The sequence below is a fragment of the Rhinolophus hipposideros genome (genome assembly GCF_964194185.1).
Source record: "Rhinolophus hipposideros genome assembly, chromosome: 22".
NCBI lineage: Eukaryota > Metazoa > Chordata > Mammalia > Chiroptera > Rhinolophidae > Rhinolophus > Rhinolophus hipposideros.
The window spans coordinates 44,088,965-44,149,912 of record NC_138068.1 but is presented as its reverse complement, the minus strand read 5'-3'; the positions used below and the strand labels follow the sequence as shown (position 1 = coordinate 44,149,912).

The 60,948-nt window shown below is 43.3% G+C and overlaps 1 protein-coding gene and 1 pseudogene across 2 annotated transcripts; one reads left to right on the top strand and one right to left on the bottom strand.

Annotated features, from left to right (window-relative positions):
* Window positions 1–22,537: 22,537 nt before the first annotated feature.
* On the bottom strand, window positions 22,538–27,580 carry LOC308490995 (putative cystatin-15; the record flags this gene model as incomplete). Its single annotated transcript, XM_081033787.1, has 3 exons — window positions 27,359–27,580; window positions 25,274–25,384; window positions 22,538–22,618 (listed from the first exon to the last, which is right to left on the bottom strand). Exons 1-3 carry the CDS (start codon window positions 27,551–27,553, stop codon window positions 22,538–22,540), a joined length of 387 nt encoding a protein of 128 aa, XP_080889913.1. The 5' UTR covers window positions 27,554–27,580.
* A 2,017-nt stretch (window positions 27,581–29,597) lies between these two features.
* LOC308490994 (UPF0711 protein C18orf21 homolog) lies at window positions 29,598–31,348 on the top strand (annotated as a pseudogene). Its single transcript has 2 exons — window positions 29,598–29,651; window positions 30,742–31,348. The product of its transcript is annotated as a UPF0711 protein C18orf21 homolog (transcript).
* Window positions 31,349–60,948: the final 29,600 nt, after the last annotated feature.

The following is a 60,948-nucleotide window of genomic DNA, read 5'->3' as shown; positions in this document are numbered from 1 at the left end:
TGTGACAACACTTTCTTAGCACAGGGAACTCTTTCTAGCTGGGGAGATCCCTCTCAGTTCTGAGCAGTATGGAGCTAAACAGTTGGGGATGGGACGATGTGAGGGAAATGAAATGGTCTTCCTTCCCTTTTGTGTGGTTACTCTGTTTGTCTTTTTTTGTTCTGATGTGCTGCTGAAGTTTCTTAAGTGGACTCCAAGTTTCCCAGAACTTTTTTTGTTATGGATAGTTCTCCTACTGTTGATCTTTTTGGAAGGATGATTGTCAGGATCTCCGGTGCTGACATCTTAGAGATATCAATCTGTAATTTTTTTCTTGAAAGCCAGACATGATGTACCAGGTAAAATGAACTGTGGTAAATAGACCTTTAGTGACATGGTGGTGAGGTGTGGAGGAGGGCAAGCATTTTATGGTCCTGTGCTTAGTTCTCAATCTTTTACTGAGTCTGTGCCTCGGGACTGTGAATTTCACAAGTGTTTCTGTTTTGTGCACCACCACCACCCCTTAGGTAGGATAGGATGGCTAGAGGCAGAGTTGGTTATTTCCCTTTCCCAAGTCTATTAGGCTCTAATTATACCCCAGCAGGTTAGGCTCTGATCAACTGGTTTCCCCTGAGTGCAGTCCAAGAAACTTTTGTTCTTTGGGCAAGAGCATTGCAGTCTGTTTTGTTCCTGGCCTACTTTGAAGTTGCAACAATCAAACTCTGTGGAATAAAAGTGATTTTAGAATTAAGTTTTTTCAACTTTTTAGTGGGACAAGGTCTACACTGAGCAAATGGGAGAAGACAGCAGAGACAAAGACTCAGATCTTGCCACTTCTACCATCTGTCCACAAGGCTGCTGCCCTCGCCTGACTCCACCAGTGACACACAAATGTAAGTGTCTTAAGAGATCTGTGGTGGTTGCACAGCAGCCTAAGTATTTGTCCCCTCCTGTTTTTCCTGAAGAAAGGAAGGATTGTGGAACTGTGCCTTTTTGGGATTAGAGTTTTATGACTCGTGTCTCTCCATTTGGTCTCCAGAAAGAAGGGTTTGCAGTCAAAGACGAGTAAGATTCCTACAGAATCTTAAGGAAGGAACAACTCAAGCCAAATGGGACCCCACTGAGACCCCTGATGAGCTGCTGTAAAATAAATGGAAAGGAGCCTTTTCTCCCTTCCCCCTTGCTTGAGAAAAGCAGCTGCTGACTCTTGCTGCTCCCCTCACCTAATTGTGAGAGAGGTCTATTAGAGTGATAAGATCTCGCCTTAATGCTCAGCTCATGGAATGGCTCATCACGAGAGACTTTCTCCTCTCCGGGAGGTACATACCACACCTTAGATATCATGGGACTATATGCTTCGGTTGCTGTGGGATCTACAATTGGGCTCAAAAAGTATTTTTTAAATTTTGCGAGAGTTTCACAGGCCATGCCTAAAATCATGTGATTCCTTTGTTGTAATCAGTAAATACCCCAGTTGACCCTATTCAGTGCTCCAGTCTCTTGAGGCTGCGAGTCTCTTGGTCCTCTGTGATTTAACTGTACTTGAGTCTCTGTCTCTTTATTGTAGTTTAACCCTCACCACCTTTCTCATCTTCCCACAACTTGTGTTGTACAGGTCGCAACAAGAGATCCACAGCTGAGAAAGGGAACAGTCACCCTGCTCCCACATGGAATGCATTGAAACTGATCAGCACTTTCATCCCTATCCCCTCCCCTTTGCCATCAATCCCCTCTGAGGTAGGCAGGCATGTTGTTCTCCCAAGTTGAAGGTGAGCTGACCATGGGCTGAGTTACATGGTGAAGGCCTTAAAACTAGAAAATGGCAGAGTTGGGACAAGGACTCTTGTCTTCTGAGTTGGCCTGTGGCTGTATCTCTGCCCTTGCAGGTGTTAGCAGCCCAAGGTTCAGACATTCTTGCGACTGCACACGAAAACATGCAATGAAAAAATAATAATGAACACCGCTCAGGAAGACACTGGCCGATGCTGACTGGAACACAGCTGTGAGACACTGACATAAGGTTATGTCACCTTCCCGAGCTGTTTATATGGTGCTGCCAATGTAAGTGCACCTTGGCAAGTTCACAAACTTAATTGTCAGGCCTCATAAGCGTATTAGGTCCAAGTAATGTAAAAATCTGTTTCAGATCAAAACCCTCATCCCATCTTTAGGAGAGGATCTTGAGAGGGGGAAAGAAAAATCAGAGAGAGCTGATGGGGGAAGACTAGAGACAGCAGGGGAAAGCAAGGGTTTGGCAAGGTGAATGCCACTTGTCCCCTGCCACTGCAAGTGGTGTGGTGTCCCCAAGTATGAAACATCAGTTGGTTAAATCAGAGAAACCAGAAACAAAAGGAATGGCTTTTGAGTTTCATGACCTCATCTGTCTGGAGCAGAAATACTGAAATTCCTACCACCCACCAGGCCCTATAGGAGAAAACCTGGCTTATGCACATTTGATATACAGTTGGCCTCCTGAATTGTACTCACCACCACATTTAAAGAGACACATCTGTTTTCTAAAAATTTTAATTGTGGAAAATACATATAAAATTTACTATCCTAAGCATTTTTAAGTGTACAGTTCAGTAGTGTTAGTATATTTACAATGTTGTACAACTAATCTCCAGAACTTTTTCATCTTACAAAACTAAAACTATCTATTCATTAAGTAATTCTCCATTTGACACACCTCCTTTTCATGAATATTCAAGAGAATTTTATCTCCTTCTATCATGCCTTTTCCACATTTCCCCCTTCACACACATACACCTGCACACATGTGCACACACACATACACATATGTACCCACAGATACTTGTGAAGAATGCAACTTTCTTTTAAGGCTTTATTGCCCTCACTTCTCTCTGTGTGATCATTGCTGACATTTTCATAAGAAGAAACATAAATTTCCCAATTCACAGACACCACACTGGGGAGAACTGCTGCTTCTGCCAGGGGTTCTCCAAACCCAGGTGACCTGTTCACTAAGGACCCTTAGGGAAGAAGGAGCCCCAGACCAAAGGAGTGTTCCATTAGGAACCTACTGAGTTAGCACCCACTGGATCAGACTTCTCTAAGGGGTTGTTACCCAACCACAAAGTGATTCCTCATCAGACTTGCAGTGAGTAAATAAATCAGACCTCATTCCATCCTTTGTACTCAGTGACAAACATTCTTGATAATAGGCCACCAGGCTGGACAGAGGTAAGGGGCACCCTAGAGGCCAGGAAGGAGGAATTAGACATGCCTGTCTTTCATCACCACCTAATATAAAAGTAGAAAACAAAACAGCAAGCAGAGAGGCATGCAGGAGGAAAGCATTTGGTAACAGCTCTTTTCACAGAGAAAGGCAGAGAAAGTGGGTGTGTGCTCCAGAACCCCCTATGTGTCCACACACTGTTTCTTCATCACAGTGAAACCACCATTCCAGGGGAGAGCTCCAATCAAAAAGCTGCATGTTACTTTCTGAAAAAGATCACCACAACAATGAAAATCAGTAATGTGCCAAAAGAAAAGTAATTGTCCTGTTGCTAGGTGTCAGCTTAAGAATATGCTAGAAATGTCATCATCCATCAAGAAATGCTCCCAGGAATCTGCTAGCTGGATGCCACACATCTTTACATTGATCAGCAACTGCTGATGACCCTGGAGGAGTCTCTGTTCCCATACCAACCATGGACTTACAGCGAATCATAGTCAGATATAATCTTCACTTTATTTTTAATTCTCTTTAATATTTTCTACAATGTAAATAAAGCAATGCTATGTCAAATGTAAACTAATTATGTTATAATGAAATAATGTCTTTTGTGCTAATAACAAATAAGTCAGGATGTCAGCAATTTAGAGGGTTCTAGGGCCTAACATATCTTTTATTTCAAAAAGCCCCTTTTCCATTTTAAAATACCATTGAAATAACAAAAATGAAATATTCAATGTGTGTGTGATAGATGCATGAATGGTGGCTGGATAAATTAATGGGTAGAGGGGTGAACAGGTGAATGGATGAATAAATGGGTCAAGGGATGCATGAATGGGTGGAGATGGATAGATAGATACAGGTAGGTAGGTGATGGTGATGATGATGATAGATGATGATGATAGATAGATAGATAGATAGATAGATAGATAGATAGATAGATAGACAGATAATAGACAGATGGAAGCCCTGAATAAACAGCAAAGGGCATTTTAAATAATTGACTGGAAACATGGAGGTATTTCCAGGAGTATGAGGCAAATGGAATCAGAGAGAAGGAAATTAGTCACATGCAAAGGAGGACTATGGAGGCCTCCTTCCCCCATAAACCCACACACACACACACAAAAAACCCCAACACATTAATATGGCTCTACAGGCAAATTACATCAAATTTTGGGAAACAAAAGCTACTTTAGTTTTTAACCTGATCCAGAACACGGAAAAAGATAAAAAAGCCTCATTCTTATTATACCAGACAAAAAAAATCTTGAAAACAAACAAGTTACAACCCAAACTGCTGGTTCCAAGAACTGCAGCAGCAGTATCATCTGGAACTTGTTAAGAATGTCATTAAGACATGCTCACTGTTTAAATGTTTGTCCTAGTAAATAGAACAAATATCCTTTAAAAAAATACTAGCAAATAAAGGCAGTTGCATATTAAACAATTACTGCTAGCTGGAGGCCTTCCTACAGTGCTTCTCAGACTTTCTCAGTGATATGAATTATGTGGGGTGTATGTACCTGGAAATTCTGATTCAGTAGGTTTAGGATGTGGCCATAGAACGTGTGTGTGTGTGTGTGTGTGTGTGTGTGTGTGTGTGTGTTTGGCACATGCTCAACGATTCTTAAGATTAGGGAAGTTTGAGAGTACTTAATATATATAAATGCAAAATTCATAAATAAAGAAGTGGCATATTGAATCCCACTGCATTCTAACAGATACAATCCATCACAACCTGGGGCCAACAGAACAACTGCTACAAAGAACTGTAGCAAGAAGGAGGGGACCTTCTGCCATCAACGTTATGGTTGTGACTGGAATACGACACCAACATTCACAAGCTCATCTGTGGAAGGGCCTTCAAGAAGCGAACCTACCAGGCACTCAGAGACAGCCAAAAATTTGCCATGAAAGAGATGGGAATGCCAGATGTGCCCGTCAACCAACACCAGGCTCAGCAAAACTGTCGGTGTCAAAGGAATACGGAAAGTTGCATGCCGTTATCTATGTGCAGTTGTTCCCGAAAATGTAATGAAGATAAAGATTCACCAAACAAGCTTATACATTGGTTACCTATGTACCAGTCACCACTTTCAAAATCTGCAGTCAGTCAATGTGGATGAGAACTAACAATCAAACACAGTTATAAAACCACAAGACCAAAGACACAAGTGCTCCAGATTCCAGACATTTAAGAAGAACTCAATACCAGGGAATCTGTTATTTTAGTTTATTACACTAATGGGTCAAAGAAGAAAAATTATTCAATATACTTGGTAGATGCTGAAAGAATAATTAATAGAAGAAAATATTCTTAATTAAAAAATAACTTTATACGGAGGGAATCGAAGAAAATTCAGAAATCAGCACTTGGTGTAATATTTGACAATAGGATATAAATACCCAAAACATTCCCACTAAAATGGGAATAAGAATAACTGCTCAGCATTATTACTCTTCAGTGTTGTTCCAAAGACTTGGAGAGAAAGAAACAAAGCTTTTAGTATTAATAAATGTGTGCTTAAAAACATGTATCTTAAAACTATGATGGTCCATGGAATCCATAGAGAAGTGAGCTCCTTGAGGGCAATTCTCCTTAATTCTCTTTAATATTTTCTACAAACAGGTAAAAAGCAGCAATCTTCCTATAACCCCAATAAGCCCAGTATAAAATATAAATTTAAACCAATCATACTTTTACTAACAGTAAAACATAAACAAAACTAACATAAAAATTCAGATGGCATTAAGACATGCTCACTGTTTAAATGTTTGTCCTGATAGGTATCTACTAATAACTGGAAGTGGTTGGACTTATTCAGTTCAAGCACATGGAGGCAGTTTCAGTCAGAGATGATGAGAGTCTTGGGCACATGATGAGAGAAAGCGCACTTTGTTAATAGGCCCTTGCAATTTCTTATGCCATGGCTACATACAGCAGTGATTCTCACAGTATGGTCCCAAACCTAGAAGAAACCGCATCACCTGGGAACTTGTTAAGAATGCAAATTCCCACCCCAGACCAATGACTGAGAAAATATGCAGTTGGGATGCAGCCATCTGGGTTTATCAAGGGCTCCAGGTGATTCTGATGCCCACTCATGTGAAGAAAAATTGGTATAAAAAAAGGGACAAAGACACACCTCTTAGGCAAGCATGCAGAAAGCTTGTGGGCTTCACTAATCTTAGACTAAGGACTTGGATGAATCCAGGGTTCTCCCTACCTATGAAATAAAAAATAAAAATTTTGAGGCTTAAGGCCAAAGACCCTTGGGCCAAGCCCACCCTTTGGCGGAAGTCTTTGGACCTTCATGGAAACCATGGCTGAGCTTGGCAAGAATCAATTGCAAGTCTGGGATGAGGACACTGTCTGACCTAATCACTGTTAATTTCCAGCACTAATAGCATCTGGTGCAGAGTAAACTTTAATGAGTATATGAATGAATGAACAGGTTTCTTTTTGTGTTTTCACAAGGATGAGCACCCGTGGGGTCAGCAACACCTGAATTGTTCATCCATGTCCAAGAGAACAGACTTTCAGTAAATACGTGTTGGCAAGTTCTCCTGCTCCAAGAGGATGAAGACCTTGATGAAGTAAATATGTGTTGGCAAGTTCTCCTGCTCCAAGAGGATGAAGAGTTGATGAAGACCTTGCAGTAAGAGTGAACTTGACAGCATCCTGTCCCTAAGATGATGGGTGAGGACTCAAAGGGCACCGTATTCTGCTGCCCTACATGATCTGCTTTCAAAGTCCCAGGGTTGACCCCTTCTAGGGCTAACTATTGAGAGCGATCCAGACCTCAAAGAGATCCAGACCTCAAAGAGGTCTCAAAGAGAGAGTCTGGGTACCCCAAGTTCTTCTGTCCGGGGTTCAGAGCAGCCAAGACCATCACAGTTAGTTTGTTACTTACTTTTTCTAGTTTGGAGTTTTCCTGAATGACACAGCTTTCATTACTGTTTGAAACCTTTCTGCAATTGCTGCGGGCAATTTCAACGCCAATAAAGTATTCCAAACGGTCTGTGATCTGTCAATTAACAATTGTGCAATTTTATTCAAAAAGCTTTTTTTTTGTTCTACTTTTTACAAGTTTTAGCAAACATTAGAAAGAAAAATTGCTCTCACTCTCATCCTGTCTCCTATCTTCTATACAGTTTCCCTCCTATGATGCCCGTAGCCTGGATTCCTTTGCATACTAATGTCAGTCGCAACTCTGACAACTCCTGGAACCTGGAGCTGGATACTCAGGGAAAAGGCTCATTTCTAGTGTGGGGCCTTCTGGAAGGCAAAGCTTCTAATTTCATTTTCTGTCCCAAAGTCCAGGGCATGCTGCATGCTCATTGAGAAGTGTCGGGGGAGAAAACTGAGCTCACCAGAACCATCCAATGGACCCCAGATGTTATAGGTTCATGTGGGCCAGACAGGACAAACACCCTTTGCCACATTGGACTCCCTCCCTGATTCCTCTTCCTAGCACACACACCCCTCAGCTTCTGTCATCTGGTTAAATATCCTGCCCCTTAGGGCTTCCCCACCCAAGGTCTCACCACCACCTCCCCCCCACCGCAGCAAGCAGTCCTTACGGGGCCACGCCAAGGGAGTTTGTTTTTCCTCTGTTGAGTATTTGGTAAGGAGAGCAGCAATAGCTTTGTAGCGAGGCATCAGTATTTACTGAATTCATCAATGATTGAGTACAATGAAAGTTACTCATGGTGTCCATTTAAATCTGCTTTCATCTGTTTTTTTTTTAATTTATTGGGGTGACAATTGTTAGTAAAATTACGTAATTTCAGGTGTACAATTCTGTATTACATCATCTATAAATCCCATTGTGTGTTCACCACCCAGAGTCAGTTCTCCTGCCATCACCATATATTTGATCCCCCATACCCTCATCACCCACCCCCCCATCCCCTTACCCTCCGGTAACCACTAAACTATTTTCTGTGTCTATGAGTTTTTGTTTCTCATTTGTTTGTCTTCTTCTTTCGTTGCTTTTGGTTTATATACCACATATCAGTGAAATCATAGGGTTCTCTGCTTTTTCTGTCTGACTTACTTCGCTTAGCATTATACTCTCAAGATCCATCCATGTTGTCACAAATGTTCCTATATGATCTTTCCTTAACGCCGAATAGTATTCCATTGTGTATATATACCACAACTTCTTTATCCATTCATCTATTGAAGGACGTTTTGGTTGTTTCCATGTCTTGGCCACTGTAAACAAAGCTGCAATGAACATTGGAGCACACGTGTCTTTATGGATAAATGTTTTCAGATTTTTTGGGTAGATACCCAGGAGAGGGATTGCTAGGTCATACAGTAATTCCATTTGTAATTTTTTGAGGAAACTCCACACTGCCTTCATAACAGCTGCACAAATCTGCATTCCCAACAACAGTGTATAAGTTTTCCTTTTTCTCCACAGCCTCTCCAACACTTGTTACTATTTGTCTTGTTGATGATAGCCAGTCTGACTGGGGTGAGGTGATATCTCATTGTGGTTTTTATTGCACTTCTCTGATGATTAGTTATGTTGAGCATTTTTTCATGTCTATTTGCTATTTGTATGTCTTCTTTGGAGAAATGTTTCTTCAGGTCCTCTGCCCATTTTTCAATTGGGTTGTTTGTTATTTTGTTATTGAGTTGCATGAATACCTTGTACATTTTGGATATTAGCCCCTTATCTGAGGCAGTGTTTGCAAAAATCTCCCATTCAGTTGGTTGCCTCTTTATTTTGTCGATGGTTTCTTTTGCTGTGCAGAACCTTTTAAGTTTCATATAGTCCCATTCATTTATTTTAGCTTTTACTTCCATTGCCTTTGGAGTCAAATTCATAAAATGCTCTTTGAAGCATTCCCCAAGGTCCATAAGTTTAGTACCTATGTTTTCTTCTATGTAGTTTATTGTGTCAGGTCTTATGCTTAAGTCTTTGATCCATTTGAATTAATTTTGGTACATGGTGACAGATAGCAGTCCAGTTTCATTCTTTTGCACGTGGCTATACAATTCTCCCAGCACCATTTATTGAAGAGGCTGTCTTTTCTCCATTGTATGTTTTTTGCTTCTTTGTCAAAACTTATCTGTTCATATTTATGTGGTTTTATTTCTGGGTCCTTGATTCTATTTTATTGGTCTATGAGTCTGTTTTTTTTTTTTGCCAATACCATGCTGTTTTGATTATTGTAGCTCTGTAGTACAAGCTAAAGTCAGGCAGTGTGATCCCTCCAGTATTGTTCTTTTTTCTTAAGATTGCTTTGGCTATTCGGGGTCTTTTGTGGTTCCAAACAAATCTGATGATTTTTTCTTCTATTTCTTTAAAAAAAAGCCATTGGGATTTTGATGGGGAATGCATTAAATCTGTATATTGCTTTGGACAATATGGCCATTTTAACTATGTTGATTCTTCCAATCCATGAGCATGGAATGTCTTTCCATTTCTTTGTGTCATCTTCAATTTCTTTCAAAAACGTCTGATAGTTTTCAGCATATGAATCCTTCACATCCTTGGTTAAGCTTATTCCTAGGTATTTTATTCTTTTTGCTGCAATTGCAAAGGGAATTGTTTTTTGTATTTCTTTTTCTGAGATTTTATTGTTAGTATATAGGGATGCAATGGACTTTTGTACGTTGATTTTGTAGCCAGCAACTTTACTGTATTTGTTGATTGTTTCTTATAGCTTTTTGGTGGAGTCCATTTCTTTTAGGTTGTTGAATATAGTTGGTGGCATATAGTCCTTCATAGCATTCATGGATGATCCTTTGTATTTCTGTGGTGTCTGTGATAACTTCCCCTTTTTCATTTCTGATGTTGTTTATTAGTGTCTTCTCTCTTTTTATCTAAGTGAGCCTAGCCAAGGGTTTGTCAATTTTTTAAATCTTTTCAAAGAACCAGCTCTTTGTCACATTAATTTTTTATGTTGTTTTTGTTCTCCATTTCATTTAGTTCTGCTCTGATTTTTATTATTTCCTTTCTTCTGCTGACCTTGGGTTTCATTTTTTGTTTTTCTAGTTCTTTAAGGTGTAACATGAGGTTATTTATTTGGGATTTTTCTTGTTTCTTGAGATAGGACTGTAATGATAGAAATTTCCCTCTTAAAACCACTTTTGCTGCATCCCCAAAATTTTGGTAGGATGTATTTTCATTGTCATTTGTTTCTATGTATATTTTGATCTCTCCTCTAATTTCTTCTTTGTTCTGGTCGTTCTTAAAAGTATGTTGTTTAATCTCCATGTATTTGTGTTTATTCCTGCTTTCTTTTTGCATTTGATATCCAATTTCAAAGCCTTGTGATCAGAGAATATGCTTGGTATCATTTCAATCTTCTTAAATTTGCTGATGTTAGTTTTATGTCCCAATGAATGGTCTATCCTTGAGAATGTTCCATGTGCACTAGAAAAAAATGTTTAGTCTTATGTTTTAGGATGAAGTGCTCTATAAATGTCAATTATGTCCATTTTCATCTAATGTGTCATTTAGGGCTCCTATTTCATTATTTTTTTTCTGTTTGGATGATCTATCCATAGCTGTCAATGATGTATTTAAGTCCCCTAGTATAATTGTGTTTTGGTCAATTTCTGCCTTTAGTTCAGTTAGTAGTTGCTTGGTATATTTTGGTGCTCCCCGATTGGGCGCATAAATATTGATGACTGTTATATCTTCTTGTTGTACAATCCTCTTTAACATTATGAAATGTCCATCTTTGTCTTTTGTTATCTGTTTCACACTGAAGTCTGTTTCATCTGATATCAGTATAGCTACACCTGATTTTCTTTGGGTACCATTTTCTTGGAATGTCAATTTCCACCCTTTCACTTTGAGTCTATGCTTGTTCTTGTTGCTGAGATGTGTCTCTTGGAGACAGCATATGGTTGCGTTAAGTTTGTTGATCCAATCTGCTACTCTGTACCTTTTTATTGGTGAGTTCAGTCCATTTACATTTAGGGTGATAATTTATATGTTAGGATTTTCTGTCATTCTACGTTGCGTCCAGCGCAACACGGGCTGTAAGGGAACGAGAAGGGGTGGTGTTGTATTAAGTTTTAAGAAAGAAAGAAACAGAGACTTAATGCAGTTAAATCTCAGAAGTCCAGGGCGTCTCACAGCCTGACGAGAGACTGGAGCCCAGAATTGAGCCAACTGGTGGCTTTTATTGATTATCATACAAAGAAGTAGCATTGTCTTTTCCACGGTCTGTGAATCCTATACATCATACCAGAAAAATGATTCAGACCAATCACCTTTACCTGTAAACAGCCCAAACAGAAAGTCCCATGATGTCTTAACAATGGTGGCATGTGTCTCCTTAGGGACAGGTCTCTCATGCTGAAACTTAATTGTAGGGTGAAAGGGGAGTGCTGATATTATTGTCCTCATGACTTCTTTCACAATCAGGTGAGAGGGGAAAGCCAGAGTCAGCAGTGGCTTTTCCCAGGCAGGGGGTAGGGGAGGCAAGGCCCCTTCCCAGATCTTCCAAGGCAGCTCATTGGGGGTCCCCACACGGCTCCGCCTGGCTTGAGTTGTTCCCCCCGTGGGGAATCTTACTCATCATTGGCTGCAAACCATCTTTTGGGGACCACACAGAGAGATATGAGGTGTAAAACATCAAGATAAAACAAAGTTCCAGAAAGGCACAGTCTCACAGACCTTTCTTTCCTCAAGGAAAGACACGGGGGGACAGTCGGCTAGGCTGCTGTGTGACAACAATTCTATCTTTAGTTTTCTGGTAAGCCTGTTTCTCCAGTGTTTCTTTGCTTTTTTATTGTTGTTTTTTTTTCTTTTTTTTTTTTTATTAGTTTCAGGTGTACAAGACAAGGTAATACTTAGACGTTCATCATTTATATCCCTCACACTGTGAACCCCTCTTCCCCCATCCACTATCCCTCCGACCTCACACTGAACCATCACATTATATATATAAAATTATAGTTGGCATTCATTAATATTTAGCTTCTGGTGTACAATGCCATGATCAGGTATCCACAGTATCCCTGAGGTGGTCTCCCAAATAGGACGCATGTCCATCGGATACCCAACAAAATCTTTACAACATTATTGAATACCTTCCCCAAATTAATTTTCAAAAAAACCCTGAGGCCATCTTGTGGTTACCAGCTGCTTCCAAATCCCTTCACCTTTCCCCTTATCCCCAACCCCGCCCCCCACACCCATCTAACAACTCTCGGTTTTTTCTTTGTGTCCCCAAAACTGTTTCTGATTAGTTCATTCACATAGCCTTTTCTTTAGATTATTTCTGTGTGGTGGTACTCTATGATGTTTCCCTCTGTTTCTTCTTTTATTACGTTATATATTTCAGTTTTGGATTTTTCTTTTTTGAGTGGTTACCATTAAGTTTATGTAAAAGAAAGTTTCATATTTAAAGTGTTCCATTTTCTTCAGCTTACTTTTTCCAATTCATTTTCTGGGTCAGGCCTTTACTCTCCCCCTTTTATGTTTTGGTTGTCACAAATTATCCCTATTTATGTTGGTGGAATAGCCTCCTTGAGTATTTCTTGTAGTGCAGGTCATGTGTTAGAAAATTCCCTCAGCTTCTGTGTGTCTGGAAAGGTCTTTATTTCTCCTTCATATCTAAAGGATATATTTGCTGGATATATTTTTCTTGGCTCATAATTTCTCTCTTTCAATAGTTTGAATATTTGATTTACCTCCCTCCAGGCTTGTAAAATTTCTGCTGAAAAATCTGATGATAATCTAATGGGCTTTCCTTTTTAAGTTACCGTCTTCTTTTCCCTGGCTGCCTTGAGGATTTTTTGTTTGTCGTTAATTTTTTTTTTTTTAAATTTATTGGGGTGACAATTGTTAGTGAAATTACATAGATTTCAGGTGTACAATTCTGTATTACATCACCTATAAATCTTATTGTATGTTCACCATCGGTAATTTTTGTTAGCTTCAATACAGTATGCTTTGGAGAAGGCCTGTTGGGATTGAGGTGATTAGGTATTCTATTTGCTTCTTGGATTCGAGGATCCAGCTCTGTCCACAAGTTTGGGAAGTTCTCATCAACAATTTTTTTGAATATATTCTCTGTTCCCTTGTCTCTTTCTTCTCCTTCTGGTATGCCCATTATTCTTATATTGCTCTTTCTGATGGAGTCAGAAAGTTCTTGTACAGTTCTTTCATTTCTTTTAAGTCTCAAGTCTCTTTCTTCTTCCATCTGTGTAATTTCGAGGTTTCTATTTTCGATGTCACTCATTCTTTCCTCCATCTGGTCAACTCTACTACCTACGCTGGCTATTTCATTCTTCATTTCTTTTATTGAGTTCTTAACCTCCCAAAATTCTATTTGGTCTTTTAAAAAATTTCAATCTCTTTGGTAAAATGTTCATTTTGTTTTTTGATTGTGTTTCTGAGTTCATTAAACTGACTGTGTTTTCTTGCAGCTCATTGAGTTTTCTCAAAACTGCAATCTTGAATTCTGTGTCATTTAAATCACATAGTTCCATGTCTGTATGTTCATTTTCTGGAGACTTTTCATTTTCTTCCTGAGTTGTCACGTCACCTTGGTTATTCATGGCAATCAATGATTTATTATTTCTCTTCCTAGACATCTACAGGAGTGGATTCTGCAACAGTTTGACAGAAAAAATATGGAATGCTTCATGAATTTGCATGTCATCCTTGGGCAGTGGTATGCTACTCTTCTTTGTATCATTCCAATTTTAGTATATGTGCTGCCAAAGTGAGCACAATAACAACCATTTTTATGATATCTGGTAATGTTTTGTTTTTTGTTTTTTTCTTTCTCTCTTTTAATAAGTTTTATTGGGGGAATATTGGGGAACAGTATGTTTCTCCAGGGCCTGTCAGCACTGAGTTGTTGTCCTTCAATCTAGTTGTGGAGGGCGTAGCTCAGCTCCAAGTCCAGTTGCCGTTTTCAATCTTTAGTTGCAGGGGGCATAGCCCACCATCCAATGGGGGAATTGAACTGGCAACCTTGTGTTAAGAGCTCACACTCTAACCAACTGAGCCATCCAGCCGCCCTTCTGGCAGCTCAGCAGCAGCTCGCTGTCTTCAATTTAGTTGTGGAGGGCGCAGCTCACTGGCCCATGTGGGAATTGAACCGACACCCTGTTGTTCAGAGCTTGTGCTCTAACCATCTGAGTCATCCGGCAGCCCCTCTAATGTATTCTTGATCTCAGTTTTGTATTCTTCATTTCAGACTGGTTCTTTTTTATGTTTTCTATATTCATTTTTATGTTTCCTGTCACTCTTTTTACATTTTCACTGAGTTCATCTCTCTTCCCCTAAGTTCATTGAGCATCCCTATACCCAGTGTTTTGAACTGTGCATCTGGTAGACTGCTTACTTCCATTTTTTTAAGTTATTTTCTGGAGTTTGCCCTCTTCTTTCATTTGGTACATGTTTTCTTGTTTCTTAATTTTGGCTTCCTCCCTGTGTTTGTTTCTATGTATTAAGTAGAGTTGCTATGTCTTCTGGTCTTGGTAGAGTGACCTTACATAGGTGTCTGGTGGGGCCCAATAGGGCAGTCTCCCTGGTCACCTGAGCTGGTGTGTCCTTTGTGTGCGTTGTGTGTGCCTTCCTGTTGTAGTTAAGCCTTAATTGCTATTGTCATGTCAATAGGAAGGACTGACCTTCAGGCTGATTGGCTGTGAGAACTAGTCATGGACAGTGGAGCAACTATAGTGCAAGGGTTGACCCCACAGAGCAGGATTTCTTTAGCAAAACTCTGGTGCCTGTCGAGTCTGTCCTTGGGGTTTGTCATTTGTGTTGGTGGTTGGGTGTTGCTCTGGTGTGATTTGAAGCTGACCACTAGGTGTGTTAGTTCTGTGGACTCTTGGGGGGGTGGGACTCTGGTGCAGGCCAAGGTCAGCTGCTGCCTGTGCCCTGCCTAGGGCCACCTGGTATGAGCTACAAAGTGATCTGTAGATGGTTGTCACTTGTGCTGGGCTTGGAGGTGCCTGGGAAAGGCTAAGTGGCAAACTGAGGCTGGCTGTCACCAGTGCCAGGCTTGGGGTCACTCACCAGGCATGCTGAGACCAGATGTTACTTGTTTGGGGTGTGTGAACCTTTCAGAGATTTTAGGAAAGTTCACAGCATGAGCCAAGCAAGTCATTTGTTTGGAAAAGTTACTGGAAGCAGATTGGGGGTCCACAAGTTGGGTAGGGCATGACCAGACAATCACCAGGCAGGGCAAACAGTGTTAACAAGGTTGATAGAGACCTGTGTCTGCAGGCTGGGTGAAGGGGGGCTCAAGAAAGGAACAATGGCTTCTCCCAGCACTTCTATCTGAGAGAAACCTGTCCCTGCAGCCATAGCCCTGAAGCTAGACAATTCAGGTCCTCCCTGTTTGTCCCTGATGCTTTTCAAGCTGCTGCCCTAGAGCTGGGGCTCAGAGCAAATGAGTTCATCAGTGAGTAACTCCAAGTGTGGGCCCTTTAAGAGGAGTGCCTGGGTCTCCAGTAACCTTTGATCTCACTCAGCCACAATCCCCACTCATTTTCACAGCCAGAAGTTATGGGAACTTCTCTTCCAGACACTGGTACCCTGGGCTGGGAAGCCCAGTGTGCAGCTGGGACCTGTCACTTTCAGGGGGGACCTCTGCAACCAATATATCCCTCCTGATTTTTAACCACTGTACATGGGTGCGGGACCAGACCTTTCCACATCTCCACCCCTTCTACTAGTCTTGACATGGCTTCTTCTGTATTTCCTTAGTTATAAAACTTCTGTTCAGCTAGTCCTCAGGCAGTTCTCAATGATGGTTGTCCTATAATTTAGTTGTAATTTTGATGTGGTTGTGGGAGGGGGTGAGCACAGTGTTTACCTACTTTGCTATTTTGATTACTATAGCTTTCCAGTATAGTTTGATATCAGGTAGCATGATACCTCCAACTTTGTTCTTCTTTCTCAAAATTACTTTGGCTATTCAGGGTCTTTTGTCATTCATGTAAATTTTAGGATTATTTGTTTTAGTTCTGTGAAAATGCCATTGATATTTTTTAATGTATGTTAGGTTATAATTATTACATTTGTGGTATTTTTTGCAACATGTCCCCTTACTCCATACCAACTTGTTTTTATTAGTTTCAGATGTAGAAAGCAATGTAATAGTTAGACATTTATACCCCTCACAGAGTGATAACCCTCCCAATCTACTACCCCTCTGACATCAAATATAGCTGTTACAATACCGCTGACTATATTACCCATGCTGCGCTTTACATCCCATGACTAAATATATTTTACTTCAGCTTCCGGCCTATAGCACAGTGGTCAGGTATCTACACAGTCCATGAAGTGACTCCCCCGATATGTCCAGTGACCATCTGGCACCTACATAATCTGTACAACATTATTGATTATATTTCCCAAACTGTATTTCCTATCCCTGTGATTATAGTGTGACTACCAATTTGTACTTTCTAATCCCTTCACCTTCTCCCTCATCCCCACACCCCTCCCATCTAGTAACCATCAGTTTTTTCTCTATATCTCTGAGTCTATTTCTGTTTTGTTTGCTTGTTTATTATTTTCTTTAGATTCCACATATAAATGAGATCATTTGGTATGTGTGTTTCTGAGTCTGACTTATTTCACTTAGCATGATATTCTCTAGATCCATCCGCATTGTTGCAAACAGTAAGATTTCATTCTTTTTTATGGCCGAGTAATACTCCATTGTATAAATGTGCCATAGTTTCTTTATCCAATCGTCTATCATGGGCATTTCGGTTGTTTCCATATCTTGGCTACTGTAAATAGTGCTGCAATAAACAAAGGGGTGCATATATTTTTTTGAATTGCTCTTTTGAATTTCTTTGGATAAATACCCAAGAGTGGAATTGCTGGGTCATAAGGTAGTTCCGTTTTCAATTTTTTGAGGAAGCACCATACTGCCTTCCATAGTGGCTGCACCAATCTGCAATTCCACCAACAGAGCCCTTTTCTCCACATACTTGCCGACACGTGTTGTCTGTTGATTTATTGATGATAGCCATTCTGGCAGGAGTGAAATGGTATCTCATTGTGGTTTTTATTTGCATTTCTTTAATGATTAGTGATGTTGAGCATCTTTTCATATGTCTGTTGGCCATCTGTATGTCCTCTTTAGAGAAATGTCTCTTCATGTCCTTGCCCATTTTTAATTGGGTTGTTTGGTGTTTTTTTTTTTGGTGTTGAGTTGCATGAGGTTTTTAAATAAATTTTGGATATTAACCTCTTTTCAGATGTATTGTTGGCAAATATCTTCTCCTATTCAGTAGGATGTCTTTTTGTTGTATTGAAGCTCTCCTTTGCTGTGAAAAGCTTTTTTAGTTTGATGTAATCCCACATGTTTATGTTTTTCTTTTGCTTCCCTTGCCTGAGGGGATATATCAGTGAAAATATTACTAAGAGTAATGTCTGCCAATTTACTTCCTATATTTTCTTCGAGGAATTTTGTGGTTTGGAGTCTTACATTTAAGTCTAATCTATTTTGAATTTATTCTTATATATGGCATAATATGGTGGTCCAGTTTCATTGTTTTGCATGTTATCTGTCCAGTTTTCCCAGCACCATTTATTGAATAGACTGTCTTTACCCCACTGTATATTCTTCCTTCCGTTGTCATAGATTAAATGGCCATATAGACATAGATTTATTTCTGGACTCTCTATTCTGTTCCATTGATCTATGTGTCTGTTTTCATGCCAGTACCATGCTGTTTTGCTTACTATAGCCTTGTATGATTTGATGTCAGGTAGCATGATACCTCCCACTTTGTTCTTATTTCTCAAGACTGCCATGGCTATTCGGGGTTTTTTATGGTTCCATATAAATTTTAAGATTATTTATTTTAGTTCTGTGAAAAATGCCATTGGTATTTTGATAGGGATTGCCTTGAATCTATAGATTGCTTTGGGTAGTGTGGACATTTTAACAATGTTAATTCTTTATATCCATGAACAAGGTATATGCTTCCATTTATTTGTATCTTCCTCAATTTCTTTCTTCAATATCATAATTTTCTGAGCACATGTCTGTTTCATCTTTGGTTAAATTTATTTTATTTATTTTTGATGTAATTGTAAATGAGATTGTTTTCTTAATTTCTTTTTATGGTATTTTGTTATTGGTATAAAAATGCAACTGATTTCTGAATATTAGTTTTTTCATGTTCAGTATTTCAATGATGTTCAAGGTGATTTGATATTGTGTTATTCAGAACTTCTATATCAGAACTTGAAACCTTGACTGACGTATTATTGTGTCAGGTTGGTTTTACCTGTCCCTAGAAATTGAGTTTTATACTCTCTTACAATGATTGTGGAGGTGATTATTTCTCCTTTTTATTCTTTCTGTTTTTGCTTTAACTATTTTGAGACAGGTACCTACACAATCAGAGTGTTATATTTTCCTAATGAAGCATTTTCTTCAGTAAAATACCCCCCTTTATTTTAAGCAGTGTTTCTTGTCTTAGAGTTTATTTTATAGGGTATTAGTACTGTTACACTGACATTTTTTTTTGTTAGTGTTGGCATAGTATACTTTAGTCCATCCTTACGTAAAGTACAGTATAGAGAACATAGTCAATGGTATTGTAAAAGCAGTGCACTGTGTCGGGTGGGTAGTAGACTTGGTGGCGTTATCACTTTGTGAGGTGTGTAAATGTCTAATCATTATGTTGTTTCGTACAACTGAAACTAATAATAAAAATTAATTAATTAAAATTCACAAACAGAAAAAAAAGAAGATGGTGACAATATCTTTTGATTTTCATTGTTTCTTATCTGAGGGTGGCTAAAAGCCTGATAATTGGTTATTTGAAGATAAGGTATCTTTTTACCTCTAATTTTAAGATTTTTCTCCTTAAATTTGATTTTTAATTCTTTATGCTCAGTTGTAGGTTTCTTTTATTATTCTGCTTAAGGTTTGTAACACTGCTTAAATCAATGGTTTGATGTCTTCAGTCAGTTCTAGATAATTCAGGCTTTACATTTGCAATTATTGCTTATGTCCCATTGTCTCTTTCTTCCACTATGGGGTAGATCTCACATTGGTCTTCTCATACTTTTCATCCTGCACTATCTCCTCTGGTTTGCCTCCTGTTGACTAATTCTCCCTTCAGCTATTTCTAATCTGAAGTTTACCTGCCTATCACATTCTTCATTTCAGTTATAGTATTTTTCAGTCCTAGGACTTTCCTTTTATTATTATTATTTTTTGATAGTTTCTACTTCTTTGCTAGTATCATCCGTCTTTGAATTCCTTGGATCTATTCATCTTTGGCACGTTAACATCCATATCTGATAACCACATTGTTGAGATATCTTTTCAAATTTTTTGTTATTAATTTTTGTTCTGCCCCATCACATCTTGTCTTTTGACTAAGTGCTGGAGATTCTGTGTTTAAAAAATATAGAACTAATTTGAGGCTTTGCATTACTTGGATCATATTTTAGATTTGTTTGACCGCTGTGTACAGAATGTAAGCCACAGAACAGGTCTATTTAAAATATAAACAATTTCAGAGATAATGGGTGTTATCATTTAAAGAGTAGCAGATTCCAAAAGTGAGGTGCAGTGAAGAGACTGGAAGAGGAAGGAGAGGAAACGGTATAGAGTCAATGGAGTGCTGGGAGTAGATTAGGGCAGATGCTGAGTGATGGGACCTGAGTATGGGGCAGTTGGAGACAGGGGTGAAGGGCTCATCCTGGCAAACATGATGGTTTGAGACATTGATTTGTTGGTTTTGATCAGCTGATGATATTCTTGGGCTGACAACGTGACTTCATAAGAAAGGACTGGAAATCAGATAAACAATAGTAGTTTTGTGGAAGGTTATATGTTCTGAAAATAATATTTGGAAAGTATCAAAAAAGAAGATAACAAGTGGTTAGTTACAAGTGTTTCTAAGCTTTGTTTCTTTGTATAATGCTTGTGAATCTTTATGTTTGGAAACCAAAAAGTTACGAGGTTATGAGATGTGATAAAAAAAATTCAGTGAATTTTTAAATTTTTAAAAAAATATTTCAGTAAAAGACACGTTACAATTAATTCCCCTCAAAACACTGCCCCTCGCTTTGAACACACTTATCTCATCATTCTTGCCACTTTCTGAAGAAGTTCTGGAAGTCCTCTTTTGTGTCTTTAGTTGTGCTGTCGTGGCTGCCTCAATGTCCTCAGTCAATTCAAAACGTGTCCTTTCCATGGTCATTTTGACTTTGGGGAAGAGCCAGAAGTCACATGGTTCCAGATCAATTTTCTTCAGTAAAATGTAGTCCCACATGCCTGTGAATAAGGTGGATGAGGACACACCGTACTGTTTTTATTTGACAGAAATTGCCACCATACCAGAAGTGATGTGTGACATGGAGTGTTGTCATGATGGAGGATGAAGTAAAGACACACACGAAAGAGGACTTCCAGAACTGCTTCAGGAAGTGGCAAGAACAATGGAATAAGTGTGTTCAAAGTAAGGGGGTATATTTTGAGGGGGGGGGGGTTAATGGCAATGTGTTATTTGCTATAATATACATATATATATATATATATATATTTTATTTAAACATTCACTGTATCTTTTGATCACACTTTGTAAAAAGGAAAATGGGTAATAGGGATGCTAGAATCGCTCGGCCTTGAGCTCAAGTTCAGAAAACCACAGTAAGGAACCATGAGACCAGATGCCGGTGCCCTGATATGGAAATGGGAAAGGGGACTGGTGGTGGGGATTCATGGAGATAATCTCATAACTCAAAATTTATGCCATCCAACTTGCAGGAAGCATGATTCTTCTCTTTTTCCTCCACCTCCTACCCTCTCAATTTGAAGTTTTTCCTGAACCCCAAGTTCTGATGTTTGGGTTAAGTCCCCATTTCAAGAGCGGTCTCAGCAAATATATTTTAAAGATCCCTAATCCTTCAAATGAGGTAATTCCATAAAACAGTTTGTGTTTCATGGAAATCAATAATTTCTAAAATATGTGTCAATTTCTCTGTTGTTTTGCTTATAACTTTCACATGTATTTTTAGTCTCTCCTGATCTGGGACAACTAATGACTGAGCTGGATCTGGAGAGGTCTCTCTAGGACATAATGACACAAAATAGGCTGCTCCTGGTTCTGACTGACCTTGGTGCATGATGCATCATTCAGAAACTACAAATGTGTGTTCATCAATGACAGCGGTGTAAGGCACAAAATGTACCAACCCTAACAAAGACCTCACACAGCCCATGTCCTGTGGACATCAACTCAGTAAATGGAGCCATGTTTTTAATCCCATGTTCTGTGAAATAGGAACCAGAGGAAAGACACAAGCCACAGACAAAATGCCCTAACTGCGATTTACACAATTTTTAAGTATTGGAGTCCTTTAAAGAAACATTTCAAAACCTTGGCTACAAGTCCGATCACCTGGGGACATCATGTATTTCTTACGTGACAAAGATTCACTGTGTCTCTGTCCCAATTCATGTTCCACACCCTCCCACACATTCCATCTCTCTGCTTTTCCATGGCTGCTCCCCACCAGCCCACAGGAAGAGAAAGTTGCTCCTCAAGGTGGGTATCAGTTGCCACAGTGCCTGTCCCAGGGGAAGGGGTTATTGGTGTTGATAGCTGCGAAGGGCAGGCTGCGTGCAGAAGTGGAAATACAAGCATCAATGAGCAGGTGGGGAAGGAGTGATGGAGATCAGAGTTATGCTCATAGCCTTCTAGGAGGACATGGGAAAATTGTTTTTGTTATTATGCAGCTCCTAGTAGAGATAACAGCATGAGTATCCATAAAGGGCAGACCTGCTGTGAGTTTCAATCCCACTACCACCCATCCTCTGCCTAGGCAAGGTCTACTACAAAAGAGACATCCCATGGTCAGCATGGTTACAGACATGGAAGCACAGGGAACATAGGAGTCTCTTCCCTGGAAAAATTGTCTGCATTCCTATTAGTGGAGTAGAAGAGAGGCATGGACATATAGGAGTCTGAATGAGTGGATGGATGGATGGATGGATGGATGGATGGATGGATGGATGGAAAGATGGATGGATGGGCAAGTGAATGAATGAATAAGGATACAAACAAACTAGTGGGGGCTCTGCAACAACCAGAAAGAGCAGATTCTCATGAACTGGGGAGTTTGCTTTCCTGAACACTCTGCGCCTGCAGCCAAATTAAGAGCAATAATGATAAACCCTTTACCACGTGTCACTGGCAGAGACTTCCATGAAAAACAAACAACAGGACAGTATAAAACTGACAGGGACCCAGAAAGTGCTCTGAGATGCCTTTAATTCCCCTGGTACTTCACAGACCGAACTACACACTGACTGTCATTCTCTATAGGAAAAGGATCTTCTGCTGTGAAAAGACAGGAGCTCCCTCCTCGCCTATTTCTGCACGCAGGTGCTGTTCATCAGGGTGAACTGGGAAAACCATGGTTGGGCATCCACAACAAAAGTGCAGTCCACCTGAAAAATGTAATTGCAAGACATAAAATCAGAAAGATGTAACGTCTGAGAGCACTTAGCATGAAGAACTTAATAGGGGCTCAAGATTCATTAAAAATTACAAAAGGAAAGAAAAGCAAAAACAGTGGACCGGGTAGAGCTTGAGAAGCTCAAGGTTCCGCCAGGATGACAGGCAGGGTTACTGAGTCCACACACCTGAGCCCAGGGGCTCCTGAGAGGATGAGTGGAGGGGCCATCACCTGCCCCTGAGGAGGCCTCCCAGTTTACAGGATGCTGCCTGAATGTCCCCCACCCCGCAAGTCCTAGGGAGCCAGCACACTGCCCAGGAGATGGTCCAGGTGGGCATCCACCCACTCAGCAGAAGCTGCAAATCCACCCTGTGGGGACAGAGTCCAAGAGAGCAGTTTCCAGGCTCTCGGGTTCGCGTGGAGGGGTGCTGGCTCAGGTGGTGGTTAGTCGTTGGCTGTAGCCGGTTGGCCAATTGGCTGCTGATGTAACTGCCGTGACTGTGTTGGTTTGTTGGCTGGTTGGCAGGCAGAAAAGCGGCCGGCGGATCGCGGATCATGTGACTCTTACTTCGTGTGTCTCAACCGGCCGCCAGTGAGAGTATAGTGGTATGACTCCCCTACCTATGGCTCCGTGGGTGTTCCTTTTTGGCCTCACCGTATCCTGCGTTCTTATGTGGGGAGCAATTGCTGAGACCCCACGTGACACCCTGCATGACGCACCCCAAGGGGAGTCTTCCCCCAAAGCTGGGATAGGAGCGGGAGACCAGCCCCACTGCAGTCATCACCCTGACTGAGGCCCATCCCCAAGATCTGAGTCCCACAGACCAGATGTTAGCTCTTGGATAATGAACAAGAGCTTGGACTGATGGGACGTGTCCTTGCACTCCAGGAGACTAGAGGGACAGGTGGGATGAGCACACTAATTAAACAGTCTGGGATCCAGAGAAATGGGAGCAAAGAGAGGGTGAGGACACAGGGAGAAAAGCATCTGCTTGAACCCTAAGGTCTTAGGAAACTTCGAGGCTGGGCACAGGCAACAGGGCTCCATCCTGGGAGGAAGGTCAGGTGGGTAAGATCAGGGTGTCTCTGGTCCACTAATCAATCTGGGAGCACAGATTCAGCTCACTGCTGTTCCAGGAGCAGCTCTGCCTGCTTTGAATGACTGACTTCACCCTCCAGGTGGGGGAGCCCTGGAATCTGGTGGGAGTGGGACCAGGACCTTCATTCTTCCCCAGGAGTGTCCCTGAAGACTTTCCTAAGCCTCCTTCAATAATCCTTCTGTGAGACAGTAATAGTAATAATAATAGTAATAATACACACACACACACACACACACACACACACATATATATATATGTATACATATATATCTATCCTGCCCCTGTTTCTTGGCACAGAGCTCTTTAAATCCCTTATAACTTCCAAAGTGAAAAGAGCATTAGGGGCATTTTGTTCTAGGAGCACTTTTGTTCTAAGGAGGTGACTGTAGGTGGGCTTCTGGATGACTCCTGGATGAGGGTAGGTCACTAGGAAAAACCACGCCATGATTAGAAGCATGGAATTTTCAGCCTTCCCAACCCCATCCTCCAGAGAGGGAAGAGGGGCTAGAAATGGAGTTAATGATCGATCGTGTCTATGTGAAGCCTCCATAAAATCCCCAAAATACAGTATTCGGGGAGCTTCTATGTGGGTGAACACATTCAGGTACTGGAAGGGTGACGCACCCCAATTCCACGGGGACAGAAGCTCCTGCACTCAGGAACCTTCCAGACCTCACCCTATATATCTCTTCATCTGGCTATTCACCTGTATCCTTCATCATATCCTTTAATAAACTGGTAAATGTAAGTATTTTCATGAGTTCTGTGAGCTACTCCAGCAAATTATTCAAACCTAAGGAGAGGGTTGGGGAAACCTCAGATTTGTAGCCAACTTGGACGGAAAGTGGGGGTAACTGCGGGACCTACTACTTGTGATTGACCTCTGAAGTGGATGGCGGTAGTGTTGTGGACTGAGACCTTACGCTGTGGCACCTGACCCTGTCTCTAGATAGACAGAATATAATCAATAATGTAAAGATTTTGTAGGGTGTCAGATGGGCACTTGTCTTATTAGGGAGACCACTTCATTGATGGTGTAGATGCCTGACCACTACAGTGTGCACCTGAAGCTGAAGCTGAATAATACTGAATATCAACTATAATTAAATATATACATATTGTAACAGGATGTGGACTACAACATAGGTAACAGAATCATTGGAACTGTAACAGCTATGTACGATGTCAGAGGGGTAGTAGATTGGGGGCAGAGGGTTATCACTTTGTGAGGGGTGTAAATGTCTAATTATTACATTGTTTTGTACACCTGAAACTAAAAAAAAAAAAAAAAAAAGGAAAAAAAAAAGAAAAAAGGATTGAGGTAAATTATCTGTCACCCAGCTGGTGTCACAGAGAATTGCTTCTTACTGTCAGAATCTAACCGCCTTCCTACCCAATTTGGTGAACAGAAGTCAGGAGTGAAGTGTGTGTGAGGAGTGAAGGAGGCACATAGGCAGGAATGTGGGTTTTTCCAATACAGCTTCCTTGATATTATTTTTCATTCTCAGAAGATTCATGATGCTTTGGGGCTGATTTTACTCTCAAACCTTTTTCTCGCCTGGGCCTTCTTGCAAGGGGCAGTTTTCAATATCTTCAGCATATTTTTTACAAATTGTGCGGCCCATCTCCAAATCCATTAAAAATGTCATTGTCCACCTCTGTCAAGAAGAAATTATAAAACAGCTGCTAAATGTTTGCTTTTCATTATTGAAAAAGAAAGCCAGAGAATCAAGTTGAAAAACGAGCAAAAGTCTAGAATACGCATATACATAGTACATGTGCGATTTCTCTCTAAGGATATAATCAACAGAAAGGTGTCCCTAAATGCACCTAAAGCGTGCACTAGGTCTCCCCTGCCACACTCCTCCTGATGGCCAATACCTGGTCGTCACACTGACCATGCCATGAACGTTGGCAGTGGTGGTGGGGGGGCTTTTTGACAGGATGGAAATGAGCCTACACATGTTGCAGCCACAACTGACATGTGACCAATCTCTCACTCTTATGCCTGAGTAGCTCCCAGACACCAAGAGAACACACGGAATGATTGCTTCTATAGAGAAGAGGATAACGGGCATGTTTGTCCTCTGATTACACATCAGAGCTGCACTATCCCTTTCGGGGGTTCTGGGGGCTGGGAACACTCTGTCTCTTCCTGTGGGAGCTGGCTGCACATAAGGGCTCATCTTGTAGACATTCACTGAGATGATATTTATGAGTCAGGTGCTGTCTGTCTGTTTATTAGGCTTCTATAAGTAGTTATTAAAAGTTATGATATCATTTCCTTAAGTAGCGGTCCATGAAAACTAGGGACGAACTCAAACACAGAGAGAAATCTAGCTAGAAATAAGCACAGGGAGAAAAAGCAGACTGATCTGGCATTGTCTAGAAGGCATATTGTTTGGGGCTCATAAATTCCTGCAGGTGACATGCACCAACAAAATACTGAGACACTCATGCATGTCCAAACGCCATGCACGGTCACCAGACCCTGAGCTAGGACGGAACTCAAGGTCTAGGGCAGAGGCCTTTGCGGCCTCCCTGGGTACAGGGTTGGGACGCAACCCAAGGAAAAGGAGATGTCAAGAAATGGGAAAGACTGAGGGAAGCCAGTTCCCCGGTGCAGGTGAGGTCCGCCCTCCTGTTTGTCTCTTCCGGAGTGTGGTCAGAGGTGGGACCCTGAACATCAGAGTCCTGTGGACATGGTGTCTGGCTCGGGCTGCTCGTGGGGGACCAGAAGCTGGGCATTGACAGATGCCTCCAGCACAAGTCTCTTACTTCCCTTAAAGTCCTACAACTTACTGCCTCCTTGACCTCCCAGGGGTTGGTTCAGGAATACTAAATGTCATGTGTTCTGCCTAGAGTTTTTTGTTGTCCCCCAATCTTACTGCACTGTCTTTTCAGTGATAGAGTCACCACCCACCTATGTGCCCAAGGGCAAACACCAGGGGCCCACCTTTTACACCACTCTTTCTCCCACACCCCACATCAGTGCACCCTACATCCACTTTAAGCAGACCCAGAAGGCTATTTCCCTCATGAACCTGATGTCTTTTTGCCTCTTTCCACCAGCATAACTGTCCCATGAGAACACACATCTGTCTTCTTTGCCACCTCCACCCGGGCCTGGAACCACAGTGGCTGTGCAGTCAAGGCTTGATGGCTTCAAGCAGGACACGTCTCAGCATCCTGCTTGCTGACCAGCACAGCAAGGCTCCCTGGAGCTAGCCAAGGCCTGCAGTCAGTTCCGCTGTGATGCCTTTGCTCCTTGGGCTTTTATTTCCAGCACCTAAGGGCTCATCTTGCAGACATTCAATCTCTGCTCTCCTTGCTTCCCTCAGCTATCTTACATGGGAGGCTGCTTTTCTTCTCTGTCAAACCACAGCTGAATCTCTGATACTAATTCTTTCCCTTCTGCTATCTTCTTTCCTTCTCTACTTTGTTTTTCAGGGGTTTCACTCATTAAGGAAACAAAACAGAAGCACTTGTAACGATACCTTACATTTAAAAAAAATATTTACTGAAAAGAAAAAACATCCTTTGTTCTTTTTTGCAGACCAAGAATTCACCGCTCCCATGCCTGGTTTCAGGGCCAACATGGAGCCTCAGAGAGGATTGGATGTGCCACTCACCTTGCGTTGGCTTCTCCCCACCCACAGCAGCTTGTAAGCGTACTCATCCAGATGGGCTTGGTTGAATTGAAACATGGCAAATTCCACACACATGGCAAAGAAACTGGAGCTCTTACTAATGTCTACAAAGTTGGAACTGCAGACATGAGGCCCCAGCACAACGAGCGCAAAGAGCAGAGGTGCCTTCAGGAACATGTTGTCTGATGTCAGCCCTGGTGGCCAGCAGCACACGGGTGAGGGATGGCAGCTGCTGTGAAGCTGCCTCCACAGCTCTGCATCCCACGCAGCCCTGTCCCGCAGAATCTCTGAGCTGCTGACCAGTGCTTTATCTAGCTTTCTCTCCACTCCCAGCCTTGTCCCTCCTGTCACCACCAAAAAGAAGGCAGAACAGGAGACATATTTTCCACCCCCTTGTCACATAAGCCTAGGGCTGCCTTCTCCTGTCCCAGCCCAGATCTGAAAGGACCTGAGTGGGGGGGTCCAATCCCACCTTGCTTGCCCTCACAGCAGTGTAGCCCAAGAATGACAGATACACAGCACTTCTTAGGAATAGTTGTGGGCCCTGAATCCTGAGGATTTGAGCTAAAATCCAAGTCAACCTCGCAACTTGCTGCAGCCCACGACCTCAGGGAGCATCACAAGTAACACTGCCCATGCTTGGCAGTGTGGAGAAGAGTTTATAATACATGGAGAGGACATACACCCTCAGAAGGGTCACCCCACTATCAGAGATGGTTACAGAGATGGAAGCACAGGAGACATAGGAGTCTCTTCCCTGGAAAAGTTGTTTTCATTCCTATGAGTGGAGTGGAAGAGAGCATGGACAAATTGATATTTGAATGAGTGGATGGATGGATGGATGGATGGATGGATGGATGGATGGATGGAAAGATGGATGGATGGGCAAGTGAATGAATGAATAAGGATACAAACAAACTAGTGGGGGCTCTGCAACAACCAGAAAGAGCAGATTCTCATGAACTGGGGAGTTTGCTTTCCTGAACACTCTGCGCCTGCAGCCAAATTAAGAGCAATAATGATAAACCCTTTACCACGTGTCACTGGCAGAGACTTCCATGAAAAACAAACAACAGGACAGTATAAAACTGACAGGGACCCAGAAAGTGCTCTGAGATGCCTTTAATTCCCCTGGTACTTCACAGACCGAACTACACACTGACTGTCATTCTCTACAGGAAAAGGATCTTCTGCTGTGAAAAGACAGGAGCTCCCTCCTCGCCTATTTCTGCACGCAGGTGCTGTTCATCAGGGTGAACTGGGAAAACCATGGTTGGGCATCCACAACAAAAGTGCAGTCCACCTGAAAAATGTAATTGCAAGACATAAAATCAGAAAGATGTAACGTCTGAGAGCACTTAGCATGAAGAACTTAATAGGGGCTCAAGATTCATTAAAAACTACAAAAGGAAAGAAAAGCAAAAACAGTGGACCGGGTAGAGCTTGAGAAGCTCAAGGTTCCGCCAGGATGACAGGCAGGGTTCCGGAGTCCACACACCTGAGCCCAGGGGCTCCTGAGAGGATGAGTGGAGGGGCCATCACCTGCCCCTGAGGAGGCCTCCCAGTTTACAGGATGCTGCCTGAATGTCCCCCACCCCGCGAGTCCTAGGGAGCCAGCACACTGCCCAGGAGATGGTCCAGGTGGGCATCCACCCACTCAGCAGAAGCTGCAAATCCACCCTGTGGGGACAGAGTCCCAGAGAGCAGTTTCCAGGCTCTCGGGTTCGCGTGGAGGGGTGCTGGCTCAGGTGGTGGTTAGTCGTTGGCTGTAGCCAGTTGGCCAATTGGCTGCTGATGTAACTGCCGTGACTATGTTGGTTGGTTGGCTGGTTGGCAGGCAGAAAAGCGGCCGGCGGATCGCGGATCATGTGACTCTTACTTCGTGTGTCTCAACCGGCCGCCAGTGAGAGTATAGTGGTATGACTCCCCTACCTATGGCTCCGTGGGTGTTCCCTTTTGGCCTCACCATATCCTGCGTTCTTATGTGGGGAGCAGGAGCTGAGACCGCACGTGACACCCTGCATGACGCACCCCAAGGGGAGTCTTCCCCCAAAGCTGGGATAGGAGCGGGAGACCAGCCCCACTGCAGTCATCACCCTGACTGAGGCCCATCCCCAAGATCTGAGTCCCACAGACCAGATGTTAGCTCTTGGATAATGAACAAGAGCTTGGACTGATGGGACGTGTCCTTGCACTCCAGGAGACTAGAGGGACAGGTGGGATGAGCACACTAATTAAACAGTCTGGGATCCAGAGTAATGGGAGCAAAGAGAGGGTGAGGACACAGGGAGAACAGCATCTGCTTGAACCCTAAGGTCTTAGGAAAATTTGAGGCTGGGCACAGGCAACAGGGCTCCATCCTGGGAGGAAGGTCAGGTGGGTATGATCAGGGTGTCTCCGGTCCACTAATCAAGCTGGGAGCACAGGTTCAGCTCACTGCTGTTCCAGGAGCAGCTCTGCCTGCTTTGAATGACTGACTTCACCCTCCAGGTGGGGGAGCCCTGGAATCTGGTGGGAGTGGGACCAGGACCTTCATTCTTCCCCAGGAGTGTCCCTGAAGACTTTCCTAAGTCTCCTTCAATAATCCTTCTGTGAGATAATTATATATATATCACCCTGCTCGCTGTGCCATTTGTCATGCGAGGTGTCAGGCGGGGTCTCTGCTCCTGCTCCCCACATAAGAACACAGGACATGGTGAGGCCAAAAAGGAACACCCACAGAGCCATAGGTCGTGGCGTCATACCACTATAGTCTCACTGGAGGTTGGATCCACATGATCTGCAACCTGCTGTCCGCTTCTTTGCTTGCCAACAGACCAACTAGACCAACCAGTGTAGCTGCGGCAGTTATATCAGTGGCTAATTGGCTAACTGGTTACCGCTGACAGCCAACTAGCCACAGCAAACAGCCAACTAACCACAGCTGACGGACATCTACTACCCGAGCCAGCACCTTTCCATGGGAGGCCGAGAGCCTGGAAACTGCTCTCTGGGAGTGTGTCCCCACTATATATATGAATATATATATATATATACTCTGACCCTGATTCTTGGCACAGAGCTCTTTGAATCCCTTATAACTTCCTAAGTGAGAAGAGCACTAGGAGCATCCTTTGTTCTAACGAGGGGTGGGAGAAAGAGTGGGGTCAAGGGTGGGCCCCAGGTGTTTGCCCTTGGACACATACGTGGGTGGTGACTCTATCACAGAAAAGACATGGAATAAGGTTGGGGGAGACAAGAAAACTCTAGGCAGAACACATGACATTTAGTATTCCTGAACCAACCCCTGGAAGGTCAAGGAGGCCATAGGTTGTAGGACTTCAAGGGAAGTATGAGACTTGTGCTGGAGGCATGTCAATGCCCAGCTTCTGGTCCCCACGAGCAGCCCGAGCCAGGCACCATGTCCACAGGACTCTGATGTTCTTGTTATACCCTATGCTAAAAGCACTTTTAAAGGAACATGTCCATACTATTTCCAGTTGCTGGTTCTGGATAATTCTTGTCTGCCTCACAAACACAAGCCTAAACTGACACCTAAAATCCAAATCTTGCTAATCAAGAAGCAAGAAATTATACACTCAGTTTTAAAGATGCAAATATTGTGGAAAAGTACAAAGACTCCTACAGTGTATTGTTGATTACTTATAAAACATGCAACAGAACAATTAATTGTGGTAAAAGTAGCAGCTTTCTATCAGCATTGAAGAACAATCTTAATCACTCCCACGAGTAAACAGCCTGAATACAACAGATGCCCAGCTTCTGGTCTCAGCTTAAGTTCTGCAAACCTAAATCATGATATGTCTGGTTCATGATTTACAAAACAGCTACACGTGGACAGTTAACATTCACTTGCTTCTCAAAGAATGTGAGCAAAACCAAGAAACATTTCTCTTAATTACAAATGTTTCTCAGAGTGAATTCCAAAATAATCCAAAGGTGGACTTCAGAAATTTCTCATCTTCTTTCTAAAGGGTGGAATATGAAAATAAGAAATGTTTAATGCAATTTCTGACACTAAAGTTAGTCAAAAAACAACTTATTAAAAATTTCATTCATTCTTAAAATACATGAAAATGAGGGTCCAAAAACAAACTTTTCTTGACATTCTTCAGGGTTTATGGAGAAAATACCTCTTTAGAATGAATAACTGAAACCTGCCTAGCTCACAGGGTAAATAGTAAAAATATTTATGGGCATTAAGTGATTATATTATATTCTCCTCCCTTAATTAGCAGATTTCATTATTTATGGCATTTTCTTTCATAAGGAAATTGAGACTTTTATGAGAGGATCTATTCATTCATTTCTAGGTAGGTATCGCCCTATTGCTAATTCAGAAAAGGATCAAGTATGTGTGTACTTGTTTTTTATAATCATATACATAACTGTATATTAGTAAAATCTGAACATTATTCCTAAAGAAAAAAAAAATCTTACTTCTTGGGAAGTTCTCCTGCAATCCTTGACTTTCAGGAAGTTTATGTGAAAAGAAGAAAATTTTGGTTTCATATGAAACAACATTGAATTTTACAACCTGGCTCTGCGTTATAGGGCTTTGTTCTGTTTTCAGCTTCTGTCCAAGGTTGAGCACCTCAACTAGAAGGCTCAGCAGGGCCATTTACCCTTTTCCCTATGGAGGTCAGGCCAAGAGGGACAGGATGTCGTGCGGGAGACCCTGCTCGCTGCGCCATTTGTCATGCGAGGTGGCCAGCGGGGTCTCTGGTCTGGCTCCCCACATAAGAATGCAGGACATGATGAGGCCAAAAGGGAACACACACAGAGCCATAGGTAGGGGAGTCACACCACTATAGTCTCACTGGAGGCTGGATTCACATGACCTCCAATCTGCTGTCCACTTCTCTGCCTGCCAACCGACCGACTGAGTCACCAACCAGCGCAGCCGCGGCAGTTATATCAGGGGCTAATTGGCTAACTGGTTACAGCTGATAGTCAATTAGCCACAGCTGATGGCCATCTACTACCTGAGTCAGAACTTTTCCATGTGAGGCCGAGAGCCTGGAAACTGCTGTCTGGGACTCTGTCCCCACACTCCACCCCTACCGGGTCTCGCCTCACAATCTACACGACAAGCATCTTCCGCGAGGGTCCCTGTGCCATATTAGCCTAAAGGCACCAACGGACAGAAAGAAACAGTAGTCTTAGGAACCAACAATGGCAAATCCCTTCCATCTGGGAGGATACATGCTAGCTTTTTGTCCTGGGAAAGGAGGGTCGCTGCCACTGGCACCTTCCCGGTTTGTGGTACCAGACCTTTATGGCAGTGCTTGGGGTCCCTTGCGTAGTTTCAACATGGAACAGAACAGGGGACCCCATAATAGGCCATAGTGAGAGCACATAGTTTCCCCGCAAAATCATCCCGGTATCGGGACCTCCATATACTACAGTCACTTGCGGTGGCCACTCATCCACCACCCCTGGCGTCACTTGCAAATCATGAGTCAAATCGGCCCCCCATGGGGCTATCAGGCCCAATCACCAACAGTGGGGACTTTTGACCTACCAGGTTCATTGCTGCCGTTCCCCTCCTTTCAAGCATGTGGATGCTGGCAGCAAAATGTTTCCATTTCTGCCATAGCCTGGCTTTAACAGAGTCTCACTTGTGGTAATTTGTAATTGAATGGGAGCGGCCGTTCGATGTAGCAGAGCTTATACTGGTGTGGGCCCTCCCTTCCGTGGTCTCTCATTCAGGACTATCAGGACGTCCTATAGATGCGAGGCCCAGTCACGCATAATGGGAGGGTGTTTTGACACCCGGAGACCTTGCTTCAAAAGCCGTTGTAGCATTCAATCATGCCAGCTGCCTGTGGGTTATATAGGGTATGAAACAACCATTGCGCGTCCATCCTGGCAGCCCAGCGCTGCACCTCTTACCCTGTAAAATGAGTACCCCTGTCACTTTCAATGACTTGGGGGCGCCCATAGAGGGCACACAGCTGTGTAAGAGCGACCACTGTATGCCGCTCATCCACAGCTGGACACGGCCAAGTTAACATCAACCCTGTAGCAGTGTCCAGTGCAGTGAACGCACACATAGCATTGTGGGCCTTAGGCAGGGGTCCAATGAGTGCCAGCGAATGAGGGGCGCCCTTCCTCGTGTAATCCGCTGTGTCTCCCAGGGGAGCCTCTGCCTTTGGGGCTGTCCTGGGCACAAATGACAGTCATAGCAGGCATCTGCTATCTCCTGCCATTTCAAAGGCAGACCCCAGCATCTGCTCACTTGCCACATGGTGTTGCAATTTCCTATGCAGCCAGTGGGCCACATCAGTGGTAAGAGCCCGTTCTAAACATCAGACCCGTGCTAGGGCATCTGCTTCATCATTACCTGGGAACACTAAGGCAGAGTGACCTGTGACATGCATTAGGGTCACCTCCTTTCTCTTCCCTAGGTCCCAGAGGTCCTGCCACTGGCTTGAACCCATAGTGGACAGTGTCCTACCAACCAGTTTTTGTGTTTCCATGTAGGGAGCCACAACATTAGGCCCCAGAACACCGCCCAGCTGTCAGTACAAATAACTAGAGGCCCGGGCTTGTGGATAATTACCATCCACACAGCCCGTAGCTCAGCCCACTGGCTACTCTGGCCTATCCCAGTATCAAACCAAGTGGTTCTGTTTTGGGCTGCACACCAATAGCCATCCAAATGACTACAGCTTTTCGGCTAGACCATCAGTAAACCAGGCAGCCTCAGGTACTGGGGACTGTCCTTCTTTGTAGGGCGAGGGCTCCAAGTCCTCCCCTTTAGGCAGAGCACTTGGCTCAGCCTGGGCTACAAGCTCCACAGGCCCCAGGACCTGTTGTAGCTCTGTGCTCAAAGGGCTTGAGCTAAGGGTGCTACGTTGCTCCAAGTAGGCACCCCACTTGGCGAGGGTGGTGGTCTGTGCCATCCCCATTTTGGGTCCCTGGATCCACGTACGCACCCAGCCCTGGACGGGATAGGTTATTCGAACCAACACCCGTGCCATTCCTGTGATGGCTTCTGTGGCCACTAGGGCTGCGTACACAGCGGCCAGCTGTTTCTCTATTAGAGAGTAGCGGACCTCCGCTCCTTTCCACAGTTGGGACCAAAATCCCACTGGCAATCGGAAATGTTCCTCCGTGGCCAGAAGCCCCAACTGTACCCCGCTTGGGTTACGTGAGCATCAAGTTCAAATGGGTGGTCAGGGTCTACTACTTGCAGAGCCTGTGCCTGCTGCACTGCCCATTTTGTGGCAACAAAAGCTTGCTCTACAGCCTCTGTCCAATCCCATGAGGCCCCCTTTTTTATCATGTTATACAAGGGCCTAGCCATTTGTGCTAAATGGGGTACAACGCCCACCAATATCCTAGCAGACCCAAATATGTCTGCAGTTGGGAGACCTTAGTCGGCCAAGGAAAGGCTTGTATTTTGTCAATAATCGTTTCAGGTATGACCTTTGTCTCACCTGACCACACAACACCCAAAAACTTGTCGGATAAGTCAGGGCCTTGGACCTTTTCCTCATTCACCGCCCAGCCACGTGACTTCAGGTGGCGGAGAAGAGAGGGAACTGCTTGCTCTAAATCTGAAAGAAAATCAGATGATAATAAAATATCATCTACATAATGAAACAAGGCCACAGAAGATGGGTGATCCCACTGTGCCAAATCCTGGCCCACGAGCCTGTGGCAGATAGTGGGGCTGTGCAAGTATCCTTGCAGAAGGACTTGGAAAGTCCACTGCCGCCCGTCCCAAGTAAAAGCAAACTGCTCTTGACACTCGGGTGCAATGTCAATGGACAAAAAGGCATTGACCAAGTCAACTACATAGTGATATGTCCCCAGGTGGACAGTCAGACGATCCATCAAATCGTGTATTGAAGGTACTGCCGCGTGCAAGGGTGGTGTCACCTTATTTAACTCCCTATGGTCCATAGCCATTCACCAGGTCCCATCTGGCTTCTTGACAGGCCATACTGGGGAGTTAAAGAGATTGTGCGTTGACCTCACAATATGTGCCTTCTCCAATTCCAACATTGTGCGACCAATCTCCTTCTGACCTCCTGGCAGGCGATACTGTCGCACTGTAACCATGCGCCGGGGATGTGGCAACACTTGAGAAGGGTGGTGAGCATGCCCGCGTGTCACCGCTTTCACCACCCGGATCTGGATACAGAACTCTCCTATCGACATCTGTACACCCCTAGAATATACTCCGGAACAGGGGAGACATAAACCTTGTAGGTATTAGGGGGAAGCCTTCCTATACCCAGTGGTAAGGAAACGCCTTTCACAGTCACAGTCTTTCCCCTGTAGCCATCAATGCAGATTGCTGTTCCGGGAAACAGTTCTGGGTTCCCATAAACAAGACTGCAGTCTGCGCCAGTGTCAACTAGGGCTAAAACCTTCTGCACATTAAAAGGGGACCAATGTATGGACAGTTCCACATGGGACCTCCGGTCCCCGCTTATCACCTCTGATCAGGTAGCTTGGCCCCACCCCTAATCAAGCTGAAAGGAGTCAGCCTCAAGTAGCCACATGAAGTCCTGGAGGAACACGTGTCGCAGTTTCCCAGACTTCTCCTTTGGGCTTCTCCGGAATTGCTGATCCAGACGCAACTGTTTCCAAAGTTCCAACAAGAGTGCATTGGGTTATCAGTCTATTTTTTCCAGATCGACCCCTGCTGCCACGAGATCACGCCACATCTGTGCGAGTGTTACTCTCTGAGGCCCGCGACATCAACCCTTTACTTTTGATTTGGGCTTCCAGGTCTCAACTGCGTGGTCCTCCTGTCTTAACTTCCTTTGCCTTCAGCTTTCAACATCCCCTAGGGTGGCCATGGCAGTTGTAACTTCATGGATCCGTCGCCCCACATAGGGTGTAAGAATGACAACCAAGGATCCAAAAGTACTCGCAGGTACAGTATCCAAAACCAGATCTCTCATGCGGCTGTAAAAAGCTCGTCATTTGGTCCTGGCATGTTAAGGTTAAAAATAGCATGTCTCATACCCATTTCACGGATGATTTGCATAAGTTCCGTATATGACTGCCATTGACTCACAGTGTCTGGCAGCTCGCCAGCCTGTCCCCATACTGTGCGTACCGCAGCAGTGAGCCACTCCATTAGAGAATGGTTGCCCTGGTCGTGGGCCACCCTATGGCAGCTCTGTAACCTTTGTTGCAGGGACGGATGCACTGTCACAGAGGCTAGCTTTTCCATCTCGTCTGAGGAGCAGAGAATGTTGTCTGACCCCTCATTCCATAAACGTAGTAGCCAAGGCAAGACTGGTTCTCCAGGGCTCTGTCTGTACCGGCTCCCCAGCTCCTGCAACTCAGTGGGAGTGTAAGTGGTGTAGGTCGTGAACTCAGTCACAGCTGGGTTGCCGGCAGCAATGCCCCCGGGGCCCAAAGGTTGCTCATGCTTTACCTTTTGCTTCAAGATTGGCCGGGCTTGGGGGTTGGGAACTACATTGTCTCCACTCGCTTCCTCCGCCTCTGCCTCAGAGTCTCCACTGTGGGGCCCCTCTTCTAACAGGAGGACAGAGCTTCCAGTGCTTCCACCCGGAACACCTGGTCTGGCACCTGAGCCATTTTATTAACCGCACTTTCCATGTTGAGACTCAAGGCGGTGAGGAACATCCAGCCCACACAGCCAGCTGTAGCCTTCGCCTCCTCCAGCAACCGCTCAGCCAAAACCTGCAGGGCTCTCTCCATGCTGGCTGGAGAGCCATCCATGTCCTCCCACCCCTCCTTGGGTGTCCAACTCCTGAAAACAGTGGCTACCGGACACTACGCACTGTGTGGGGGCCACACGTCCTCCTGTCCAGAGTCAGACTCCATTCTTACCTGGCCGGAATCTTGCTCACCGTGCCAGACGTCCGATTGGATGGAGGGTTCTGTGTAAGATGTCCACAACCCTCGGAGCCTACAGCAGCAGCCTACTGCTGTGAATCCGGTGATGCATGCTATGGCCAACAGGGCGGCATGCCATCTGGAGGCTCAAGAGGACCACCAATTCACCAAGGGGTCACGTCTCTCCCAGGCAGACTGCACTCCTAGTCTCTTGCTCTGCTCCTTATGGGCTTACCTAAACTGAATTTTCACATGCACAAACTGCTCTACCATCCTTCAGAAAGTTTTGGCCGGCGCCATACACTGCTCGCTCTGCCATTTGTCGTGCAGGGAGGCCTGCAGGGTCTCTAGTCCTGCTCTCCACATAAGAACGCAGGATATGGGTAGGCCAAAAAGGAACACACACAAAGCCATAGGTAGGGAAGTCATACCACTATAGTCTCACCGGACACTGGATTCACCTGCTGTCCACTTCTCTGCCTGCCAACCAACCATCTGATTCACCAATCAGCGCAGCCTCGGCAGTTATATCAGGGGCTAATTGGCTAACTGGTAACAGCTGATGGTCAATTAGCCACAGCTGACAGCCATCTACTACCTGAGCCAGCACCTTTCTACGTGAGGTCGAGAGCCTGGAAACTGCTCTCTGGGACTCTGTCCCCACACAGGGCCATGTGATTAGACCCACTGGAGGTTCATGAAAAAAGCAGAGAGCTGCCTAAGTCTGGGCACCTGGAGGTCCTGCTGGAGCCCAGTTAATGCCCTGGGATGGGTCTCAGGACTGAACAGATATGTGTACATACCTATGTCCACAGCTGCATTAGTCACACTGGTCCATGTCCATTGGCAGATAAGTGGATAAACAAAGTATTATATATACATATAATGAAATGCTATTAGTCTTAAAAAGAAAGAAAAGCTTGTCCCATGAATGACCTTTGAAAATATTATGTTACGCGAAATAAGCCAGTTATAAAAGAATAAATACTGTATAATTCCACTTCTTTAAAGCATTTAGAATAGTCAAATCCACACAGAAAGAAAGTAGAATGGTATTATAAAGTGGGATGTACGATGCCCCCAGATTTCAAACCATACTGCAATGCTACAATAATTAGTATTAGTACTGGCATAAAAACAGATATATAGATCAATGGAACAGAATAGAGAACTCAGAAATAAATCCTCACTTACATGGTCAATTAATATACAACAAATGAGGCAAGAACATACAATGGTGAAAAGACAGCCTCTTTATTAATTGGTACTGGAAAAACTGGATAAACACATGCTAAAAGAAATTAAACTGGACCATTTTCTTACACCATTTACAAAAATAAACTCAAAATGGAATAAAGACTTAATTGTAAGACCCAAAGCCATAAAACTCCTAGAAGAACACATAGCCAGTACACTCTTTGACATTGGTCTTAGCAATATCTTTTTAGATATGTCTCCTTGGGCAAGGGCAACAAAAGCAAAATAAACAAATGGGACTACATCAGACTTAAAAGTTTTTGCACAGTGAAGGAAACCATCAACAAAAGAAAACAACAAACTAATGAATTGGAGAAGGTATTTACCAATGATACATCCAATAAGGGATTAATATCCAAAACATATAAAAAAAACTCATACAACTTAAAAACAAAAAAAAAAAATCCAATTTAAAAGTGAGTAGAGGACCTGAATAGACATTCTCCGAGGATATCCAACAAATATATGAAAAGATGTTCACCATTGCTAATCATCAGAGAAGTGCAAATAAAAACCAAAATAGGATACCACCTCACACCTGTCAAAATGGATATCATCAAAAAATCAACAAATAACAAGTGTTGGCAAAACATGGAGAAAAAAGAACCTTTTACACTGTTGTCTGGATTACAAAATGATGCAACTGCTATAGAAAACAGTATGGGAGGTCGTTCAAAATAGTGGCGTGAGGTGAGCCTCTGGAATTTACAACTCTGGAATTTACAACTAATTGAACAACAATAACTCCACAGAGGACTCCCTGCACAGCAGACAGGCAAGACAAACAGGCCCACTACTGAATTCACCTAAAGGTGGGAGAATCGCGTGAGCGGGGTAGGAGGGAAGAGAGAAGTGAGAAGACGGAGCCTCAGGGGCACAGCACACAGACCTAGCTCAGTGCTTCAAGCTCGCTGCATCCCGGAACTACCACAACTGCGGGAGAGGGAAGAACTCAGACTGCTAGGGCTCCGCTTACGGCCCACAGGGCTGAGGGGGCAGCATATAATATGGCTGAACCCAACGCTCACGGCAGAGACCTCGGAGAAAATACTGAGGAAGAATCTGAAAACGGTGGGTGAAGCCCTCACTGCCGAGCAGAGAACGGAAGCCTGAGGCACTGAGACTAGCCGCTCCATCCCCACACTCCCAGAGTTCGCCCCGCCCCACCTGCACAGTGCTAGAAGCGGAACAGTAGCAGTGTCAGATCAAAAGAACAGAACGTTTGCTGTTCTGAGAACTGTGGACCACAGACACAGATTCACAGCCCAACTAGTTCCGGCAAAGGGGAGGGAGCTGTGGAAGCAGGACTGGTTGTGATGGAGGTCGCCACCATTGCTCTGGACCACATCTCACAACTCACCCTGCCACTGGCCCCACATATCTGGAAGGATCCCTGCAGGAGTAAACAGAACTGCTGAAACATATGGGCTCTGAATCTGCTTCAGAAAGAGCTTTGCAACTTCAAAAGCTCTCCGCATCCCCACAGGGATGTGGCGCCCTATGACCCAGGTAAACTGTTAACAGAGGAGAAGACCGTCTCCCAAGGAATCCCCCCATTGAGTGAGAAGCTGGAATAGTTCAGAGAAAACATAGCACTACTGTGAGAGAGAGGGAAAAAAGGCTGCAGTCGGAGAGAAAATAAAACATTCTACCAACAAGTATTGGAAAACAAAAGAAAGACCTCTTCCTATCATCCTGTTGCAGAAGCCACTCCTGTAGATGTCCAGGAAGAGAAATAATAAATCAGTAATTGCCATGGATAACCAAGGCAACGAGACAGCTCAGAAAGAAAGTGAAAAGTCTCCAGTAAAGAACTTAAAGTTATGGAAATATGTGACTTAAATGACAGAGAATTCAAGATTGCAGTTCTGAAAAAACTCAACGAGATGCAAGAAAAAACAGAAAGGCAATTTAATGAACTCAGAAACGCAATCAAAGAACACCATGAGCATTTTACGAAAGAGATTGAAATTTTAAAAAAGAACCAAATGGAATTTCTGGAGATTAAGAATTCAATAGAAGAAATTAACAATAAAATATCCAGCTTAGGTAGTAGAGTTGACCAGATGGAGGAAAGAATCAGTGACATCGAAGCTAGAAACCTGGAAATTACACAGATGGAAAAAGAAAGAGACTGGAGAATTAAAAGAAACGAAAGAACTCTACAAGAACTTTCTGACTCTATCAGAAAGAGCAACATAAGAATCATGGGCATACCAGAAGGAGAAGAAAGAGAGAAGGGAACAGAGAATATATTCAAACAAATTGTCGATGAAAACTTCCCAAACTTGTGGACAAAACTGCATTCTCCAATCCAAGATGCAAATAGAATACCTAAATACGTCAATCCCAACAGGTCTTCTCCAAGGCACATTGTATTGAAGCTGTCTAAAAGCAACGACAAAGAAAGAATCCTCAAGGCAGCCAGGGAAAAGAAGACAGTAACCAACAAGGGAAAACCCATTAGATTATCATCAGATTTTTCAGCAGAAACTCTACAAGCCAGGAGGGAGTAGAACCAAACATTCAAACTATTAAAAGAGAGAAATTATGAGCCAAGAATAATATATCCAGCAAAGATATCCTTTAGATATGAAGGAGGAATAAAGACCTTTCCAGACATCCAGAAGCTGAGGGAATTTTCTAATACACGACCTGCACTACGAGAAATACTAACGGAGGCTATTTGACCACCATCAACAGGGACAATTTGTGGCAACCGAAACATAAAAAGGGGGAGAGTAAAGGCCTGAACCGGAATATGGGAATGGAGAAAGTAAGCGTGCTAAAGAAAGTGGAATACTCTAAATATGAAACTTTCTATTACATAAACTTAAGGGTAACCACTCAAAAAAATCCAGAACTAAAACATATACTGTAATAAAGAAGAAACAGGGCGAAACATCATAGAATACCACTACACAGAAATAATAGGCAACAACAAAAAGGCAAAGAAACAATGGAGACACAGCCTTACCAGAAAACTAAAGAGAGATGACAGGAAAACCTCACATATCAATAATCGCCCTAAATGTAAATGGACTGAACTCACCAATAAAAAGGCAAAGAGTAGCATATTGATCAAAAAACTAAATCCAACCATATGTTGTCTCCAAGAGAAACATCTCAGCTACAAGGACAAGCATAGACTCAAAGTGAAAGGGTGGAAATGGACACTCCAAGCAAATGGTACCCAGAGAGAATCAGGTGTAGCCATAATGATATCAGATGAAACAGACTTCAGGGTGAAAAAGATAACAAGAGACAAAGATGGACATTTCATAATGGTAAAGGGGACTATATAACAAGAAGATATAACAGTCATCAATATTTATGTCCCCAATCAGGGAGCACAAAAATAGACCAAGCAACTACTAACAGAACTAAAGGGAGAAACTGACCAAAGCACAATTATACTAGGGGACTTAAATACATCATTGACAGCTATGGATAGATCATTCAAACAGAAATAAATAATGAAATAGCTGCCCTAAATGACACATTAGATGAAATGGACATAATTGACATATATAGAGCACTTCATCCTAAAACATCAGACTATACATTCTTTTTCAGTGTATTGGAACATTCTCAAGGATAGACCATATATTGGGACATAAAACCAGCCTCAGCAAATTTAAGAAGATGGAAATCATACCGAGCATATTCTCTGATCACAAGGCTTTGAAATTGGATATCAACTGTGAAAAGAAAGCAGGAAAAAACACAAATACATGGAGATTAAACCACATACTTTTAAAGAACGACTGGGTCAAAGAAGATATTAGAGGAGAGATCAAAAGATACATAGAAACAAATGACAATGAAAATACATCCTACCAGAATTTTTGGGATGCAGCGAAAGCAGTTTTAAGAGGGAAATTTATATCATTATTGGCCTATCTCAAGAAACAAGAAAAATCCCAAATAAATAACCTCATGTTACACCTTAAAGAACTAGAAAAAGAAGAAGAAGTGAAACCCAAGGTCAGCAGAAGAAAGGAAATAATAAAAATCAGAGCAGAACTAAATGAAATGAAGAACAAAAAAAATATAAAAAATTAATGTGACAAAGAGCTGGTTCTTTGAAAAAATTAAAAAAATTGACAAACCCTTGGCTAGACTCACTAAGATAAAAAGAGAGAAGACACTAATTAACAAAATCAGAAATGAAAAAGGGGAAGTTATCACGGACACCACAGAAATACAAAAGATCATTCAAGAATAATATGAAGGACTATATGCCACCAAATTCAATAAACTAGAAGAAATGGACAAGTTCCTAGAAACATATACCCTTCCAAGGCTGAGCCATGAAGAACTGGAAAATGTAAACAGAACAATCACCAGTAAAGAAATTGAATCAATCATCCAAAAGCTTCCCAAAAGCAAAAGTCCGGGACCAGATGGCTTCACTAGTGAATTCTACCAAACCTTCAAACAGGATCTAATACCAATCCTGCTCAAATTCTTCCAAAAAAATTGAAGAAGAGTCAGTACTCAATAACTCATTTTATGAGGCCAACATTACCCTGATACCAAAACCTGGTAAGGACAACACAAAAAAAGAAAACTACAGACCAATATCTCTGATGAATACAGATGCAGGAATCCTAAACAAAATTCTAGCAAATCGAATACAACAATGCATTAAAAAGATTATTCACCCTGACCAAGTAGGGTTCATCCCCGGGGCACAAGGATGGTTCAACATCTGCAAATCCATTAATGTGATACATCACATAAACAAAATAAAGGACAAAAATCATATGATTATATCAGTTGATGCAGGAAAAGCGTTTGACAAGATACAACATCCATTTATGATTAAAACACTCAATAAAATAGGTATAGAAGGAAAATACCGTAACATAATAAAGGCCATTTATGACAAGCCCTCAGCTAATCTCATAATTAAGGGTGAAAAACTGAAGCCCTTTGCTCTACGTTCAGGAACACGACAGGGATGTCCCCTATCACCTCTGCTTTTCAACATAGTGTTGGAAGTCCTTGCCAGAGCCATCAGGCAAGAGAAAGAAATGAAAGGCATCCAAATTGGGAATGAAGATGTTAAAATATCACTCTTTGCAGATGACATGATGCTATATATAGAAAACCCTAAAGACTCCACCAAAAAGCTATTAGAAACAATCAATGAATACAGTAAAGTTGCTGGCTACAAAATCAACGTACAAAAGTCCATTGCATTCTTATATACTAACAATGAAATCTCAGAAAAAGAAATACAAAAAACAATTCCCTTTGCAATTGCAGTAAAAAGAATAAAATACCTAGGAATAAACTTAACCAAGGATGTGAAGGATTATATGCTGAAAACTGTAAGACATTTTTGAAAGAAATTGAAGAAGACACAAAGAAATGGAAAGACATTCCGTGCTCATGGATTGGAAGAATCAACATAGTTCAAATGGCCATATTACCCAAAGCCATATACAGATTTAATGCAATCCCCATCAAAATCCTAATGGCATTTTTTAAAGAAATAGAACAAAAAATCATCAGATTTGTTTGGAACCACAAAAGACCCCGAATAGCCAAAGCAATCTTAAGAAAAAAGAGCAATGCTGGAGGTATCACACTGCCTGACTTTAGCTTGTACTACAGGGCTACAATAATCAAAACAGCATGGTATTGGCAGAAAAACAGAGACATAGACCAATGGAATAGAATTGAGAACCCAGAAATAAAACCACATAAATATGTACAGATAATTTTTGACAAAGAAGCTAATAACATACAATGGAGGAAAGACAGCCTCTTCAATAAATGGTGCTGGCAGAATTGGATAGCCATGTGCAAAAGAATGAAACTGGACTGTTATCTGTCACCATGTACCAAAATCAATTCAAAATGGATCAAAGATTTAAGCATAAGACCTGACACAATAAACTGCATAGAAGAAAACATAGGTACTAAACTTATGGACCTTGGGTTCAAAGAGCATTTTATGAATTTGACTACAAAGGCAATGGAAGTAAAAGCTAAAATAAACAAATGGGACTATATGAAACTTAAAGGTTTCTGCACAGCAAAAGAAACCATCGACAAAATAAAGAGGCAACCGACTGAATGGGAGAAGATTTTTGCAAACAGTTCCTCCGATAAGGGTCTAATATCTAAAAAATACAAGGCACTCATGAAACTCAACAACAAAAAAACAAACAACCCAATTGAAAAATGGGCAGAGGACCTGAAGAGACATTTCTCCAAAGAGGACTTACAAATGGCAAATAGACATATGAAAAAATGCTCAACATCACTAATCATCAGAGAAATGCAAATAAAAACCATAATGAGATATCACCTTACCCCAGTCAGAATGGCTATCATCAACAAGACAAATAGCAACAAGTATTGGAGAGGCTGTGGAGAAAAAGGAACCCTCATACACTGTTGGTGGGAATGCAGACTGGTGCAGCCACTATGGAAGGCAGTGTGGAGGTTCCTCAAGAAATTACGAATAGAATTAACATATGACCCAGCAATCACTCTCCTGAGTATCTACCCAAAAAATTTGAAAGCATTTCTCTATAGAGACACGTGTACTCCAATGTTCATTGCAGCTTTGTTTACAGTGGCCAAGACATGGAAACAAGCAAAATGTCCTTCGATAGACGAATGGATAAAGAATTGTGGTATATATACACAATGGAATACTATTCGGCGTTAAGGAAAGATGATATAGGAACATTTGTGACAACATGGATGGATCTTGAGAGTATAATGCTAAGTGAAATAAGTCAGACAGAAAAAGCAGAGAACCCTATGATTTCACTGATATGTGGTATATAAACCAAAAACAAGACACACAAATGAGAAACAAAAACTCAGACACAGACAATAGTTTAGTGGTTAGCAGAGGGTAAGGGGGGTGGGGGGAGGGAGCTGAGGGTAAGGGGATCAAATATATGGTGATGGACGGAGAACTGACACTGGGTGTTGAACACACAATGCGATTTATAGTTGATGTAATACAGAATTGTACACCTGAAATTATGTAATTTCATTAACAATTGTCACCCCAATAAATAAATTAAAAAAACACACATCTAATACGTTGTTTAAAAATAGACCATGCCCATAATCAATATTTGCAGATTTTTAATTAAGCACCTATATGTCAAGCCTTGTGCGAGCTTTTGTGTTACATTGCAAGCATCCTGTGTAGAAAACATTGTAATCTCTATTTTTAAAAAAACAATTATGTGGAGGATGCTACCAAGAGCAGGGCAGGTCATTTGAGGCAAAGAACAACACACACATAAACTCCGAGGCAGGAGTCAAAGCCATGGGTTAAGAAGAAAAAGAAAAAAAAATGAATGGTGGTTGCCAGGGACTAGGGGAAGAGGAATTGAGGTGTTATTGTTTAATAGGTGTAGAGTTTCAGTTTGGAAAGTTCTGGAGATGGATAGTGAGGGTTGCACAATGTTTATGGATTTAATTCTACAGAACTGGTCACTTAAAAATGATTAAAATGGTAAATAATATGTTATGTATGTTTTACCACAATAAAAAACTCAGGGACTCAGAAAAATTTAGCAACACAAAAGAGTGTGGTTTTGAAAAGCAAGTTGCTACCATAATGCCAACTGGCACTAGCCTCTGGTGCCCATCTGTCAGCAGTGGAAATGGAAGGGAAGAGTGCCCCAAACAAAATCCCAACTTCAACCTACTCTGTCTCCTCCAGTCCCCCAGCTGGCCTGAGGTTGCTGCCTCTTTCTAAAGCATTAGAGTTGCCCAAGAACACCGGGAGCTGATATTGGCTACTCTTGAAGCTATCTCATGTGTCTCAGAACATCTAATACTTGCCCAGATGTCTAATTCTTGTAACACATTTGAGATTGTTCATTCCCGAGAAACCATCAAAACTCAGCAGAAAACAGCAGAGTCACAGCCTGTTAGCAGCATAATTATTCTTTTGAGAGCTCTGACAAGTTGGCCTAGATAGCAAAAATTTTTAAATGGTGCAAAAGAAAAAAAGTCTTTCCCCACTAAGCCATAGGTCAGAACCAAGACCAAGCATAAGTACAGTTATTTCACCATTTGAGAAATGACAGGATTTTTTTCCAGCATCTGGCAAAGCACTTTTGTGGGTATTTTAGGGAACCTTGTTGGAAAAAAAATGTCTCTGATTGTTACTGGAAAAGACAGAGATGTTGGCTAACACTGTTCAAATGCCCACAGGCCCACAGGCCTCTGCTCTCCTGCCTCATCCCACACCTCTGACCTTGTCCCTGAAATGATAAACTAGTGTATAAACACGCTTGCTATAGGGACATTCCTATTCCTTAGCTTCTCTGATTGTTACTATTTCAGTTGTCAGGAGGGACCAAGACAGCTGGCAAGGCACCAACTAACAGAACAGAGCTTCTTTTCTCAAGGGAGTGGAGTCTGGGCTGGTGCCTTGAATGGACATGGGAGGTGCATTCACAGGGGCTGACAGTGGGCACAGACTGTGACAGATCTATGGACAGTTTTCAGCACTGGGAGAACACTGCCTTGATAATGTACACATTAGGCAAATACAAATTTAGAAAATATTTACAACATAATGGCCCTTCAAAATTGTCAAGGTCATAAAAGTCAAGGAAAGACTGAGGAACTATTCCAGATGGAAGATCAAAGGTGACCCGTGATTCTGTATCCTTTTGTCATAGGGATGCTTGGGAGGAGAAGAGGCTGTTTCTTCTGGGAAGCCACCAACACCAACAGCTACCCCCATCACACCCCTTCCCTTTCCCCCACCACACACAGTCCTGATGCTCTGTTATGGGCTGAGGCTGGGAGAGGGAGGCTCATCCCTTGACACTTGACTAGGACTCGGGACAGAGCAGGAGGGATGGATGCCTTGGTGTTCATGTCCTAGATCCCATGGTGGCATTGTGGTCAGGAGGAGAGTGAAACTGCTTGTAGGAGTCACTCACTAACATTTGGAGTGATGAGGCATCATGTTGTCAACTTCCTCTCAGATGTTTCAGGAAGAAAGTTCTTTGCATCAAAATTACATTTCTGTAAGTTTAAAATTTGTTTAAAATAAAACTTATTTTTAAAAGTTCAGCAGGACTGAAGCACAGCAGTCCCCTCAGTCCATGGGAACGCATGAACAAAGCAGGGAGATGAGCAACTCGGGTTTCATCCCACTGGGGACACCTGGAAGACAATACAGAGGATGTGCCTCAGTAGTTTCTGAGAGGCAGACAACCTGGGATATTGTGTCCCTAGCTCCTGACTGTCACGTACAGAGACTGCTTCTAAGTCCATCAATTCCTGCCACTTTGGAACTATGCCACTCTTGGGCAAACATGTCATGTGGCTAGAAAAAGACATAGGGAAAGACACAGGAACATATTAAGCGGTCTGTGGAGCACCATGGCTCTTCCACACTTTCCTGAATGGGGAGTGTGAGCAGGAGAGGAGTGAGTCTAGTCAGTTTTACTGGAAGACCCACTGAGAGAGCTCTACACTGTTTCCCCAGGGGTTGGCCCTCCCCTATGGCTGACAATGCCCTGGATAGCTGCACTAACCCAACCATATATCCTTGCTCCACCAAGTACAAAGGGAGAATGATGGCTTGTCTGGAAGTGCCTGTAGAAGAGGTTCCTTATTCTGGGAGGGTCAGAACACATCTCCTGATGCTCTATCATTGGCTGGGGTTGGTGAAGGTACGTCTGTCCTTGCATCTACATACATAGGGCTGTGGTCTGCACTGATCAGCCTGGTTCAGAGACCATCCCTGGTAAGGGTGGGTTCACTCCCTCCTACACCCATGGTTGGAGACAAAGGAAGGGGCCAATCCTCAGGGAAAGTTAGAATTCTTATTTTTCCTGAAGACGTTCAGTGGGAAAGGAATGGAAGGGAAGAAAGAGGAAAGGAATAGAAGGTGAGTAAAGTAGTCCTCCACACTATCTTCAGGGTAGTCAGTATCCAGAAAAAGGATGACTAGCCTGAAGCCCAGGCACAGATCCCTTAAATATAGAGTGTTTAGTGAAAAAGTGGCCATAAAAAAATCAGAGGAGAATGTTCTGGTTCCAGGTAAGGCAGGGTTAATACATGATACCCAGACTTTCCCAAAGAATCAACCCTAAAACCTGGACAGAATGCATGGAGAACTTCCCCAGGGTCTCAGAGACATAAGTAGCAGCAAACAGACTAAAGAGGATATTAGAATACAAAAAGCCACAGAACCAGGAAGATTCACTGTTCCTTTTCCTCTGGTTTCTCCAACTTGGACTCAAGAAGACAGAAACTGGAAGTGAGCACCAGGGTGTGCGGAGAGAGAGCTCTGGGAGAAGCCTCCTAGTCCTGCTCAAGGAGGAGGAAGAGACCGATAAGACAGAAACAATAGGAGCAGTCCTTATTTTTTCTTTTATCAGTTATCTTTTGCCCATTTTTTCTTGTCTCAGTTATCTCATCCCCCAGCCCTCAGGCAGTCCTACGGTAGCAGCAGTGACAGCAATAGCAGTGGCAATAGAGACTACAGGCACATAAAATGTTGAGGGAGGAGAAGCTTCCTCTTAGATCAGAAAAGCTGTGGATCCAACAGGGTGGGGCAAACCCATTGCTTTTTTTTGTTTTCTGTTTCTGTCCTCCTGCTCCATGGACCCAGAATTGGAGATAGATGTAGGTCTCATGGCAGAGCAGTGGAGAGGAGGCCTAGGGAACCAGAAAGTGCGAGAAAGATCATGGCAAGTGGGCAGCTCAGGAAAGTGACCTCTGAACTGCACAAATGTGGATCTAGTCCTAATCAGCACATACCAACGATTCCCACTCAACACAGATCCAAATAGCAAAACAAGCTTTGATACAGGACTGACGTTGAGACCGCAATCCCCAGAAGGCTGGTCAGAATTTGCAGCCTGAACCCACTGAGTCAATTGCCTGCTGAAACAAAAATATTAACATTCCCCATAAGCTTCAAACAAGATACAGAGTTTCATAACATAACATTCAAAATGTCTAGGATACAATCCAAAATTACTCAGCATATGAAGAACCAAGAAAATTTCAGTTCTCATGAGAAAAAAATAATGCAGAGATAATTCAGATGTTGGAAATATCTGACAAAAACTTTAAAGCAGTTATTATCAAAATGTTATATGGTGTAAGAGTAAGCACTCTTGAAATAAACGGAAAAGTAGGAAATATTAGCAAGAAATAGAAAATATAAATGAAAAGCAAATGGAAATTTTACTGTTTGCCTGGTAAATGTAAAAACCAAAATTTAAAAAATTTAGTTGAACTCATTGGATGAACTCAAGAACAGATAAAAGATGCCAGAAAGCATCCATGAACTTGATGATAGATCAATAGAAATGATCCATTATGAACAATAAAAAGGCCTGTGGGACAATATCAAAGGTAGAAAAAGAAAAAAAACCTTGAAAGCCACTGGAGAAAAGACATATTATTTATAGAATAACAAAGATCTAAATGACAGCAAATTTCTCATCAAAAATCAGAGGCCAAAAAGCAAAAAAGATAAAAAACAAAAAAGAAAAAGACATAAAAAGAAAAAAGTAAAAAAAGCAACAAAAGAAGAAATCATAGAGGCTAAATAAAGTAGAACAAGACTTTGAATATTGAAGGATAAGAACTGCCAAGCCACAATTCCATATATAGGCCCCTGGGATGTAGAGTGTGATATGAATATGTTATCAGATGAAGAAAAGCTAAAGAAATTCATAGCCAGCAGACCAGCTATAAAAGAAAGGATAGGTGACGTCACAGAAATGTTGGCTTGACAAGTTCCTCTTGAAATGTCTCCTGGAATTTATAACAAATGGGACAACTATAATCCCACAAAGGACTCCATGAGCTGCATACAGGCAAGACTAAGAGATGTGCAATTGGAATCATCTAAAGGTGGGCAAATTGGGTGAGGGGAGGAGGAGGAAAGGGGGAAGTGCAGAGACACGGGCTGGGCCATAAGTGCCTGATTCAGACCAGAGCTTGGAGCTCCCTGCAGTCTGCTCCCCTATGGCCGAGTCCCAACTGAGGGATCAGCATAAAATATGCCTGAATCCAACCATCACAGCAGAGACCTTGGAACAAAGACTGAAGGAAGAAGAGTGAGAATGGTGGTTTAAGCCCTTACTGACAAGCAAAGGATGAAAGATCGGCATGAAGCCTGGCCCACCCCATGCCCACCCTCACAGAGCTTGCTCCACCCCTCACCGTCTAGTGCTAGAAGCAGAAGGGTATCGGTGTCAGATAAAAGAACAGAATACTTGTACCTCTGAGTACTGCAGTCCCACAGCCACAGACTCACAGCACAACCAATTCCGGTGAAAGGGAAGGTACTGTGGGGGCAAGATAACTGTGCACAGATCAGAGTAACCTCTCACAGCCCACGCTGCCCCAACCCCACCTATCTGGGCAGATCCCTGAAAGGGTAAAAAGAGCCCCAGAAACACACAGGCTCTGAATCTGGTTGCAGGAAGAGATTTGGGACTTCAGAAGATCATATATACGCCCACACAGGTGGAGCCCTGAAACCCAGGTGACCTGCTCACAGAGGAGAAGCCCAACTTCCAAGGAATTCCTCCCCATCATGTCAGAAGCTGGAACAATGTCAGAGAAAATACAATGCTACAGCATGAGAGAGAATAAAAGGTTGCAATGGGAGAGAAAATAAAACATTCCACCAACACCTAATGGAAAGCAAAAGAAAGACCACTTTCTATCAACCTGTTGCAGAAACCACTCCTATAGATGTCTAGGAAGAAAAATAATAATTAATTGCTGTGAATAACAAAGGTAACAAGGCAGCTCAGAAAGAAAATCAAAAGTCTCCAGAAAACGAACTCAAGGACATGGAAATATGTGACTTAAATGACAGAGAATTCAAGGTTATAGTTCTGAAAAAACTCAATGAGCTGAAAGAAAATACAGACAAGCAGTTCAATGAACTCAGAAACACAATCAAAGAACAAAATGAACATTTTACCAAAGAGATGGTGTCATGCAGGGTCTCTAGTCCTGCTTCCTGCACCAGAACGCAGGATATGGTGAGGCCAAAGAACAACACCAATGGAACCATAGATAGGGGAGTTATACCACTATATTCTCGCTGGCGGCTGGGTTGGCAACACCGGAAGCAGGAGCCACACGATCCGCCAACAGCCGGGCGCTTCTCTGCCAACACATTAACCAATGTAGCGATGGCAGTTATATCAGTGGCTAATGGCTAACCGGTAACAGCTGATGGCCAACTAGTCACAGGTGACGGCCATCTACACCTGAGCCAGCACCTTTCCAAGTGAGGCCAAGAGCTTGGAAACTGTTCTCTGAGACTTTGTCCCCACACTCCACCCCTCAGGGTCTCGCCTCACAACCTACATGACAAATGTCTTCCACGAGGGGCCCTGTGCCTTATTAGCCTACAAGCACCTACAGGCGTAAAGAAACAGTAGTCTTAGGAACCAACAATGGCAAAACCTTCCATCTGGGAGGATACATGCTAACTTTTTGTCCTGGGAAAGGAGGGTCCCTGCCACTGGCACCTTTCCCGGTTTGTGGTACCAGACCTTTATGGCAGTGCTAGGGGTCTGTGCGTAGTTTCAATGTGTAACAGAACAGGGGACCCAATAATAGGCCATAGCGAGAGCACATAAGTTCACCAAAAAATCGTCCCAGCATCGGGACCTCCGTATACTACAGTCACTTGCGGTGGCCATTCGGCCACCACCCCTGGCGTCACTTGCAAATCATGGGTCAAACTAGCCCCCCATGGGACTATCAGGTCCAACCATTGACAGTGGGGGCTTTTGACCTGCCAGGGTCAAGTCCATTGCTGCCGTTCCCCTGCTTTCAAGCATGTGGGTGCTGGCAGCAAAATGTTTCCATTTCTGCCCTAGCCTGGCTTTAACAGAGTCTCACTTGTGGTAACTTGTAACTGAATGGGAGCAGCCATTCAATGTAGCAGAGCTTCTACTGATGCGGGCCCTCCCTTCTGTGGTCTCTCATTCAGGACACTCCGGATGTCCCACAGACGCGAGGCCCAGTCGTGCATTGTGGGAGGGTGTTTTGACAACTGGAGGCCTTGCTTCAAAAGTCCATTGTAGCGTTCAATCATGTCGGCTGCTTGTGGATTGTACGGGGTATGAAACAACCATTGTACGTCCATCCTGCCAGCCCAGCACTGCATTTCTTGCCCTGTAAAATGAGTACCCCTGTCACTTTCAATGACTTGCGGGAGCCCATAGAGGGCGCACAGCCGTGTAAGAGCAACTACTGTATGCCACTGATCCGCAGCCGGACTCGGCCAAGCAAACATCAACTCTGTAGCAGTGTCCACTGCTGTGAATGCATACATCACATTGCGGGCCTTAGGCAGGGGTCCAATGTAATCCACTTGCCAGCGAGTGAGGGGCACCCTACCTCTCGTAATCTGCTGTGTCTCCCAGGGGAGTTTTCACCTTTGGGGGCTGTTCTGGGTACAGACGGCAAAATAATAGCAGGAATCTGCTATCTCCTGACATTTCAAAGGCAGACCCCAGCGTCTGCTCACCTGCCACGTGGTTCGGCTTCCAGCGTGCTGCAATTTCCTATGCAGCCAATGGGCCACATCAGTGGCAGGAGCCCGTTCTAAGCATAGGACCCTTGCTAGGGCATCTACTTCATCATTACCTGGGGACACTAAGGGGGAGTGACCTGTGACATGCATTAGGGTCACCTCCTTTCTCTGCCCTAGGTCCCAGAGGTCCTGCCACATGACCTGACCCCACAATGGACAATGTCCTACCAATCAGTTTTGGTGTTTCCACGTAGGGAGCTACAACATTAGGCCCCGGAACACAGCCCAGCTGTCAGTACAAATAACTAGGGGCCCAGGCTCATGGCTGATTACCATCCACACAGCCAGTAGCTCAGCCCACTGGCTACTCTGGCTCGTCCCAGTATAAAAACAAATGGTGTCTGTTTGGGGCTGCACACCAATAGCCGTCCAAACAGCTGCATGCCCTCGGCTAGAACCATTGGTAAACCAGGCATCCTCAGGTACTGGGGGCTGTCCTTGTCTGTAGAGTGAGGGCTCCAAGTCCTCCCCTCTGGGCAGAGTGCTTGGCCTACTCTGGGTTACAAGTTCCACAGGCCCCAGGACCTGTTGTAGCTCTGTGCTCAAAGGGCTTGAACTAAGGGTGCTACGTTGCTCCAAGTAGGCACCCCACTTGGCAAGAGTAGTGGTCTGTGCCAGCCCTATTTTGGGTCCCTGGGTCCATGTACGGACCCACCCTGGACAAGATAGGTTGTTCGAACCAACATCCGTGCTGTTCCTGTGATGGCTTCTGTGGCCACTAGGGCTGCAAACACAGCAGCCAGCTGTTTCTCTATTAGAAAGCAGAGGACTTCCCCTCCTTTCCACAATCAGGACCAAAATCCCACTGGCGACCTGAGACATTTCTGCCATTGCCAGAGGCCCAACCATACCATTCTTGGGTTACGTGAGCATCAAGTTCAAACGGGCGACCAGGGTCCACTACTTGCAGAGCCTGTGCCTGCTGCACTGCCTGTTTTGTAGCAACAAAGCCTTGCTCTACAGCCTCTGTCTAATCCCAAGAGGCCCCCCTTTTTTTATCATGTTATACAAGTGTCTTGCCATTTGTACTAAATGGAGCACACACACTGCCACTACCCCAGCAGATACAAATACGTCTGCAGCTGGGAGGCTTTGGTCGGCTGGGGAAAGGCAAGTATCTTATTGATAATTGCTTCAGGTATGACCTTTATCTTACCTAACCACACAACACCCAAAACTTGACAGATAAGCCAGGGCCTTGGACCTTTTCCTCATTTACTGCCCAGCCGCGTGACTTCAGGTGGCGGAGAAGAGAAGGAGCTGCTTGCTGTAAATCAGAAAGAGAATCAGATGTTAATAAAATATCATCAACATAATGAAACAAGGCCACAGAGGATGGGCGATTCCACTGTGCCAAATCCTGGGCCACGAGCCTGTGGCAGATAGTGGGGCTGTGCAAGTATCCTTGCAGAAGGACTTGAAAAGTCCACTGCCGCCCGTCCCAAGTAAAAGCAAACTGCTCTTGACACTCGGATGCAATGTCAATGGAGAAAAAAGCATTGGCCAAGTCCACTACATAGTGATATGTCCCCAGACGGACAGTCAGACGATCCATCAAATCGTGTATTGAAGGCACTGCAGCGTGCAAGGGTGATGTCACCTTATTTAACTCCCTATAGTCCACAGTCATTCACCAGGTCCCATCTGGCTTCTTGACAGGCCATACTGGGGAGTTAAAGGGACTGTGCATTGGCCTCACAATATGTGCCTTCTCCAATTCCAATATTGTACGACCAATCTCCTCCTGCCCTCCTGGCAGGCGGTACTGTCGCACTGTAACCACACACCAGGGCTGCGGCAACACTTGAGGAGGGTGGTGAGCATGCCCACGTGTCACCACTTTCACCACCGAGATCCGGAGACGGAACTCTCTTACTGACGTCTGTAAGCTGAGGCCATGTAGCACGTCCACCCCTAGAATATACTCCAGAACGGGGGAGACATAAACCTTGTAGGTACGAGGGGGAAGCCTTCCTATACCCAGTGGTAAGGAAACAGCTTTCACAGTCACAGTCTTTCCCCTGTAGCCATCAATGCAGATTGCTGTTCCGGGGAACAGTTCTGGGTTCCCATAAACAAGACTGCAGTCTGTGCCAGTGTCAACTAGGGCCAAAATCTTCCGCACATTAGAAGGGGACCAATGTATGGACAGTTCCACGTGGGGCCTCCGGTCCCTGCTCGTCCCCTCTGACCTGGTACCTTGGCCCCACCCCTAATCAAGCTGAGAGGAGTCAGCCTCAAGCGGCTGCATGAAGTCCTGGAGGGACACGGGTCACACTTTCCCAGACTTCTTTATGCTTCTCCGGAATTGCTGCTCCAGACACAACTATTTCCAAAGTTCCAACAAGAGTGCATTGGGTTGTGGGTCTGTCTTCTCCAGATCGACCCCTGCTGCCACGAGATCACACCACATCTGTGCGCATGTTACTCTCTGAGGCCCACGACCTCGACCTCTCCTTCTTACTTTTGATTTGGGTTTCTAGGTCTCGACTTCTCAGACCTCCTGTCTTAACTTCCCTTGCTGCCGGCTTTCAAAATCCTCCAGGGTGGCCATGGAGGTGGTAACTTAATGGATTTTCTGCCTCACATAGGGTGTAAGAATGGCAACAAAGGATCCAAAAGCACTTGCAGGGGCAGTATCCAAAACCAGATCTCTCATGCTGATTGTAAAACGCTCGTCATCTGTCCCCCACATGTTAGGGTTGAACATAGCATTTCTCATACCCGTTTCACGGATGATTTGAGTAAGTTCAGTATACGATTGCCATTTACTCACAGTGTCTGGTAGCTCACCAGCCTGTCCCCATACTGTGCGTACCGCAGCAGTGAGCCACTCCATTAGAGTGTGGTAGCCCTGGTCGTGGGCCAACCTATGGCAATGCTGTAACCTCTGTTGCAGGGACGGATGCACTGTCATGAAGGCTAGCTTTTCCATTTCGCCTGGGGAGCAGAGAATGCTGTCTGCCCCCTCATCCCATAAACATAGTAGCAAAGCTGAGATTGGCTCTCCAGAGTGCTGTTGGCACCTCCTCCCCAGCTCCTGCAACTCAGTGGGAGTGTAAGGGGTATAGGTTGTGAACTCAGTCACAGCTGGGTTACCGGCAGCAACTCCCCTGGGGGCCCAAAGGTTACCCATGTGTGGGGACAGAGCCCCAAAAAGCAGTTTCCAGGCTCTCAGCCTCACATAGAAAGGTCCTGGCTCAGGTAGTAAATGGCCATCAACTGTAATCAGATGGCCATCAGCTGTGACTAGTTGGCTGTCAGCTGTAACCAGTGAGCCATTGGCCACTAATATAACGGCTGTGGCTACGCTAGCAGAGAAAATGGGAGCTAGCAAGAAAATGGTGGCTGGCAAGCGTGGACTGCTGTTAGGATAGCGGGTTGCAGATTATGTAGATCCTGCTTCCTGTGTCTCCAGCCCAGCCACCAGCGAGAATATATTGGTTTGACTCCCCTACCTATGGCTCCATGGGTGTTCCTTTTTGGACTCACCATGTTCTGCGTTCTTATGTGGGGAGTGGGAGCAGAGACCCCGCTGGACGCCCTGCATGACAAATGGCACAGCGAGCAGGGTCCCCTGCGTGACACCATGCTTTAACTTTTGCTTCAAGGTGGGCAAGGTGTGGGGGTGGGAGCAACATTGTCTCCACTCATGTCGTCCACCTCTGCCTCAGAGTCTCCACTGTGGGGCTCATGCTCTAACAGGTAGACCTGAGCTTCCAATGACTCCCACCGGGACACCTGGTCTTGCACCTGGGCTATTCCAGCAAGTACTTCTGAGAGTTATGATGCACTGCATGAGAACCTCCTCTGATCAGCGGTTCCAAGATTCCAGTGCCTCCTGCTCAGCTGATGGTCCTGCACCTGAGCTATTTCATTAAGTGTGTCCTCCATGTTAGACACAAGGTGGTGAGGAACATCCAGCCCACACAGCCAGCTGTACCCTTTGCCTCCTCTGGCAACCGCTCAGCCAGAACCTGCAGGGCCCTCTCCATGCTGGCCAGAGAGGCATCCATGTCCTCCCACCCCTCCTCAGGGGTCCAGCTCCTGAGAACAGTGGCTTCCGTTTACCACACACTGTATGGAAGCCACCTGTCCTCCTGCCCAGATTCAGACACCTTTCCTACCTGGCCGGAATCCTGCGCCGGGCCAGGCGTCTGATTGGGTGGAGGACTCAGTGTCAGATACCCACAGCTCTAGGAGCCCACGGCAGTAGCAGACCACCAAAAGGAAGGTGACACCCGCCACAGCCAACAGGGTGACGTGCCATCCAGAAGCTTGAGAGACCCACCAATTCACCGAGGGGTAACATTTCTCCCAAGCAGATCATGCCTCCTATTCCTGGCACAGCTCCTCATGGGCTTCCTGAAACTGAGCTTTCATATGTATAAACTGTTCCATTACCTTTTGGACAGTTTTGGTTAACATCACACCCTGCTCGCTGCGCCATGTGTCATGCAGCGTCTCTAGTCTTGTTTCCTGCACCAGAATGCAGGATATGGTGAGGCCAAAAAGGAACACCAATGGAGCCATAGATAAGGGAGTCATACCACTATAGTCTTGCTGGCAGCTGGGTTGGAGACACAGGAAGCAGGAGCCACACGATCCACAACAGGCCCACTGCTTTTCTGCCAACCTATCAACCAACATTGCGATGGCAGTTATATCAGTGAATAGTGGCAAACTGGTAACAGGTAATGGCCAATTAGTCACAGGTGATGGCCATCTACTACCCGAAACAGCACTTTTCCACTTGAGGCCGAGAACCTGAAAACTGTTCTCTGGGACTCTGTCTCCCAGATGGAAATTTTAGAAAAGAACCAAATAGAATTTCTGGAGATTAAGAACAGCATAAAAGAAATGAAGAATGGAATAGCCAGCTTAAGTAATAGAGCTGACCAGATGGAGGAAAGAATCAGTGACTTTGAAGACAGAAATCTGGAAATGACACAGATGGAAGAAGAAAGAGACTTGAGAATTAAAAGAAATGAAATAACTCTACAAGAACTTTCTGATTCCATCAGAAAGAGCAACAGAAGAATAATGGTTATAACAGAAGGAGAAGAAAGGGAGAAGGGAACAGAGAGTATATTCAAAGAATAGTTGAGAACTTCCCAAACAGTGGAAAGAACTGGATCCTCGGATCCAAGAAGCAAATAGAACACCTAATGACCTCAATCCCAACAGGCCTTCTCCAAGGCACATTGTATTGAAGCTGTCAAAAATCATCGACAAAGAAGGAATCCTCAAGGAAGCCTGGGAAAAGAAGCCATTAACATACAAAGGAAAGACCATTAGATTATCATCAGATTTTTCACTGGAAACTCTACAAGCCAGGAGGGAGAAGAATCAAGTATTCAGACTATTAAAAGAGAGAAATTATGAGCCAAGAATAATATATCCAGCAAAGATAATATTTAGACATGAAGGAGGAATAAAGGCCTCTCCAGACATATAGAAGGGAATTTTTTACACACAACCTGCATTACAAGAAATACTGAAAGAGGCTACTCAACCTGAAACAAAAAAGCAAAAGAATACAAAACCATGAGTAGTATTACGAAGAGACAGACAGAAGCAAAAAATGGCAATCCCTACACCAAACAGGACTCTGTACCCTTAAACATAACATACAAGATAAAGAAAAAACAAACATTAAGCAACAACAAGAAAATAAAACACAGGAAAAAACAACTTGCTACTGCAATGTAGAAATCAGCTCACAGGATAAACAGGGATAATTTGTGACAACAAAAGCATAATAGGGAAGAGAGTAAAGGTCTGAACTGGTAAAGGGGAATAGAGAAAGGGAGCATGGTGAAAAAAATGGAATACTCTAAATATGAAACTTTCTTTTACATAAACTTAATGGTAACCACTCAAAAAAAATCTAGAACTGAAATATATAACATAAAAAAAGAAGAAACAGATGAAAAAATCATAGAATACCATCACACTGAAATAACAGACAGCAGCAAAAGGACAAAGAAACAATGGAGACACTGTCCTACCAGAAAACAAACGATAGAATAATAGGAAATCCTCATGTATCAATAATCACTATACACGTAAATGACTGAACTCACCAATAAAAAGGCACAGAGTAGCAGATTGGATCAAAAAACTAAACCTAACCATATGCTGTCTCCAAGAGACACATCTCAGCTACAAGGACAAGCATAGACTCAAAGTGAAAGGGTGGAAATTGACACCCTAAGCAAATGGTATTCAGAGAAAAGCAGTGTAGTTATACTGATATCAAATAAAAGAGAGTTTAGGATAAAAAAGATAACAAGAGACAAAGATGGACATTTCATAATGGTAAAGGGGACTATACAACAAGAAGACATAACCGTTATCAATATTTATGCCCCCATCAGGGAGCATCAAAATATACCAAGCAACTACTAACAGAACTAAAGGAAGAAATTGACAAAATCATGATTATAGTAGGGGACCTAAACACATCATTGGCAGCTATGGATAGATAATCCAAACAGAAAATAAATAACAAAAGAGCAGCCCTAAATGACACATTAGATGAAATAGACATAATTGAAATTTATATAGTATACATGAAACATTCTCAGGGATAGACCATATATTGGGACATAAAACTAGCCTCAGCAAATTTAAGAAGATTGACATCATACCAAGAATATTCTTTGATCACAAGACTTTGAATTTGGAGATCATCTAAAAAAAAAACAAGCAGGAAAAACCCACAAATATGTGGAGATTAAACAACATGCTTTTAAAGAATGACTGGGTCAAAGAAGAAATAAGAGGAGAGATTAAAAAAATGCATAGAAACAAATGAGAATGAAAATATATCCTACCAAAATTACTGGGATGCAGTGAAAGCAGTAATAAAAGGGAAATTTATATCATTAAAGGCCTATCTCAAGAATCAAGAAAAATCCCAGATAAACAACCTCACGTTACAACTAAAAAACTAGAAAAAGAGGAACAAATGAAACCCAAAGTCAGCAGAAGGAAAGAAATTATAAAAATCAGAGCGGAATTAAATGAAATAGAGAACAAAAAGACAATAGAAAAATTAATGCTACAAAAAGTTGGTTCTTTGAAAAGATTAATAAAATTGACTCACTCTTGGCTAGACTCACTAAGTTAAAAAGAGAAAAGTCAGAAACAAAATTAGAATGAAAGAGAAGTTACCACGGACACCACAGAAATACAAAGGATCATCCAAGAATATTATGAAGGACTATATGCCACCAAATTCAATAACCTAGACGAAATGGACAAGTTCTTAGAAACATATAGCCTTCCTAAACTGAATCATGAAGAACTTGAAAATCTAAATAGATTGATCAACAGTAAGGATATTGAGTCCATCATTCAAAACCTCCCCAAAAGCAAAAGTCCAGGACCAGATGGCTTCACTAATGAATTCTACCAAACATTCAAAGAGGATTTAATACCTGTCCTTCTCAAACTCTTCCAAAAATGAAGTAGAGACAATACTCCCTAACTCATTTTATGAGGCCAACATTACCCTGACATCAAAACCTGGTAAAGATATCACAAAAAAAGAAAACTACACACCAATAAGTCTGATAAATGTGGAGGCAAAAATTCTAAACAGTAGGATCCCTTTTTGTTTTATTTGCCAATGATATATCTGATAAGGGATTAATATCACAAATCTATAAAAAACTTACTCAACTCAACTCCAAAAAAACAAACAACCCAATTAAAAAATGGGCAGAGGACTTGAGGAGACATTTTTCTAAAAAGGACATACAGAAGGCAAGAAGACATATGAAGAAATGCTCAACCTCACTAACCATCAGAGAAATGCAAATAAAAACCACAATGAGATACCACCTCACTCCAGTCAAAATGGCTATCATCAATAAATCAA